Raw genomic sequence first — 72,089 nt, forward strand, 5'->3', positions numbered from 1 at the left:
CTCCCAGCATCATGGTCTTTTCCAATGAGTCAACTCTTCACATGAGGTGGCCAAAGTATTGGAGTTTCAGCTTCAGCATCAGTCCTTTCAATGAACACCCAGGACTGATCTCCTTTAGGATGGACTGGTTGGATCTCCTTGCAGTCCAACAGACCCTCAAGAGTCTTCTCCAACACCACAGTTCAAAAGCATCAATTTTTCAGCATTCAGCTTTCTTCAGAGTCCAACTCTCACATCCATACATGACCACTGGAAAAGCCATAGCCTTGACCATAGCCATAGGTATACATATAATCCCTCCTTTCTTTTTTTTTTTTTCCTGAGTTTCCTGAGCCATACAGCAAATTCCCGTTGGCTATCTATTTTATGTATGGTAATGTAAGTGTCCATGTTACTCTTTCCATACACCTCACCCTCTCCTCCCCTCTCCCCATGTCCATAAATCTATTCTCTATGTCTGTTTCTCCACTGTTGCCCTGTAAATAAATTCTTCAGTACCACTTTTCTAGATTCCATATATATGTGTTAGAATACAGTATTTATCTTTCTCTTTCTGACTCACTTCACTCTGTATAATAGGTTCTAGGTTCATCCACCTCATTAGAACTGACTCAGATGTGTTCCTTTTTATGCTGAGTAATATTCCATTGTGTATATATACCACAACTTCTTTATCCATTCATCTGTCGATGAACATCATTATTCTTGCCTGGAGAATTCCATGGACAGAAGAGCCTGGTGGGCTACAGTCCATAGGGTTGAAAAGAGTTGGACATGAATGAGTGACTATCACTTCCCTATCTTTCACTTTCTTCTTTCCTTCAACACATATTTATTGATAATCTGCAGTGTACTGGTGCTGTGTTAAGAGATGTGATAAAAAGTTGTGCAGGCATAGATTCTACTACTGTGGTGCTTTAGGGCTCTTGCAATACGTTTCATCAATACTCCCATCTCTTTGGAAACTTAGAACAGTGCTTTCTTCCCTGGAATCCTTGCCTGATTCTAAAGAAAAGATTGGGTACCTCTGCAAATGATTACCTCTACTTGTAATTGTAAATATTCACTCATTTCTTTACTGCCCTTGACTATCAGCTACAAAAGAAGAGAAATGTCTTTCCTTTTGCTTTATTTCCCTAGTGCTCAAAAAAAAGGAAGGCACTAAACAAATATTTTTAAAATAAACAACCTGGCATTAAGCAAGCTTCTCACTGCACTAAAGAGCACATATTTCACCATCAGTAACCAAAGTCTATGATATAATGTCCTGCTACTTTAAAGATGATTTCAAAAAAGAAATGTTTCACCTCAAAGCGAAAAATGATGTAATTTTAACCCTTTGAAGCTGTAGCCATAACATGTTGTTTTTCATTTTTTTCCCCTCAGAATAAGAAGTAGACATAAGATTTCATGGCTCTCCTGCTGTTAACTTCCATATTAGGTGGTTGTCAGACTGCCAGAGCCTGACATTCCATTACTATACCATTAATAACCATGCCATTGATTTATGCATTATTTTAATGTGTCCTCTTCATGGTAAGTTAATGCCCCTCAAAAAACAGCTAAAAATAATGAATGTTTGATTGAACATAGAATCCATTTCCATAGGAAGCCTTTTGTGAAAAAGTAATAGGAGCAAACCACTCATTCCAGAAATTTAAATGCTAAGCACTTGAGGGCAAAAAACCTTAAACTTCATAATAGAATCTTAACTTTTATGCATTTTTATAAGCTAGATGGCAATGTTAGGCAGCCTGGATACCAATTTTCCATGTAGAATTATTTGCAAGATTAAGAAAATATGAAGACCTGGGTAGTGTCATTGTGAAACTGATTTTATAATGTTAAATAAATCACATTTGGAAAAGGTTTTGCATGCTTTTATATTAATAGATTCTATTAGAATTTTAGTGCTTTTAACAAGGATCTTTAGGGATTAGAGAAACACTTAGCTATAGGAGTTTGTTTGAAGCTGAATATACTTAGGGATAACTACATTTTTTTTTCTTTGCAAACCTATCCTAACAGACCTAAATAAAAACAAAGAGGTTAACAATTATGTTGGAAAATGTTGCCCCCCTTGCCTCAGTGGTGAATAACTATAGAGTTATTCACACCCCAAAATCTCCCTGGGATTAAGGATTAAATGAGTTTAAATTCAGCTGACTATGGTAAAGAATGCAGGAGACATAAGAGACATGGGTTGGATCCCTGTGTTGGGAAGATCCTCTGGAGAAGGAAATGGCAACCCACTCCAGTATTCTTGCTTGGGGAATCCATGGACAGAGGAGCTTGGCAGGTTACAATCCATGGGGTAGAAAAGAGGTGAACATGACTGAAGTGATTTAGCAGACATGCATGCATAGCTACTTTCTAGCATTTATCAAACCTATCCTGCTTTCCTCTCTTCTTTGCAGGTCTTACCTGAGAGTTCTTCCACAATAAATCACTTGTACAAGAATGTCCATATCAGACTGTGCCTGATAAGGATCAAGTCCTAAGATCAGGAGAGATGCGTTAATCCCAAGGGATCATGTTTTCCCCCCAAATCTCCACTTATTATGTAGCAGAAAGATGGAATCTACAGATTTCTGTGTTTATCCATGTATACTACTCTCTTCCTTAAAATAGAGCATAAAGTTACTTTAGGTCTTGGGCCATATCATGGCATGTTAATGATGTGAAAGTGAAAGTGTTAGTCATTCAACCTTGTCCAACTCTTTGAGACTCCATGGAGTATAGCACTCCAGGCTCCTCTGTCCATGGAATTCTCCAGGGGAGACCACTATAGTGGGTTGCCATTCCCTTCTCCGGGAGATCTTCATAACCCAGGGATTGAACCCGGGTCTCTGCATTACAGGCAGATTCATCGTCTAAGCCACCAGGGAAGCCCGTGTTAACAATAGACAATACTTATTTGGTATAACGTTTCAGGATCAATGGAAAGGGCATTAGTGTTAAGGTATTTAAGACTCACAGCAACTCTTGGAGGTAGTTTATGTTATTAATATTTCCATTTTATATATTAAAGGAACAGTGGCTGGGAGAGGTTAGGTACCCTGCTCCAGGACACACAGACAGCATGAATCAGAACTGAGATTTAATCCAAACTCTATGTTACATGTATCACCAGTATGGTAGTACAGCTCTGAAAGAAAAGTTAGCTTTTGTATTAGAAGTGATATAATAGACAAATATATTAATGTTAAATTAGTCATTTTAATGAATTTTGAAATTGTCTTCTTTGGTATAATAGTGTAATTCTATTTCTCTATAAAGTTACTCTTGGATAAAAGTTTAATAACTTACCACAAAAGGAGGACTTGGATCCCTGAAGAGCTAAGGGGGGATGCTCAGAGTAAAGGGGAGCCCTTGGTGAGTCTTTGGCAGGGCTTCTATTTGGGTCTATACCACTCATCAGCCAAAGTTATAAGGCTAGAGACCCTCAAAGGTATCTAAGCATTGAAATGGCAATAACAGTAATAATTTGCCTTGGGACAGCATTCTATATATCAAGTGTGTGTTTTCTCACTTGATCAAACAGTGACCCTGTAAAGGACTCAGGGCAGATCTTTAGAATCAGTTTTATAAAGAAGAAAAAGGATGCTTGGCAGAAAAGTGACTTGCTGAGGTTTCCATAATGGGGAGGTGGTAAAACCAGGGTTCACATTCAGGCCTCTCAATTCTTAATTCATTGTTTTCCCACCACTCAATTTTGCTGAATAGCTCTGTTAGCCATTAGTAAACAGAGTAGCTATGCATGTGAAGGAAAGGATTAATGGAAAATAACTTTTCAGAAAGCAGATGGAATTGATCCAAGATTTTAGTCCCTGGACCCAAAGCATGTTGTAGCAATATAGACAGTCTGTCCAAATACAGGTTGGTAGTTTCTCATAAACTCACAAGATAGTGTAATTGCCTTCCCATCCCAAGATTTGTGTAGATGCAAGGATGCTGCCCAAGTGAGATCTAAAAGCAAACTCAGAATCCCTAAGATTAGCAAGAAATTTATGAGGTACCAAAGGAAGTGATGCTTCTACAATTCTTCCTTGATAATAACCTATGACCACTATGTCCCTGGTGGCTCAGATGGTAAAGAATATGCCTGCAATGCACGAGACCCAGGTTTGATCCCTGGGTTAGGAAGATGCCCTGCAGAAGGAAATGGCAACCCATTCTAGTAATCTTGCCTGGAAAATCCCACAGACAGAAGAGCCTGGAGGGCTAAGTTCATGGGGTCACAAACAGTCAGACGCGACTGAGCAACTAACACTTGTACCTTCACTATACCCAACAAGAGATGGCATGCTTGGTGTCTGGGGAGAGAGGAAACAAACTATTAGAATTCTTTGTGTTACCAATTGATCAAGAAACAGGATAAGCATTGGTGGATTTTTTTTTTCTAATCACTGTAGCAGAAATGATTGTAGAATTTTACTATTAACAACATGATATACATTTTAGGAAGTAGAGGAGAGGAATAATGGCTGTTAGGTCCCACTAAGATCCTCTTTATTAAGCAGTGTACCCAACCCTCAGCTAACAGTTCACAGCTACATCCTTCTGCTAAGAATTGTCTTCATCAAATGAAAGTCACCTGCCCTGGAAATACCTAGGAGGTTGTGCCTTCCACTTGAATGTAAACCACACAGGCATTGGCTGAGAGAGGTACAAGAAGGTTGACTCCAGAGTCCAAGCTTCTACCACCATATTATGTTGCCTCAGACCAAGTCAAGTTCATAAAAAATTATTTTTGAAGTAATCTGGGGACAGTTTTTCAGAAACTATCTTATTTGGTCTATTCATTTGCATAAGTCATGAAATTTTGTATCAATTTAGTTATTGGTAATGTCTCAAACTTCTCCTACCTAGAACAACCTAGGTGAAGATCAAGTTTGACTGCAGCATTTATCAGGAGTCTATGGCAGGACTTAAGGGCTGGGATCTTTTCCTTTAGGTCTCAGAAGACATATAATTTTATGTACTAGAGAATTCTCATGCCTAAAACTGGGAAAGTACTGTGGGTTGGCTACTCCAAGAGGCAGAACTTGAGACAAAGCTTTAAATAGGATTCATTTGTTTGAGGGCTTCCCTGATAGTTCAGGTAGGTAAAGAATCCACCTGCAATACAGGAGACTCCAATTTGATTCCTGGGTTAGGAAAATTCCTTGGAGAAGGGATAGGCTACCCACTCCAGTATTCTTGGGTTTCCCTTGTGACACAGGTGGTAAAGAATCTGCCTGCATTGTGCCTGGATACAGTACCTAGGTTGGGAAAATGGCCTGGAGAAGGAAAAGGCTACCCACTCCATAACTCTGGCCTGGAGAATTTCATGGGCTCTATAGTCCATGGGGTTGCAAAGAGTTGGACACAACTGAGTAACTTTCACGTTTCATTTATTTGGAAGGTGAATTGAAGGAACACCAGTAGGGGAGGGTAAAATTAGTCAAGGAGTCTTTAGGGGACTGCATACCACACACCTCACTGGGGAAATTGATGGCAGTCTCCCGTGGGCAATTTAACTTCCTAGGACTTCTGTCTTCCATGAGAGGAGGTGTGGTATGTTACTACAACCTGAAAAAACATTCAGGAAGAAAGTTATAGAGAGGTAGAGAGAAAAATCTGGCTTAAAACTCAGCATTCACAAAGCTAAGATCATGGCATCTGATCCCATCGCTTCATGGCAAAGAGATGAGGAAACAATAGAAACAGTGACAGACTATATTCTTGGGCTCCAAAATCACTGAAGATGGTGGCTGTAGCAATGAAATTAAAAGATTCTTGCTCCTTGGAAGAAAAGCTATGACCAACCTAGACAGCAATATTAGAAAGCAAAAACATTACTTTGTCAACAAAGGTTTGTCTAGTAAAAGCTGTGATTTCTCCAGTAGTCATATATGGATGTGAAAGTTGGACTTAAAAGAAAGCTGAGTGCCAAAGAATTGATGCTTTTGAACTGTGGTCTTGGAGAAGACCCTTGAGAGTCCCTTGGACTGCAAAGAGATCCAAAAAGTCCATCCTAAAGGAAATCAGTCCTGAATATTCATTGGAAGGACTGATGCTGAAGCCAAGACTCCAATACTTTGGCTACCTGATGCATAGAACTGACTCATTGAAAAAGACCCTGATGGTGGGAAAGATTGAAGGTGGAAGGAGAAGAGGATAACAGAAGATGGGATTGTTGGATGGCATCATCGACTCAATGGACATGAATTTGAGCAAGCTCCTGAAGTTGGTGATGGACGGGGAAGCCTGGCATGCTGCAGCCTGTGGGGCCACAGAGTTGGACATGACTGAGTGACTGAGCTGAACTGAGAGAGTTGTGATGTTTGCACTAAGAAGACATTCACATGTAAGGGAATCCTTATGATGTTCACTAATGTCAAAGGAATATGGGAGAAGCACTGACAGTTTCTGCCATACACAGAAAGACTGAAACTGGGTCATGCATCCAATGGTTAGAAGGGAGAACAGGAACCAAAGTATGCAGCCAACATGGAGTATGTTATTAAAAAAAAAATCCAAGAGAGACAGAGCAAAGAGAGAAGTAGCAGAGCAAGTAAATGGGGGTGGCCAGAAGCAATTGTGAAGAGGATTTCTGGTGGCTGCTAAGAGGTACTACCCAGCTTGTATTTCTGTGTTGAATCCATTTCATGGAGACAGATTGGTATACTGAGTTGTGATTCATACTTAGTAGTATACTGGCCAATCCTCAGACTATCTCTGTAAAAGGACAATAATACCTCCCTCCCTTGAGTAGGAGGAGAAATATTGCCAATCCTTTTGGAAGAAAGTTGTCTCATCTTTGCACAAGGGTATCCATAATCAGAAAATCAAAAAAATATCACAATGTCCAAGGGTAGATATGTCTAATATGTACCAGTGTATGAGCTGTGCACATCAATTTCATTCTGGTTTCAAGTTTAAGAAGAATGTCTTGGAGCCTGATGCTCACCAAGGAATACTGCCTATGCTATGGGGCTGTTGGTATTTAATTTGTTTATCTCATTCCTAAGCTCAGTTCAGTTCAGTTCAGTCTCTCAGTCATGTCCAACTCTTTGCGACCCCATGAATCGCAGCACGCCAGGCCTCCCTGTGCATCACCAATTCCTGGAGTTTACTCAAACTCATGTCCATTGAGTCAGTAATGCCATCCAGCCATCTCATCCTCTGTTGTCCTCTTCTCCTGCCCCCAATCCCTCCCAGCAGCAGAGTCTTTTCCAATGAGTCAACTCTTTGCATCAGGTGGCCAAAGTATTGGAGTTTCAGCTTCAACGTCAGTTCTTCGAATGAGCACCCAGGACTGATCTCCTTTAGGATGGACTGGTTGGATCTCCTTGCAGTCCAAGGGACATGGACACAACCTAGATGCCCATCAGCAGACGAATGGATAAGAAAGTTATGATACATATACACAATGGAATATTATTCAGCCATTAAAAAGAATTCATTTGAATCAGTTTAATGACATGGATGAAACTGGAGCCCATTATACAGAGTGAAGTAAGACAGAAAGATAAAGACCAATACAGTATACTAACGCATATATATGGAATTTTAAAAGATGGTAACGATAACCCCATATGCAAAACAGAAAGAGACACAGATGTACAGAACAGACTTTTGGACTCTGTGGGAGAAGGCGAGGGTGGGATGTTCTGAAAGAATAGCATTGAAACAGGTATACTATCAAGGGTGAAACAGATCACCAGCCCAGGTTGGATGCATGAGACAAGGGCTCAGGGCTGGTGCATTGGGAAGACCCAGAGGGATGGGATGGGGAGGGAGGTGGGAGGGGGGATCGGGATGGGGAACACATGTAAATACATGGCTGATTCATGTCAATGTATGGCAAAAACCACTACAATATTTTAATTAGCCTCCAACTAATAAAAATAAATGAAAAAAAAAAAGAGTCTTCTCCAACACCACAGTTCAAAAGCATCAATTTTTCAGTGCTCAGCTTTCCTCACAGTCCAACTCACATCCCTACATGACCACTGGAAAAACCATAGCCTTGACTAGATGGATCTTTGTTGGCAATACAATGTCTCTGCTTTTTAATATGCTATCTCGGTTGGTCATAACTTTCCTTCCAAGGAGTAAATGTCTTTTAATTTCATGGCTGCAGCCACCATCTGCAGTTATTTTGGAGCCTAAAAAAATAAACTGACACTGTTTCCACTGTTTCTCCATCTATCTGCCATGAAGTGATGGGCCTGGGCTCTATGATCTTAGTTTTCTGAATGTTGAGCTTTAAGCCAACTTTTTCACTCTCCTCTTTCACTTTCATCAAGAGGCTTTTTAGTTCCTCTTCACTTTCTGCCATAAGGAGGTGTCATCTGCATATCTAAGGTTATTGATATTTCTCCTGGCAATCTTGATTCCAGTTTTTGCTTCTTCCAGACTGGCATTTCTCATGATGTACTCTGCATATAAGTTAAACAAGCAGGGTGACACTATACAGCCTTGACGTACTCCTTTTCCTATTTGGAACCAGTCTGTTGTTCCATATCCAGTTGTAACTGTTGCTTCCTGACCTGCATATGGGTTTCTCAAGAGGCAGGCCAGGTGGTCTGGTATTCCCATCTCTTTCAGAATTTTCCAGTTTATTGTGATCCACACAGTCAAAGGCTTTGGCGTAGTCAATAAAGCAGAAATAGATGTTTTTCTGGAATTCTGTTGCTTTTTCGATGATCCAGCAGATATTGGCAATTTGATCTCTGGATCCTCTGCCTTGTCTAAAACCAGCTTGAACATCTGGAAGTCCTGAGCTAGGGTAAGTGAAATCCATAACCTATGAAGATTCCCTTCTTGAATAAGCTGTTTTTATAAAACTGTAAAATCAACACTCACTGAATGTCCAGGTACAATAATTTCCAGAGTTGGAAGCCCATTAGCCTTCCTTGGATTTACTAACAGAAGTAGCTATATAAAAGTCAAAGAGGTGCTATTGGAAGGTATTTACAGACCTCATTCAAGGAAAAATGAGTGAAAATATCATTGATGATCATGTGCTGGCGTTTTAATCAGCGGGCTCAGGTTAAGCCAGAGTGATACCTCCAAACCAGTTGTAGAACAGTAAATCTTAGCATGCCTTTTCTGGATCAGGTTATTTCAGAATTACAAGATAGGAAGAGCTGAAGATGAGATGGCCAAATGCATTTTCCTTCTGGAGATAAATTGTATTCAACAGGATCAATCAACTCTGCTGCTTGGTTCTGCTCTGCTACTCTGCGGCTGCGTGCCCTTTACCAAAGTCCTGGCCATAAACAAGCACCCTGGGCTAAGTTTACAGATAACTAATATCGTATTCCATCTATTTGCTCTAATATTGAGTTGTCACCTTTGAATGAACTGTGAAATGAAAGAATTGTGGTGAGGCAGAGGAGATGAAAGGTGGTATAAAATGCACGAGTTCAGACTCAGACAGAACTGGGATCAAATCAAGTCTCCCAACAATCCTGGCCATGTGACTCTGGGCAAGTTATACAACCTTACTAACTCTAAGTTTGCTTACCTATGCCAAAAGAAAAAAAAAAGAAGAGTTAATAGAATATATCTCATAAAACTCTGTGGAGATACAGTGAACACTAAATGCCTGTGTACTTAGCAAGTGCACAATGTGTGATTGCCACTGCTGAAAAGGAGCAACAATCTGGGTTTCACGGCTATTTTAGATACATGATATGAGTTCTTGTACTAAAAAATCTCAGTTATCTTATAAGTAAGTATCTCTATCTTCATTTTAAGGTTGAAGAAAATAAAGGCTCCGGGGATCTGAGCAAACTTTTCCAGGTCCCATGACAGGTGAGGTAATAGGAATTCAGGCCAGAGTCTATGCTCTTTTCACCATAAGTTGCTTCTTCCTGTGCCCTGCAGAGGAGCTCACCCACATGCTCTGGGCATTTAACTAGGTTTAAACATTGCCGAAGGATGTTTTCTGTGGGGTTGCCAGGGCATTGCTTGGAGCCCATCTGTGGGTGGCTGTGTACACTGCTGCTCTCCTCTCGCATTGTGCATGTTGTGAAGGGGGATTTTTACACAGTCAGAGTAACATCTTGAAACCTGAGACCCAAATTTCTCAAAGCCTAATCCATGGCCTATAGTCTGCTGTCTGTACTTTGCCAGATGTTTCTCAATCAGAAAGTATGGATAAACAGGGAAAATAAGCTGGGAGAGATTTTGAACCTTTTGCTACAAGCCAAAATAGTAGCAAGAAAGGTTGGTTAGAGTTAGCATTCATGGAAAAGAAAAAAAAAATTGTCATGTTGGACCAAGAATAGCCAGTTGTCTAGCAAAGAATCTGGATGGGAACACAGAGGAAATACAGGAATAGAGTGAATCTCCCAGGTTAGAGGGACACAGAGCTCCAGGGCCAGACTAGCCCTGCAACGCACCCTGTGGCCGTAAGCAAGTCACGAGCTAAGCCCTGGTTTCCTTATCAGTAAGTTATGAGTGGGGACAACCTCTGCTTCACAGAGTTTTGTCAAGAATGAGTAAGATAAAAGTAAAATTCTTAGCTTCACTTATGCAGCTCACTGTTATTGCATAAACTACAGTGAAACATTTCCAATTACCCCATTTACAACATTTTTAAAGAAACAAAATCAAATCTATATTTCAAACCCTTGAGAGCTACAGTCCCACTTTCCTTATAGAACCCCTTTCCTCATTCTTCCCTCTACCTAGGCCCAATCTGAATTCTTTCACTTTTTGTCTGGCTCTGCAGAAAGCTATGATAATACTTCTGCTATAGCGTGTGACCTTCTTCAGCCTTGAGGGAGTACTGGTTGTTTCCTCCCCAGTATGACATCCTAACAGCTATACTGATGCATTCTATTTCAGTGCATTTGGAGCTACTGTGTATTCTCAGAGTCACAGCTCTGTTTTATGCAATTTGGTGGGTGGTTGTGGCTTTTGGGTTTGTTTCAGAGGCAGTGACTTTACCAATTTGATTTGCATAATTCTATTTACTTGTCTTTGGAAGGGGAGAGCCGCCATATCCACTGACTCTTATAGCAAGGTCTGAGGGCCATGAAGTTCTCATGAGAGAACAGAACAGAGCTCAAAAAACTGGGTCATTCCATTTGATTCCAGTCCTATGTGCTAGTACACAGAGAAATAGCAGCTCTGGTCCACCAGCATAGTAAACAGTTAATGAGCATATGCTCTGTGTATTGATAGTCAGGAACAAATCTTAATTCAAAGCCAAACTCAGTTACTAAATGAGTGATCTTGAGGGAAATTACTTAATCATCCAGAGCCTCAGTATTTAGTCTATAAAATAGAAATAATTACCTTGGAAATTTTATCCTGAAAGTTAACTGAGATACCTTGGTTAAATATAAAACAGGTGCAAACAGAGGCACATACTTTAAGTTTGGATAGGATACTTTATATGTGGTTCTAAAGTTTCTCTTTCTTTAAATGATTTTGATGAGCATTTCTACAAAGAAAAAGAACAGAGGACAATGCTGTTTTACAGGGTTGAAACAGGATCTTCCTGAAGAGTTTATACCTGATAATTTCTCTTTTCTTTTTGCAATTCAGGGAAGTGAATGACATCTGGGCAACTCTGCTCAAAACTATAGGTGGAATAAGCCAGAGAGAGCATAACTCATGATGACTGGTAGTCCTGGACTAGCCCCTAAGGACATTTTGGCATCTGAAGAGGCAAAGAGCCTTCCAATTAGAAGGTGTAGAAGTGAGCATGCTTTCTCTCATATTCCACTTCACCAACTGACACCTTCAAACTGTAAGGTAAGTATAGAAATCAGTGTTAGCCAGGCCTGACAAGACCCATGTCTCCAGTGTACACCTTCCTTACATGTCTGTGAAGTCTAAGGTGCCCATTCCCTGATAACTAAGCCCAGTAGGTTTAGAGGGTTGGGTGATGAACCTTCTGTAGATCCAAAATGTTGGCTCTTGCAGAGTTCACATTGTTATTTCACTAAGTATACTTAATGCTGACTAGATTTTCCACAGGGCAGACTGAACCTGAAAAAATAAAAACCGTTATTTTAACAAAACATTAAATAGCTGTCATGGGAAAAAGCAGAACTTTATTAATGGACTTCCTGATTTATATATGAGCTTTATTTTTGTATTAAATAACACAATGGGGATAGATTTGGAGGTCGTATTCTTTTCAAGATCTGAGGCCTCTATGGTTGTTAATCTGTTCTGGGTCTTAACTGCTGAGGACAAAGTAGATGGTTATTCTCTTGATATGATCAGAAAGGTAGCAAGATCAACAATTGGGTACCCGAAGCTCTGCTCTGAAATACCTATTCCTACCCAAGGCATTGTAGGCTTTCATGAAATGAGAATGGTATCTTAGAGCATCATAGTCATTATTGGTTGTAAATACCAAATACCCATGCTCAACGTTGCAAAGAGTAGCAATCTGATGAGGAAAGGAGTAGGTCACAGATGAAATTAGGACAGGGACACACTTTCATTTTAAATTTTCAAAGAGAGACAATGGTTGCAAGAGAAAGTGTGACTTTTGAAGGTATAAAATTGTGATTTGTAAGAAAAATGTATATGTTGTCATTCAGATCACAAAAACGTATTTGTCATATATATTTGATCTTCCTCCAAGTTTACTACTTCACATCTCCCCAAACTCTTAGAATTTCCTAAATGTTGAGAGCAACCAGAAAAGCACCTAAGGATGGGGGCAGAACCAACCATGTGATTGAGCTTAGACCACCCTCAGACCTCCAGAAAAGGGAAAGAGTCTGGAGATGGAGTTCAACCATCAATGGTCAGTGATTTGATCAATCACACCTGTGTAATGAAGCCTCCCTAAAAAAAAAAATCAAAATGGAATTCAGATTGCTTCTGGGTTGGTGAGCACATGGAGAATTGGGGAGAGTGGTGCACTTGAGTAGGCATGGAAGCTCTGTGTTCTTTACAGGTAGCTTGCCCTGTGCATCTCTTGCATCTGGCTGTTTGTGAGTTACATTCTTTTGTCTAATAAGCTGGTGACCTAGTAAATAAAATGTGTCTATGAGTTCTGTGAGCCACTCTAGGAAGTTAGTTGAAGCTGTGGAGGAAGTTGTGGGAACCTCCGATTTATAGTCAATGGACCAAAAGTAACAACCTGGAATTGTGACCAATGCTTGAAATGAGAGCAGGGGCAGTGTAGTGAGATTGAGCCCCTTACCTGCAGGTTCTGATGCTATCTCTTGATAGATGGTGTCAAAATTTAGTTAAATTGTAGGACTCCCAGCTGGTGTCTAAGAATTGCCTGTTGGTGTTGTGAGAAACACCATCTCCACACATTGAAGTTGGGTACAGCAGTCATAATAGAGGAAGACCGACCTTCAAGTGGAAGTTGGACACAGAGTGAAACATTGGGAAACACTGGGCAGTCCAGAGAACATAAGGACATTCTAGGGTAGGTGAAAAAAGAGAAATTATGGGTTGTGGCAAGTCTGCCAAAGGTCTGTAGTTTTCATAACCACTAGGGACAGCAGCACACCTACTAGTGTAGACAGAGCCTAGTCCTCTCATTTCCTCAACTCCAAATCTTGCCATCAGACTCAAAGTTCTCTGTCTATACATCAGTGGAATTTTATGGCTTCCTCAATGGCTGTGAGAGTGAAGGAAGATTTTATAATCCATAATCAGTTTGTGTTCATTCAAGTTGGCTTATTATTTATTCACAGCTGCCACTTCAACTTGGTTTCTCTTTCATTATTACATTCTGGAAGTCTTCTCTCCCTAACTCTTTGAGTCATAATCTCTTTGAGAAGATTGGGTCCTACCTTTTTCTTTAGCATCTCTTCCAAGTGTAGAAGATTTCATGGACAGTGAGACAATGCCAGGTAACCAATTACTCACCTGATACTCTTCAACAAGTGTTCATTTGGCCTCAGTTAATATGATTGACTTACTACTTTTGTACCAGCCATGAGAAGCATTAAGATTCAGATCCTACAAGCAAGTTTTGCTGGGCTATTCAGACAACCATAGAGTAGGGCTAGAATATGGTGGTGGGACATTATATCTGCAAAACATTTCTTTGAAGATAATACCAAAGGTTCCACTGATGCCACTCTTATTGCCATCCAGAAGTCAAGTGAAATTGATGATCATTACAAATATCCTGTTGACTTTTACTTTTCTTCTGTTGGTGTTTTTGGCTACAACCCTATAGTAGAATCAAAGGACATTATCAGGAATGTATGTGCAAAATTTCAACTCATTCATTCACTTATTTATTAACAACATTTTTTATTGAATAAGTACCATGTGCCAGGCACTTTGCTAGAGATTGGAATGTGTTTTTAGAATGTAAAGAAATAAGCTTTCTACTAATCATCTAACAGAAAACTACACCCTCCCTCTGTTATGCAATCCCCAAAAAAGGAAGCATAAATAAGAACTACCATGCGATCATTGTCCACTATTGGTAGACCTCTGCATATACTTTCTCACTGGAGTCACACTACAGACTTTCATAAAACTGAAGCATAGAAAGTTAAAGAACTTACCCAAGGTCTCAGGGATACCAAATGGCAGAGCCAATATTTGAACTCAGGCCTTTTCCCCATAATCCTGATTGTATCGGATCTTCAACAAATTCACCAACACCCTGCAATTCCTTCTCAGCAGTATCAGCTCTTATCACAGTCAATGGTGTCATATTTGATCATTTCTCTATTCCAAGAGAGCCAAGAGGTTTATGGTAGATCCTGTATAACTTCACAGTTCTCTGCAGGCATGTCTCAGAATTGCAACAAATGGCCTAGAAGCTAATATCAGAACACACACACTTCCAGATATATAGAGAACTCCTGCAAGTTGACGACAATGAATAGTCATCCAGAAACTACATGATAGTGACAGTGCTATTTCTTGAAGTTCAAATGCCAGATTTCAGGATACTGCACGGGGCAAGACTTTACCAGTCTGAGCGTGACCTAGGAACACTATTCCAAGCAAGACCATACCTCCATTTGAGCCCCCAGTAGTTAATGATTAACTTTGTTCCCAATTCATTCTTCCCAATTCATGCTTAAGCAGCACCCAGACCAAAGCTGCCTTAATCTACAAAATAGAAAGCATAAATTTCCTCTCTGCCTTTTTCCTCTTCTTTTTGCTTCCACTTCCTCACCCCATGCATCTATTAATCAGCAGCTCCATCAATGCAGTAGCCTAACATTCTCTTGAATATACATTTTCCTTCAACTTCATCCCCGTTGGTTCAAATCCTCTTCATTTGTTGCAGGATTGTGACAGTTGCTTTCTATCTGGTGTCTCTACATCTATTCTATGACAATTGCATCTATAGTGAAAATTCCTCACTGACTCCCCACTGACAACAGAAAAACATATTCTCAAAAGTGACTCTTGAAGGATCCTTAATGGTCTGGCTTACTTCATTTTTCAGACTTCTTGTATGTCACTTCCAGTATGAACTTTATAACATCCCCCCAATATGCATAGCACTCTTACCTCTGTGCTTTCAGACATGTTTTTTGGTGTGTTTTTTTTTTTTTGCCTAGAATATATTTCCTTCTCTTGGTGAATACCTACTTATACTTTGAAAGCTAACTAAAGTATTACCTCCTCTGGGAAACTTTTCTAACCCTTCCCTACAGACTTTTCTGCTACTTGCTTCATGCTTCTGAAGTACTTTTTCTAAAAACATATATTTATTACCAGGATTGACATGAGTTGAAATTTATTGGTTAATTAGACTATGAGCTCCTCAAAATTAGGACTAGATTTTACCCCTCTTCCTTATTTGGGGAGTGTCAGTTTGATAGATTGTTCAGTAAGCGTCTGTTTCTTGCCTTCTTTCTAAACCAAAATTTTTATTTGATCATTTACAAAACTAGGTGAAGGACAGGGAAGCCTGGCGTGTGGCAGTCTATGCCTTTGCAAAGAGTCAGATACAACTGAGTGACTCAATAATGGCAACAAAACTAGGACCTTTGTTGAGCTGGGTTTTACAAGTCCTTCTAACCAAACAATCGCTAATCAGTTAACTCATTCATATATTGGTGAGACTTCTTCAAGTCTTTGCGCAGATAACACTTTCTCAATGAAACCTTCTCTGACCATCCTAATCCAACACTCTCTCCTGGAACTCTCTGTATCCCCCTTCCATCGTTTATTATCTCTGTAGCACTTCTATCCCTATAGATACTTCATAATTTACTCATGACTTTTGTTTATTGTCTTCCTCCACTAGAATGAACTCTCTGTGAAGATGGGACATTTTGCCTATTTTGTTAACTGCTGTTATTTCTGGCAGCAAAAATGATGCCGGGCATATAGTTTGTTCTTGGTGAATATAAGTTGATTGAATGAACTTCCAAATGTTAGAGGTGAAAGATTCAAAGGAATCATCTCATCAATCAGATTCAAAACAAAAATTGTCAATGACCTAGTCAGTGACCAAGCCATGGGAATGTGGGGACTACAGGTAGATTGACAGCTGTCAGAAACAGTGAAGCACAACTAGAGCAAAGGAATGAAGCTACCCATGAGTCTAAGAATAGGACTACTAACCTGGGTGAATCCTGAAAATAACCTCCCATAGCATGGCCACGTTCTCATATGCAGGGCATAATCATGATCCTTTCGCATCTCCTCACTGTGACAGGTGATGGGGGTCCACCCCACAAGGGCAAAGCTAGAGCAGTGTATCTTCCAGCTTCTCCTTCTTTGTTCTTCTTTGATGATATCTGCCCCTTTTGGAACTTAGGGACCTACACTTCTTCTTCTCCTTTCTTTTGCAGGATCTCTAGGAAAGGGTGATACATACTGAGGCACAAAATATGTGCCTGGTGGCACATATGATCTCTCTCAAGGGTGCTTTAAACCACTGGAACCAGCTCTTAACTTAGGGAGTTCACACACTGGCAAGTAGAGGGGAGAGAGAATGTCTTTCTGATATCCCTGAATTTTTGCTGTTCAACTGAAAATAGCCATGCCTGTGTAAACAAGTGTAACTAATAAAGTATTTCTGAAGCAACTCCCAATGTAAGCCTGTTTACCAGTAGACCAATCACTCTTCCACACTCTCTCTTCCATTTTAAGACTTACCTGTGAGTTTGGAGACATGGCATTTAGAAAACAAAAACCCCGATCTACCTCTTTTTGTGTGACTGTGCCAGAGGAAGTCCTTAAAGAGGCTATGTAGAAAAAGTCTATCCCTTTCAATTAATTTGGAGGGAAGAAGGGTGTCAAATATTTGTTGAGATGTGTAGGTTCTGTTCTTGTGGCCCAAGCCCCTTAATCTAGGAACAAACCAATAGGAGAGAGGGGTCGAGCATTCTAAAAGGATCAAAGAGTCTAAGAATTTTAGACTAGAGAGTTTAGAGTATCTCCCTGGCTACACTAGGAGGAACCATTACCAGGGAGAGTGAACTATTATTCTTTCTTCTATAGGAAGGCAGTGGCAGTGGGTCGATGATGGTGACAATAGGCAATTAGAGATCTTCTTATTACCCATTGCCTGAATGGGAAGTACTAAGGTACCCAGAGATTCTCATTTGTCCCAGTTAAGGAGATTTAGAGATGTTTATTACACAGTGAAACAGCAAAATCTTGCATTTAGAACAAAAAAGCTTCTGTAGATTCAGATTTTGAGATATATAAAATGTCCAGGATCACAGGGTACAGTGGTCAGTACTAGCTGGAACTTGCTTCCCAAGAAGTAGACTGAATGGACACTCTACAGTCCCAAAATATATTTAACACTGCACAGTTCAGAGGAATCTTCATCATCTGTAACCATGAGATCATGTAATTCATTCCCAGACACTAACTTGGAAAGAAACAAGGCAGAAAGAAAAAATTTGAGAGTTTGAGAATTTTCTTAAAAGAGCTTGGTTCCTATGACATAGATTAGATTAATTATAGTAAAATAGAGTAGCCACATCTGTATGTGAAAAGTACTTTTTTTTTTGTCATCTCGGTGTATTTGAGGGGTTTCCCTAAGATTTTTGAAAATATGCAGAGCAAATTTTTGTACCATTCAGTGATATATAATCTTCCAGGCTAAAATTAAAAATTCTACTTTGGGGCCATGACCCAAGGAGAGAGGATTTGCAGATGCAGACAGGGGATGGTCAGCATAAGGTAGAAAAGAAGCATTAATTAAAGTTCTGCAAAGTTTTGAAAAATAGAGTCAACTTTTCAGAAAGGGAAGCCCAACGCTATCAGCAAGACTGGGACATAATTAGAGAAGTACTTTTAGAAAAAGAGATTGGATTTCAATAACTAATCAGAGGAAGAATATCCAGCTAGCATTTAATTAATTAAGTCCTCATAGGGATATCCAAGGAGCCAGCAAGTACATTCATTGTCAGTCTTCTGTTGTTATGTAGTCGCTAAGTCATGTCTGACTCTTTGTGATCCCATGCACTGAGCACGCCAGGTTCCTCTGTCCTCCATTACCTTCCAGAGTTTGCTCAGATTCATGTCCATTGGCTCAGTGATGCTATTAACCATCTCATCCTCTGCTGCCTCCTTCTCATTTTGCCCTCAACTTTCCCAACATCAAAGTCTTTTCCAATGAGTCAGTCCTTCACATCAAGTGGCCAAAGTCTCGTGAGGCCTAGCTAAAAGAATACCCATCCACCTTTTGAGTCAAACAGCTGAGGCTGAAGAATATTTACTTCCCAGAAGTAAAGATGAGCATGGTTGGAGACTAAGTCTTAGCACCCATGCTCTTCAATAGAAGGTCCATGGTATGCAGGACACCCAGAAGTTCCTATATTTAAAAGAAGGGGGAAGAACTGCAGAGCACTGCTGGACCTAGGGAAGGCAGGGGACAGGATGCATGATCCCTGTGGAGATGACTTTGAGCCTGGGGACAAAGGTCTGGGGTCTAAGACTACAGTGGTGAATGTCAGCACAAAAGCTGGATAGGGCAATAGCAACTCAGACTAGAGAGCAGTTCCAATCAGCTGCTTTTCAGCAGTGTTCAGATAGAATCCATAGAAATTTAAATGAATCTGAGGCTCCAGTTTCCCTCTCTACCACAAAATTATGTCAACTGTATCCTGTCCCCATACATCTGGTTATATTAGAGAAATATAGGCAGGAAAAGAGGACATCTGAGAGACTGAGTATGTGACCTAAAGAGACTGAGCATCTTCTTAAAAGGATTGCTGAATTATTGTACTGGACTCAGTTTGTTGGGTTATTCTAAATTCTAAATTGGACTTCCTATGCGGTGCTAGTGGTAAAGAACCCACCTGCCAGTGCAGGAGATGTAAGAGATGCGTGTTTGATCCTTGGGTTGGGAAGATCCTCTGGAGTGGGAAATGACAACCCATTCCAGTATTATTGCCTGCAGAATTCCATAGACAGAAGAACTGAGCAGGCTACAGTCTATGGGGTCACAAAGAATCAGACATGACTGAGTGACTAACACTTTCACTTTTCACTTTCAAAATGTATACACTTCCCACTTCTCACAAGCCATTGGTTTGTAAGGAAGATCAGATGGGTAATGGGATTTAAAAAAATTTTTCTTTGAGCATCTGGGGGTAATAGAATGAATAATTTTCTAATCCTGCTATTTCACAAATTAAGTTAATAAGGAAATAGTGTCCAAAAAGCCAATTAACAAGAAAACTCTTTTATTGATAGAAAAACAGAACAAAATTTCCATGAATTCTGGTATCTGTTTTATTCTGTCTATTGGATATACTCAAGTTCCAAAATCAGTTTGTTTGTTTGTTTTCTGTTGCTGGTCTTGTTGTCATCATTATTGTTGTTGTTAACCTCTCAATAGAAAAAAATCCAATGAAATCACATGCCCCTCCCTCACACAGATAGGACCATCTTAATAAGACATGTCCTTAATTAAAGCTAATTAAATTCTTATCCTAAGCTAAGCATTCCTACATGGCACCAATTTTATTATTAGGTTGGTGACATTAATAAGTATTAATTTCAAGCCGTTGAAACTGTTTCTCAAATGTTATCAAATAAATAAAAAACAAATCAGAATAAGATTTACGTTCAATTCAATGATTAAATATCCTTCAGTAGATAGGTCAATTTATTCTAATGTAAACTAAAACATCTATGAGCCACAAACACTAGTTCCAAAAAAGAATAGCCCAGATGAGTGGCTTTTCAGATTTAGACTCAAAGTCCAGATTCACATGGGAATGGACCTGAGGAGCCTGACCAGATTAAGTTTCTGGTTCTAATTTAACCTACAACTTCCACATAATATCAGCTAGCAATTGCTCAACTGTCACCCACAGAAAAGCATTTAAAGCATGCCTGCACAATGGAAAATGGAATTTTAACCATTATCTAATTAATTAAATTGATATAGATAGAAACAGAGGAAAAAAGTCAGATGCCAAAGTTTTTTTTAAAGCTAATTTATCCATATTTTCCAAATACTACTTATCAAACTAAACAGATAATGGTCATATTTTCACTTTACCTTTAGCTATGCAGATATAAATTGTATCTCCACACCACATATAGGCTGAAAATTAAAAATTGAGCCACAATCCAGGTTTGTGGTCTAGATGGCCCTAAATCTCTTCTAGGTATTTTTGCTTTCCATCTAGATATTCAGACCATATAGATATGGTCATAAATTCAGTATCATTGCTACATTTGAGTCACTAACAAGGAAAGGAAGCTTATCTAATTACCAATTCCCCCGAGTCAAACAGGACTCTCCCCTTTCATTAAATAAAGAGAAAGTCATTCAGATTTAACTCCAGAGAAATAAGTGCATGCATATACCCAACTTCTCAGTATCCTCTCTGGATAAGAGGATGGAACAACTATTTGGTTTCCATCTCATTCTTGTAATGACAGAAAAGAGAATACAAAAAGTCCATTGTAAATTTGTACAAAATGTATGCATATATAAATACATATCTATGGGTGTATATAAATTCTAAAGAAGATTATATCCATCTACATCTTTAAGATTCAGAGTCCTATACAGTTGACATAATGGTATTCTCGCTCCAATTTTCTTATCTTTAAAAACAAAAAGAATCAAGCATGCCACCTTATGAATACTGAATAGCAAGTGCATAAGTTGAGCTGTAGCTATAGGGATTTGAAGCAATTAGTTTGACGGGACATCAGTGAATAAAATCTTTAAAATAAATTTGTCTATTTCCAGATTTCCTTTTGTTTCATATAAAATGAAATCCAAAATGCCCTGTTGGTAGCATCCCGAACTCCTGAGACTGTCAACTGAGCTCTATAAGAAGCAATGCTTTAAACAGAGTCTGTGCAAATTGCTTGGATATGTGCTTATTGCAATAATTTGGTGTGGGAACTGGCATTACTAAAATTTCATGTAATTCTCTATCTCATAAAAAACCTCAAGTGACACCACCAGAAGCTCATGGAGTTCTGAGAATATTAACTCAGCATGAAATTTGACTCACAGACCACATCATCTTTACATAGAGCACTATTAAAAATATTAAACCATAGTCAATTAATGGAGAAAGGTGTATATATTAAAAGGTGCACAACTAGAGCATATTGTGAATGTGTGCCTATGTTTAGAGGTATCGAGATCTTTTTAAGACAATATATATAATATTTTTATTTCTCCTGTTCCCTCTATTCCTTTGGGGAAATATTAAACAGGACAATTTCATAATTATCCCCTAGAGTGTACAGGTTGCTCCTTGAAACGGGATTATTATTGCATGCCTTGAATGCACTATGATTCATAAGGCAAAAACGTATGAGTAGCTTGAGCACCAAGGAAATGGAATCATCATCCAGCACTGCTCACAACAGAACATCTTATTGCTTTAATAAAAGGGGAAATTATTCACTTTAAAAAGTGCACCAAATGAGGAGGAGAAAGTAATATCCATGCACTTAGTGGAGCTCACTGGAAATAAGGAAGCTCCCTTCTGAATCCCTAATTCTATTCAAACTTCAAGCCCAAAAGTCATTCTGTAATAGGGTATTAAATAGCTATAGCTAGATGAGGGTGAACTACAAAAATTAATGGACTTTCTTCTTCACAGTGCCTTAGTCATTCTAATGTACAATGTAGAGCTCTGATATACTAAAGGATTCCCAAGTGGACTGAGGGAGTTAATGCGCTCTTTTATCTATTATTAGGAAGTGACTAAGGCACTGGAGAGAATCTGGTTCATTGTTTAATATATTGTATCCAAAGTTTACACCTAGTCTTCTTAGTATTACAACACAGCATGCTTAAATGATGATCCTCTGTGCTTCAGGAAAGGTATTGAGGGGGTATCTAATGGATGATTAAAATTTAGCTTATTAAATCAATTTAGAAAATATGTAAATTGAGTTTGGGCAATTTAATAGATGGCCTAAAGTCTCAGAGGTAATGTTTCCTCTGGATAAGAGCACATACACCTGGAACCAGTACAGAGATTCTAGAACTACTAGTTACTTGGGAGAGGGATGCACTTAGGGGCACTGTTGCCTTATATCCTGCAGGTTAGTAAGGTCCCTTTTAGTTGAGCTTTTTGTAGAATATTCTCATTCATACATTTTCCAAATTTGTTCCCAAGAAAGGATGCCTCTGCATACAGTTAAGTTATAATATGCTTCTGGACCCTTCTACCATCAGCCCAAGGGAAACAAAGTGGTAAATAACCATAGGTGGATTCCATTTGTAACACAGATGGCCTTGTCTGGCATTAGGAGAGAGAACAAAAATATTGAATTTTGTCTCTCACTTTCCTTTTTCTTAATCTTTTTTCATACATTCAATGAAGTTAGGTAAGCCAGACTGAGAAAGAGAAAGAGAGACACTCTTTAACTGCACCCCAGATACAGGAACAGATTTCTAACTAAACAAGTTGCATAAATTTTTATTCTACAAGCAGTTACTGGATTAACTTCTCTTAAAATTTGCATGTCCTGTCATCCAAATTGCCCAACATCCCCACCAGTCTCACCCCCAACACACACAGTACAAGCAAGCACACACACACCACTGCCTCCAGGTGGTAACTGCATGCAGGGAGGACTGCAGGCACTGTTTAAATATTAACCATGTTTTAATAGATGGCATTCCTGCACATCCATTATTTGTCTGTTTTCTGTTGTGGTTGCCTCTGTCATTTGCAAAAGAAATAAGAAAACATATGTATCATCTTTTTATAACAGTCTACTACAGAGTAAGGTACAAAAGAACACTTCTGGAAACAGCAGAAGCCAGGCCTGCACCACTGAAATCCTCATCCAGTGGTAACCATTATATCAACAGCTAATTAAGAACAAGAATATACAGTTTGGAGAACATAGTACAGAATTATAGTTTGCTTTTGTATTTGGTACCAATATAATAAATATATAACAAAGGTGCACTTGTTCTAAAAATTAAACAGAAAACATTCTGGTTGGTTAAACACTGCACTTTCAGTACTGCACATTGCCTAATTTATTTTTTACAAAAAAAAAAAAGGTAATGTATGCAATGTTTAACAAGAAGAAAACCAATAGTACACATAAACACGACTGAAGAAAAAGAGGAAAGAAACCAACAAAAAGCTAGCATATTCACTTTCCAAAATAGCCCCTTCTGCACCTGCACAACCGAACAATGTAACCAGTTCTGAGACAATTTCAGCACCAGATCTAGCTGGACAGCTCCCGGGTCCTCCGTGAATCCTGAAATGCCACAAGTCAAAGGTGTACAGGTGGGGGTGGGGCAAGGATAAGGGACTAGATTCGGTCTTTTAAACCCATTTAAAAGATTTTTAATGAACTTATGCTCGACCAGCAAGGGGCATTTCTAAAAGTAAATTAAAATGCCTGGCCCTAGAAAAGAGAAACTGAAGGTAAGAAGAGGGCTGGCTGGAGGGTGGTACCTGTCATAAACGTTTTTCTGGGACAAGTCTCTGTGGCCTCCTGCAGTCCTGGTGCTTAGGTTTACGTTTTCTTTATAGTGTACTGTTGCCTGAGCCCAGCTGAAGGTAGGAATGGGGAAGGGAGGGAAGCTGAAGGAAAAGTGAAAGCTTTGGGGGTGAAGGAGAAGAAAGGTAATGAACCTTAACTTGACAGCTATGTACAACACACCAGGCCCCTCCACTCTCTTTGCTCCAGGGGTCAATGCCTTTTACATATTTGGTAGCTTGTGCGGTTTCTCCTCCGTATTGTGGGGGGCGTAGGGTGGAGAGGGAAGACGCATCTTTCATTGACAATGAGAAATTATGTGATTTGTCATGCGCTTGGATCGTGTAATTAATATTATAATAATTACTATAAATATTAATAATAAAGTATTATCAGCGTTATTTCTTCTTCCGAGACTTCCCTCGCCCAATATTTACAAATACCGCACAGTGCCTCGGCGGAGGAGAAACAGAGGAGGGGGAGGACAGATAAGGAAAAAGGGAAGAGGAAAGGGAGGCCACAGGAAAGTGGAGGAGAAAGACCGGAAGGGAGAAGGGAAAAAAAAAAAAAGAGCAAGGACGGCAAAAATGCTGGAAAGGAGGAAGGGAAGATGAGGGGGCTAGACAATCAGGATAGTACCACCGTTTGCAAAAGGCCCTCGCCAACTGGGTCCAAACAGGAGGAGGCTGTGTGTGCTCCTTGCGGACTGGGGGCCGGCGGTGGAGGCGGATCACAGGGAGCCTGGCTCGGGAGGCCAGGGGGAGACGAAGAAGAAGCGCTGGATGGGGCGCAGAAGGCAGAGTCCCGGGCCTGCCTCTCCAGCCGCGCTTCTTTTGCTTGGGTGGAAGCCTGGCCTCCCTCGGGTTGGGGCAGCCCCCTCCCGCCGCGGTTGCCGCCGCAGTGATCCCGCTCATATTCCTCCTGAGCCCTCTGCATCTTCCTCTTCTTCATCCTACGCTTGTGGATATGGAAAGTGGAGAGGGACAGCACGATGAGGCAGAAGATGAGGGTGACCAGGACAATCAGCACCAGCGTGGAGGAGAAGGACTGGAAAAGCTGCTGTCCCACCTGCGTGATGCAGGTGCCGCCGCTACCGCCGCCTGCGCCCGGCCCACGGGCGCTCGCGTTGCCGCTGCCGCTGGCGTTGGGGGAAGCGAAGGTCCGGTTGAGGAGACACGGCGGCAGCGCCAGCCTCAGCTCCTTGGGCGCCCTGGCACTCATCGGCGCTGGGCGGGGAGGGGCTGGGCCCACAAGACTTCCTCTTTTGAGCACACGGTTCCCACCAGCCAAGAAAAGGACGGAGCCCGCAGCACCCAAAACTACTACTCCCTGGTGTGGGAGGGGATGCGCACGCGAGCGAAGGACTGAGGGAGCAACTGTGGGCAAGCAAACCGGCCAGGGAGCGAGCGGTGCCCGGGAGATCCTCTCCGGCCCCGCCTCGAACGCGTGTCCGCGCGCCCTTTTCCTTTGCCAAGGCACCAGGCTGCAAAGAGAACAGGCTTGGTTAGGATCCCGGCGGCTGCCCCGGGAGTACAGAGAACTGGAATGACCGGCGCCACTGCAAAGCGGCCCTCTGAGCGCACTGCCTCAGCTGGGCGCTGCCGGTCTTCACAGTCCACAGACCCCAGTCCGCCCGCCCGCCCCTGGCCGCGCACCAAAGCCTCCAGTTCCGCGCTCTCGCCACTTTGCGGAGAAGAGGGTCTGCGCCGACGCCGCGGAGATGCCGATTACTCAGCAGATAAAGCAGCCTCCCTGAGCCCTCCACAACTTTCTAATTGCAACAGACACGCAGCCACCTCGGAACGCGGTCCTCGCTTCTCAGAGCGCCGGCTCGCCTCTTTTGTGCGCCCTCTCAATGGATGTCTTCGCCTGGATCTTACCCTTCCCAGCACCCACCCTGGGCCTCCGAGCCGGCTCCGGGAACGCAATCCTCCCTTCTGTTCTCCGCCCTCCAGACTCTCCCTCCCTGAACGATGCCAGATCCCTTAGGTACCATTCCCCTGGGGGTAACCCTGGAGCCACATCCCACTCCACCCCTGTTCGCGGCCACGGCTGACACGCAGGACTGCTCTCCACCCTTGCTCCAGCTTTCTTCCTTGGTACCTCCCCACCCCCCAATAAAAAAAAAAAAAAAAACAGGCTGAAGCACCTTTCTTAGCTAAAGCACATCCCTGCAAACGCCCCCTTTTCCCCATCTCTCTGTGTCTCCACCCCCACTTGACAGGATCCTGCTTCTAATGGTGCTGGAAATGAAAGGGGGAGGGTTCCCGCCTGCAAAGTTTGGGGAACGGACCTTCTCTCGGGCCTTTCCAGACTCAGCCTGAGGGCCCTGAGGCTCTTCCCCGGGACCAGAGCCAGGAAGACCCTTAGCGCGCAGGAAAGCCCCCTTGCCGCTCTCAAGAGGCCGCTGCAAACTGTTGCACTGCGGAGCAGCGAGGCGGCGCGCAAGCCGGGGCTGGGGCAGGGGCGGGGGCCGAAGCCACGGCCAGAGGTGCCCGCGCAGGCCGCCAGGGCTGTCCTACCCACTCGCGCCTGGCCACCCTGCCGCCCCGAGTTTCAGTCGCCCCGCGTCCCTTACCTGGGGCCGCCAGATGGCTGCGAGGAGGGAGCCCCGCCGCGCGGCTGCAGTGGCGGCTGCAGAAGGCGCGGAATGAAGGGGCCAGAAACCGAGCCGCGCTGCCGCCGCCGCTGCCGCTTTGGGGAGCTCAGCTCGCAGCCTATTGCCAGAGAGGCCGGTGACGTCAGGCAGCCACCGCCAGGGCTCCAAGCCACCCCTCAGGCCCCCACCCCACCCTCATACCCCAACACCTCGTCCTGGCACAGCCAGGCTCTGGCACACAGGTTCCCAGTTCCCTGCTGTTTCTCTGCCCAGGCGCTGAGGAGTAACCCCCAGCTCCACCCTGTGAGCAACCCACCTTCCGCAGCGCTCCGCTTGCGAAGGGTTGAAGCTTCGTTCTCTGGCTGCCCGATTCTTCACCCTCAACCCTTGCCCACGTGGTAGCAAGCACACATTTTTACACTCTAGAGATCCCTCTCCCCTCAGGGCACACAATAGATTTCCTCTCTCTGCTGACGAGGATCGTCCCTTTCTCCAATCCTGTCTGTGCTGGCCTGCCTCTGAACAGAAACTGCGTCCGTGAGAGGGGCATTTCTGAACACAGATGTGGCAGAATCTGAAATACAAACGAGAGCATTTATTTAACATCAAACAACCCAAATGAACCATTTTCATCTCCTATAAGGTCAGAATCTCCAACTTATCTTTCCCTCTACCCAGCTCAGGATCCTCCTCTCTTCCCTCACACACTCAACTCCAGGCCCAAAATAACACTCAGTGTATTAAATATTCCTTGTATGCTGACAATCTAGACGCTCATGAGCACACACAGCACGCAAAAATCTTATAAGGCAGGGAGATGAAAATCATTCAGAAAAGTGCAGAAATGAAACCCTATGAAAATTCCAAGCATTGTGCTTCTTACAGAGTACCCCATTTATTGGCCCTAATAGTTGCAAAGGTGCCCGTTGCCTTTCTGTAGTATTAACAGTAGTCTTTCAGCACAATGGATAGGACTTCCTGGAAGATTCTGCCTAAATCTGGGCAGAGACTAATGAACTATTGGTTTAGAATCCTTGGGAAAATATGAATAGCACACTTGACTACAGTGGCCAACTTCAAAACAAAATATTCTCGTATTTTTACTATAGAAAACAGCAGTTTCAAGGATAATGCATTGGTCTCTGAAAGCATTCAGGTGTCTTATTAAGTGTGCATTTCCTTCTTCCCTTACAGTTTTGTTTTCTTCCCATCTTTGAGTCCAATACAGTGCCTGTACAATTCTCTGTTGCTAAATTGTGTGCTGCAGTATTCACTGCTGCTTTTTCCTGCTGTGCCTCAGAATTGAGGAAGAAAAGCAATAACTGGTAAGCACCTTGTATTTGCAAGCAGAGGGTTTTGTAAGAAAGATGGTTTCGTGTGCGTGGTAAACGGTTGTCTGTAATCTGGGAGCCCCTTCTTCTGAACCTGTGTTCCTATCTAGTCCTACTCTAACTTTTCCTTTCTCTCTTCTTGCCCATGACACATATATGAGAAACACATATTTTCTCCCCCAAATTCTTTCATTCATTTGAATAAAAGTCATCAACATTTTTCCATAATTGTTTCCTTTTTTTTTTTTAAGTATCTCTGCTGAAGCTAATAGGGCAGTACATGTTGAATAATGCATGGTTTCTTGAGAGCATGGATTGATGCCTTTGGCTGCCAGAGTCACAGGGTTAATGGTGGTCAACGACCCCAGTGCTGGTTTAGGTTTCTCTCCTGGAGTGAGGACACCTAATGCCTTGTAAAAGCCATCTGCCATATTTAGCTATTCTGACTTTGATGGGCTCAAGTTCTAGAAGGGTTGGCCTTGTTTTCACTATGATCACTAAGTGAGGCTTCACCATTAACTCTAAATATGCAATGCCCCATTTGTGCACACTTTCCTTGCTCCTGAAAAGTTGAATCGATTCAGCATTTTGTAAAGCAAATTTGATTTTGAATACTCCAGAAAGAGATCTGTCTATTTAAAGAGACTCTTTAGAAAAGTGTCTTGTAAAGCAAAGAATTTTTACATAATTAGAATTAACTCTCACTGATCTGTTTTCTAAAATTGAAAAAAAAAAGTTGTCAGATTTTCCTAGTGCAAAACATACTTACTTTTTACAGTACACTGTAATGGGATTACAGTACATATATAATGGGATTTCTTTTCCATACCAAGCTTCTAGGGCATGTGATTAGGCTGCCATTGTTCTTATTCTTTTGTTATAAATGATAACTATCTGTTATACCACAAGTGCTAAAAGTGTCTGCACCATTTTACACAATCTATGAAAAGACAAGGTCTTGCCTTGGAGAATTTACAATCTGCAGCAGATGAATGTGATCCACAAGACAATGGTATTTAACTGGAAATGATGTAGGTAGATTAAAGACATCAATTTCCAGGTCACTTTTTTTTTTTCCTTCCTCCATCAAGAAGGATAGTCTGCAGGTTTATAATTTGTTCTAACCCAGAGAATGAAAGTAGATAGAAGTGGGTATCACTGGGTAGTATGATTCAAGCCCCAAGAATACCAGTGACAGCAAACATGCATACCTTTTGGGCTGCAGGAACTGATCCCATTGAGTCACTGTATGATTTTGGCACACCTGGCACAATGTCAAGACTTCTTCCAGACAACATGTTGCCAGTGTTTTTACCACCAAACTTTTCAGGTGACACTTGCAAAAGTGGAGGACCAAGAAGCCTCTGAGACTCCCATGATCTCCTGTTATGATGGGAAAGTCCCTTTGGATTCAGGTGCATTCCCAACATTCAGCAACATATAATATTTGTTCTCAAGTTTTAAGAGGAATCTCTAGCTTAGAGAACAGTGCTACATGAGCACCCGGCACATCAATCCCCAAAAAGCAAAAAATCAATAATAATTACACTACCACCAACAATAATAAGTGGCTATTATTATTATTATTATTATTATTTGCAAAAGGTCTTCTATATGCCAAGCATGCTAAAGACTCTATATAAAGCCTCAACATAACCCTGCAAGCTTATTTTTGCCAAAATACAAAATTATTTATTTATTTATTCACTCACTTATTTACTCAATGAAGTTCTTTGAATACCTGCTATATGTCAGGTGAGGAAATTAAAGCTCAAAGTAGCTAAAAACCATGTCCAAGTTGCCTAATAGTAGGTATAAGACTAGGGTCAAACCCCAACAAGCTGGCTGCAAAATTAGCATTCTTTTCGTGACTAGTTGTTTCTCGCTCTTTCTCTCTTACACTCACACTCACATATACATATCTCTATTTCTAACTCTATCACAATTTTATCTCTATCTACTTCTTATTGGAGGAGGGTAAGCAAATAAAACTGGAGAAGAACAGAGCTGTTTGGTTGAAGCAGTGGAGGGGAGCTGAGAAGTCCCTTCAGCGGGGCCTCCCCCTTTCCCCAGCACCAGTCCACAAGATGCTCCAAGCAATCCCTTGTACTGAGCAGAGTCGTTTGGAAACCCTGGTACTTCACTAGGTCACCTAAGCAGGTTATTCAAGACCACAGTACATGTCATGTCATCTTAGATTTACAAGGACTTCTTCAGAGTTTGTTTAGATGATCCTAACATTTTGCTTAATCACGTATCTCAACTACTCTGGGTCCCTGCATACCTACAGAGATATGTTCCACATGTTGCTGTATTGCTATTAAATCAACTACTGGCCCAGTCAGCAACTAATTAAAAAACAAGGTTCTGAATGAAGATTTTGACTTCATTCAAGCAATCTAGTTTTTTTTTTTTCTGATTCAGTCTTCTCATCTGTAAAATGAGAATAGCACTTTTATTGCAGTGTTTATTTTTAGTACTAAGCATATACTAAGCCTTTAATAAATGGCAGCTCTTCACATTGTGAAGTTGTCACAGGCATTAATATTTTAACCCTGATAGTAGAAGCATTATACTGTTTTGGACATAAAAACTCAGGAAAATTTTTATAAGCTTGAGTATTTTTATGGAAGGATAAATATAAGGGTGAAGGGAATGAAAGTAAGGATAGATAATAAGCAATACAAGAAACTGGGGCCATGAATCCTAGAGATGGGGAGACATCAAGAATACATCATAGAATCTTCAAGTGTTTAGAGCATCATCAATGGAAGATGAATTTGTCCTGCTCTAGGTACTCAAAGAGAACTGAAACATAGTAGAATAGATATATGGTGAAAGTGAAGTTGCTCAGTTGTGTCCGACTCTTTGTGACCTCATGGACTGTAGCCTACCAGGTTCCTCCGTCCATGAGATTTTCCAGGCAAGAATACTGGAGTGGGTTGCCATTTCTTTCTCCAGGAGAGCTTCCCAACCCAGGGATTGAACCCAGGTCTCCTGCATTGTAGGCAGATGCTTTACCATCTGAGCCACCAGGGAAGTCCAAGATATATGGTAGGAAGTATATTTCAGTTCACTATTCCATAATTTAAAAGATTTTTTTTCTAACTATGTAACAGATTATCATGTAACCAGCAGTCTTCAAACTGAGAGGCTTATATCCCTGGCAGTACATTAAATTTTTCTAGGGGTCTATGGAGCTGTATAGTTTTATAAGAATCTTTTCCCAAATCCTCAACCTCTATGTGTAATTTTTCCCAAAATATATCAATCTGAGATTAAAACTTATCCTATGTCACCTCTCTTTGTATTTCTCCTACTTTATTGTACTAAGGAAAAACCTATGTTCAAACCTGTTCCTCAGCCTTACTGTCATGCATTGCTCAGGGTGTAAAATCCTTTGGGGAACCGACAAAGGAATACTTTGAGGACGTATAACTCCCAAAGAAGTGACAGCAAAGCAGAAAGGTCATCTGTAAGAAATATTGATAAGACAGTGCCTTATTTCATCCAGGTGACAGACTCATTTTAAGACCCTATATCTATCTATATATTGATTTATCTTAGAATTGGAATTTAGAAATGAAATGGCTGTCACAGGGAAACAAATAGTCTAGTTTATTTAAATTGAAAAATGAATTTGGATTATTTTTTTCACAGAAAGTAAGCCTGATTCATCTATTCGAATAGACAATTTGAACAGCATTTATATGATAGATATTATGGAAGACATATTTACAAATTGAATGAACTAAATCTATCAATCTGGATGTTTTAACAAAATATATTTAAAACACTTACATGATATGGGATATGCCAGAAATTACATTCTTTGTAACTGTTAACTTATAATTAAAAAGTTTTCAGTGTCAAATTAAAATGTGCAAAAGGGTCTATGATTCGCCAAAATTCTTTTAGGGAGTATTCAGGGGAAAAAAGCACTTTGAAGATTTCTACTCCAAAGTGTCCAATGCCCATGACACCATCTATGCATGTGTGCCCAGTCCTGTCTGACTCTTTGTGACTCCATGGAATGAATAGCTTATGAGGCTCCTCTGTTCAAGGAATTTTTCAGGCAAGAATATTGGAATGGGTTGCCATTTCCTCCTCCGAGGGATCTTCCCCACCCAGGGATTGAACCTGCATCCCCTGTGTCTCCTGAATTGAGGTGGATTGTTTACCCACTGTCATGTCACAGTTTACCACTGTCATGGGGGAGACCCATGATGCAGTCCAGGACTGAAACAGAAACTAGATGCATCAGGGGTGTCATATAGGAGATTTCTTCCTAGAGTAGGAATTTAAATCAGGTGGCTTCTCTAACTTTAAGAAATGTTGCTAGTTTACACATCTTTATATACCCATCAGGGCATTTCTGATCTCAAGCTGCATAAGTATATGCTTCATCCTTTTATATGTCATAGTAGAACATTCTCCATTCAAGTCTCAGACCCATTTAAATCTGAGTATTTGTACAGAAAGTCCAGATTCCTATTGCTACATTATCCTTGACTGGGAAATTCATTTATCTAATGAATAGTCACTGTGTGCCTAACATGTGCCTCAAACTGTGCTAGGTGCTCAGTACATCAGTGACCAAAAAAAAAAAAAAGAGCTACTGTAATGGCAACCTGTATTCTAATTACACGTATGTCCACATTTTTGTAATTTAGCCGAAAATAAAGAATGTTTAATGCTCCTCTTTTTTCTAACAATTTTAAATGAAATACCATGCGTGTCAAAAAATAGAATGTAAACTAAGTAGACTGATGGATGTGAAGCTACGAAGTTGATGGGTTAGGACCAGCAAATATCAAGCAACCCTTAAGATCTTTGTGATCAACAGCTCTGACAAAATGAGTGTTTTGGATCATGATCAGAAACCCACTGACATATGCTTCTTTCAAGCACTGTAGGCTGTGAATCTGTCTTTCACAAGAAAGATAAATAAAATATTTCCACCATGCACAAAAAGATATGCCTAAACCAGAGTTTCTTGAGCTTGGCAATATTAGCATTTGGAGCCAGGTAATTCTTGTTGTCTTAGGCATTGTAGATACTGGGGTAAGCAGAATTCTAAGGATGGTCCCCCTTGGTGAAGCCTCCCTCTCGTTCAATCAAAAACTAATCTAAATACTATGAAGTGATTTTTTGGAGGTTAATTAATTCCCGTAGAGTTGACCTTAAAATATAAAGATTATTCACATCGGCCTGATCTGGTTAAATAAATGCTTTTAAAAAGAGTTTTCTCTAGCTGGTGACAGAAGAGGAAAACAGAAATTCAAAGCACAAATTCACAACAACATGCTATTATGGCATTTACTATGGATGGCAGGGGACATAAGTTAACTAATACGGATGCCTGTTAGGCTCTAACAATGTCTGACATCCAGCAGGGAAATGAGGACATCAGTCTTACAACAGCAAGGAGCTGAATTCCACCAACAACTTGAATGATCTTAGAAAAGGATTCTTCCACAGAGATTCCATGTAAGACCCCGGCTTGGTCAACACCTTGATTTCAGCCCTGTGAGACTCTAGATAGAGAACCTGCTTGATCACCCCTCCCAATTCTCCCAGATTTCTGGCCTATGGAGCTGTGAGACAATACATGAGTGCTGTTTAAAGCTGCTGTGTTACCCAACAATAGGAGGCTAACACATATGTTTAGCAATGTTCCAAGTCTCCTTCCACTAGATACTCTCAGTACCCCTCCCCAGTTGTGACAGTCAAACTTATCTCTATACATTACTAAATGTCGTGGAGGTGAGGGTGTGAAATCACTGTGGTTGAGAACCTCTGACCTACACATATAACCTCTCTCTGTACAGTTACAGAGACAATAATTCAAAGAAAGAGGTGGGCATCTTGAGCCCCACCCATATTTTATGACCATTCCGATTACTGTTTTCTGAGTTATTGAATTTGGCCAAGAGAGAATCTGATGTAGAGTGAGGAATTCTCTAGTAAATCAGTCTGCAACAAATTTAAAAAACATTAGGTCCCAAGGATCAATCAAGAGTGTTTGGAAGAGAATAAATAGTGCCAACAAAATTGTTACCTTTCATGGTAAATGAAGGTTCATGCAAAGAAAGGGGAAGTAATCTTGCAGGATTTGAGTAAAGCTTTACATTTTGTTTTCTGTAACACACAAAAAAACTCACAGCAAGAGAGAAACACTTGGCTCGGGTCACAGATCTGTTGGTGGGCACATGATGTTCAATGCTCTGGAAGATTCCAATGGAACACATGATAGTAAATGACTTATTCCACATTGTGGGTGGCCATCTCAACTCCTCCTGTTTCTTTCTTCCTTATGAAGCAAAGATTATTGTATTTGTTTTGAGAATCAAGAAAGAAAGCCAAATGGCTTCATGGGTTTCAAACTTTCGTCTCTTATACTTTTTTTCATTGTTTATATATCATTTTATGCTTGAAAAGCAAACAAAGGAAGCAGTGTGAACATGGCTTTAAAGGAGCCTGGGAGTTACCAACCCTGAAGTATGACTGACTAGAAAAGAAACATATGAGATATCTTAGATTTCTTCATGTACTCTAAGTTAATTTTCTTAATCTTAATCTTAATTTTCTTAATCTTAATCGGTTGCTGTCAGGTATATTTTTATTACTATAACAGAAGATATTGGGAGCAAACAAAAGCAATAATGAAGTAGCAGAAGGAGCATGTTGAAGAGGCACACTTGATATAATCAAGTGAATATGTTTGTATGTTTATTTGTTTCATTGGAACTTAGATATTGTCCGGAAATATCTTTTATGCCACTAAATGAAAAATCATGATGTTTTGGATCACTTTTAGTTAAAAGACACTCCTACATCCTTTTAAATCAGAACATAATGTCAATTCAGTAATTAGAATATCTAGTCTAAGATATAAAAATTTAAAAACTGATTAATTGTATATTTTCTCTTTCCTCACAGCTTGGATTTATTTTAAAATGAAAACCTTGTCGCTGTTGTTGTTCAGTCGCTAAGTAGTCGTGTCCGCTCTGTGACCCCATGGACTACAGCGCTCCTGGTTTCCCCGTCCTTCATTATCTCCCAGAGTTTGCTCAAATTCATGTCATTGAGTCGGTGGTGCTATCTAGCCATCTCATCCTCTGTCACTCCTTCTCCTCGTGCCCTCAAACTTTCTCAGCACCAGAGTCTTCTCCAATGGGTCAGCTCTTTGTATCAGGTGGCCAAAGTATTGGAGCTTCAGCTTCAGCTTCAGCTTCAGCATCAGCCCTTCCAAAGAATATCCAGGGTTGATTTCCTTTAGGATTGACTGGTTGGATCACCTTGCTGTTCAAGGGACTCTCAAAAGTCTGCTTCAGCACCACAATTCAAACTCATCATTTCTTCAGTGCTTAACCTTCTTGATGGTCCAACTCTTACATCTATACATGATTACTGGAAAAAACATAGCTTTGACTATAAGGACTTTTGTTGGCAAAGTAATGTGTCAGCTTTTTAATACATTGTCTAGGTTTGTCATAGCTTTTCTTCCAAGGAGCAAGTGTCTTTTGATTTCATGGCTGTTGTCACTTTCCACAGTGATTTTGGAGTCCAAGGAAATAAAACTTGTCATGTTCCCACTTTTTCCCCATCAATTTGCCATGAAGTGATGGGACCAAATGCCATGATCTTAGTTTTGCTTTGTTTTGTTTTTGTTTGTTTATTTTCAAACTGAGATTTAAGCCAGCTTTTTCACTCTTCTCTTTCACTCTCATTAAGAAGCTCTTAAGTTCCTCTTCACTTTCTGCCATTAGAGTGAAATGATATCATTTGCCTGTCTGAAGTTGTTGATATTTCTCCTAGAAATCTTGATTCCAGTTTGTGACTCATGCAGCTTGACATTTTGCATGATGTACTCTGCATATAAGTTAAATAAGTAGGATGACTATATACAACCTTGACATATCCCTTTCTCAATTTGGAACCAGTCAGTTGTTCCATGTCTGGTTCTAGCTGGTGTTTCTTGACCTGAATCAGGTTTCTCAGGAGAAAGATAGGGTGATCTAGTACTCCCATCTCTTCAAGAATTGTCCACAGTTTGTCATGATACACCCAGTCAAAGGCTTTAGTGTAGTCAATGAAGCAGAAGTAAATGTTTTTCTGGAATTCCCTTGCTTTCTCTATGATCCAACAAATGTTGGCAATTTGATCTTGGTTCCTCTGTCTTTTCTAAACCCAGTTTGTACATGTGGAAGTTCCCAGTTCAGGTACTTATTTTAAAATGAAAGCCTAGAGCCATAAGAAATAGTATTTGACTTGATTTCTGTATATTTGGCTTGTCTTTCTCTCTGTTTTCCTCCCTCCTCATCCCTAGATTGCTAAACAGTTTCTTTTATCTCTGGAGTCAAAGCAAAGAGGAGAAAAAATGGTAACAGGATAGGAAAACTTTACCCTGACTGATTCTGTCCCAAGATACCTTTACACTCTTGGGTCCTGATAGGTCTCCAGGTTGACTCAAGATGGAGAACCTCCTCCCTGACATGCTGACATTCAAACCTTAGCTCAGTTGCCATCAGTGACATTTCTTCACCCCTCCCCACCTCAGGAATCTATTCAGGGTTTTGCTGAGAAAACTTGAGGAATGAGTATTCAACACTGATCTAAGAAATCTCCCATCTGAAGAGCAAAGGAGCTGAGTATTTATAGAGCGATTGCATTTAACTTGATGCAGGCCATCATTTTCCAAGCTTCAAATAACTATACCAGCAGCAAGTTAGCATGGACTACAGGAGTCCTTCCCAGTACATTAAAACTGATGTCATGGGGAAGAGGGGGGAATCCCCTCATTTTGAACTCCTTTGTTTTCAATCTTATAGTCCTCCCTGCTGGGTGGAACCCTCAAAGTCCACTTTCAAATATGTTTTCCTGATTCTGTCAGGACATATTTTCCAAGTCTTATAGCTCTTTTGAACTAATTCCTTTTTTTCTGGAGCAGGGAAATTACTTTTCCAAGAGTTCGAGCTGAGTTTCTATCCTAGTTATTATCCTAAAATCTATGAGTGAGATAGAGGTAAACTTTGAAGAAGATAAGTATCATCTCATGAAGAGATGTCTTATGACATCTCTTATGATTTGTCTGCAATGAGAAAATTTATAATCCTATAAGAATGAGGAGTGAACCATTTCTATAGGCCCAGATGTTCAAGAGAATCTACAGATTCAATGTTTTCAAGTTTATCTTCCACAAATATCCCCATCTCAGATGTCAGAGCCATAGTCCTTTCCTATCAAGGTCCCAATTTTAACATAAAAGGCTTGTCATGACTGAGAATTGTCTTTGCAATTCTACCTTTTCCACTGAGGTCTGCACCCAATTTTTAGCTAGACCTGCCCTCTGGCTATAGGATATATGGTCTCTTCAAATGCTGTATTTGAAGTCTTCTGAGATTCATACTGAAAATAATTTGGTGGTTGTTGAATTGAGCCTGTCATTTCTTTCCCCTTAACAATTAGCAGTAACCAATTCCACAGTCCTCATAATTACCATTGCCACTGTATCTAAAAAATGCTGAGATACTGTATAAACTTAAACTACATTCCAATTCACCATAAATGAGAATACTTACAATTGTGATGCTCAGCAAGCCAAGGATTATCATCACCTCTCTTATCACCACCAGTAATAGGTCCCTTTTTGTGACTTGGTTGGCGAGTTCCAGAATCCTATTGTAAGGGTGTTTTTCCTTGGACCTTCTTTGGTGTTCACTGTCTTAGTTTTAATTCCTCCAAAAGTAGACCCTTAGGTGAGGATTTGAATGCAAGTAGCTTATTTGGGAGTTGCAGAGAAATATCAGCAGGGTAAGGAGGGAGGAGGAGACAACCAGTGAAGAGCACAACTTAAACCAGCTGCCATTAGAATTACATTTATGTCCACAGGGAACAAGGCAAAGAGTGCCAAACACATGCCTTAGGGATATCCCAGCTTAGAAACAAGAGAACTGTGGTATTCATAGGTTTACAGATACACCTTATACTCACACTTAAAGTCAAACTTGTTCTAAGACTGCTCCAAGGAGGAATTAATTCCCTGACACTTCTGGTCTACTTCACCCCAGGCAAAGTGGCCCCCTACAGTTCTAGAGAAGTCTTTAGGGCTGGAGTTACTGGGAGCACGCTGAAATGGAAGGGTCTGAGTGACATATGTGAAGCACTGGAAGGATCTGCTTTAAGTTCCTCTGTGTGGCCCAGTCCACTCCATCAGAATCCTTCATGTACCTTCTCCAGATGAGATCGAGGAACACAGATTAATGAGACCTGAGCAACCTACTCTACTTCTATCACCAAAGCAGTCTGTCAGATTTGTCTTCTAGATGTCCTGCCTGAAAATCAGACCCAAGGAAACAGAGCCCACCAACTTCTGTAGTAACATATACATCTAGCTCTCCAAAGGACCATGCAGACCACCATCCCCATTGGGTTGAAGTAAGGGAAAGAAGTAAAGACATTAAACACAGCAGTAGTCTGTTCTGTACATCTGTGTCTCTTTTTCTATTTTGCATATAGGGTTAACAATAGCATCTTTCTAAATTCCATATATAGTAACAGATCACCAGCCCAGGTTGGATGCATGAGACAAGTGCTCGGGCCTGGTGCACTGGGAAGACCCAGAGGAATCAGGTGGAGAGGGAGGTGGGAGGGGCGATCAGGATGGGGAATACATGTAAATCCATGGCTGATTCATGTCAATGTATGACAAAATCCACTGCAATGTTGTGAAGTAATTAGCCTCCAACTAATAAAATAAATGAAAAAATAAATAAATAAATAAACACAGCAATAGCCAACTCCTAGGAAATCTCTTCACCTATCTTCCCACCTCTCCTTATTTTGACCCTTTTTTACATCTTTGGTATGGTAAGGGACCAAGGATCGTGAATGGGATACTGAATATTTCTATTATAAATTATGACATGTTAATATGAAGGTTATTCTCACATTCTCTTTCATACTTGGTATCTTCTAACTCTACCCCTCAGAAGACATGGAGGCAGGAAGAATTCTAGTCAAATATTCCCTTACTCTAGCAGTTGATATTATAGCCTCAACCAACACTTTTCTCAGAACAATCAGTATTAGAGCTAACAGTGGAGAATTTTCAGTGATTTCACAAAAGATGCTGATGAGGGTGAGAAGGGATCATGGAGGGCACTAATATTTACCAAATACCAGGCACATTACATGTGTTTTGTTTTCATCTTTACAGCAGCGCTGCAACTTAGGTTTGGCTATTTCCAGTTGTGTGATGGAATTGGGCTAAAGTCTTGCCCAAAGCACATATATTGTTAGTAATTGGTTAGGCCTACACTAAAATACCCCCCTTGTCTTGCACCAAAACCCACAATCATTCATCATACCAGGGAGAGAGATCACAAATTCTAAACGTTTCCAGCAACCAGAGATAGAAAATAAATATATGAGTTATATATAAATGTGTATTTATATATACATAGTGTGTGTGTGTGTGTTTGTGTGTGTGTGTGTACATCAGGATATAAGAAAACAAAAAGCGCTAACCAGAGAGAGCATAGCTTCGTGCTGACCAAACAAAACAAAACAAACATCATGAGCTGGATCATACCGATGAGCCCCTCAGTTCAATCCAGTTCAGTTCAGTCGCTCAGTCATGTCTGACTCTTTGCGACCCTATGAACGACAGAACGCAGCACGCCAGACCTCCCTGTCCATCACCAACACCCAGAGTCCACCCAAACCCATGTCCATCGAGTCGGTGATGCCATCCAACCATCTCCTCCTCTGTCGTCCCCTTCTCCTCCAGCCCTCAATCTTTCCCAGCATCAGGGTCTTTTCAAATGAGTTGGCTCTTCACATCAGGTGGCCAAAGTATTGGAGTTTCAGCTTCAGCGTCAGTCCTTCCTATGAACACTCACTACCGATCTCCCTTAGCATGGACTGGTTGGATTTCCTTGCAGTTCAAGGGACTCTCCATGTCTCTTTTTCTGTTTTGCATATAGGGTTATCATTACCATCTTTCTAAACACAGATGTATAGAACAAACTTTTGGACTCTGTGGGAGAAGGCGAGGGTGGGATGTTTAGAGAGAACAGCATTGAAACATGTATATTATCTATAGTGAAACAGATCACCAGCCCAGGTTGAATGCATGATACAAGTGCTCGGGCCTGGTGCACTGGGAAGACCCAGAGGGAGCGGGTAGAGAGGGAGGTGGGGGCGGGGGTGGGTCGGGATGGGGAATACATGTAAATCCATGACTGCTTCATGTCAATGTATGACAAAACCCACTACAATATTGTAAAGTAATTAGCCTCCAACTAATAAAAATAAATGAAAACAAAACAAAACAAAACAAAAAAAACAAAGAGTCTTCTCCAACACCACAGTTCAAAAGCATCAATTCTTCAGTGCTCAGCTTTCTTTATAGTCCAATTCTCACATCCATACCTGACTACTGGAAAAATCATAGCCTTGACTAGATGGACCTTTGTTGGCAAAGTAATGTCTCTGCTTTTTAATATGCTATCTAGGTTGGTCATAACCTTCCTTCCAAGGAGTAAGCGTCTTCTAATTTTGTGGCTGCATTCACCATCTGCAGTGATTTTGGAGCCCCCCAAAATAAAATCAGCCACTGCTTCCCCATCTATTTGCCATGAAGTGAAGGGACCAGATGCCATGATCTTAGTTTTCTGAATGTTAACCTTTAAGTCAACTTTTTCATGCTACTCTTTCACTTTCATCAAGAAAGTTCTTCACTTTCTGCCATAAGGGTGGTGTCATCTGCATATCTGAGGTTATTGATATTTTTCCTGGCAATCTTGATTCCAGCTTGTGTTTTCTCCAGCCCAGCATTTCTCATGATGTATTTTGTATATAAGTTAAATAAGCAGAGTGACACTATACAGCCTTGACGTACTCTTTTTCCTATTTTGAACCAGTCTGTTGTTCCATGTCCAGTTTTACCCGTTGCTTCCTGACCCGCATACAGGTTTCTCAAGAGGCAGGTCAGGTGGTCTGGTATTCCCATCTCTTTCAGAATTTTCCACAATTTATTGTGATCCACACAGTCAAAGGCTTTGGCATAGTCAATAAAGCAGAAATAGATGTTTTTCTGGAACTCTCTTGCTTTTTTGATGATCCAGCAGATGTTGGCAATTTGATCTCTGGCTCCTCTGCCTTTTCTAAAACCAGCTTGATGATAAGCCCCTACCTTGCTGATTCAGACCAACTTCAGTTTTTATTGTTCAGTCACTAAGTCATGTCCAACTTTTTGAGACTCTATGAACTGCAGCATGCCAGGCTTCCCTGTCCTTCACTTTCTTATAATTTGCTCAAACTCATGTCCAACTTCAGTAGCAGATTTGAAACCAGATAAACTTAAGTATAGAGTGCAGGCTTGGTCATTTCAGTCATGTTTGACTCTTTGCAACCCTTTAGACTGTAGCCCACCAGGCTTCTCTGTCCATGAGATTCCCCAGCAAGAATACTAGAATGGGTTGCAATGCCCTCCTGCAGGGGATTTCCTGACCCAGGAATCAAAGCCAGGTCTCCTGCACTGCACACAGATTCTTTACCCACTGAACCACCTGGGAGGCCCAGACCCCCATCTAGCCACCACTAATACTGAAAACTTTTATGAATCTTTTAATCTCTGTGAGCCTCAGTTTCTACCCTTGTAACTTGAGGAGAACAAACTCTTACTTTATAGTATATGGTTAATTTTTAAAACATATCTAGAAACTTCCCAGAACACAGAAGGCACTTGTCAAATGGAAATTCTCATAAATCTCCGTGTACAGTGGGATTCTAATCCAGCCTACCCTTCCTTTTTCCAAACCTCCCCCTATATTTTTTAATGATTTTATATCACAGAAAAGGGAGTTAGATGATTTGAACATCCAAAGCACTTAAGGAATATACACAGACCTCATGGATTATTTGATATCATGAAGGCAAGATGTCAAGACAGGTGACATAAAATCAATCTTCACCTGACATCAGTGTTAAAAGGTCAGAAGATTGCCACAGGAAAAAGAGAGGTGGCCACTGCACACTCAAGTTTGATGGGTTAAAGAAAATAGGGGGCTATTTGATTCATATTATTAGAAACACAGGCATATTTTCTTTCAAATAAGTTCATGATCATTATTAACATCAAGAAACCAAATATCAAAAAAAGACAGATATTCTAAAAAGAAGTCATAATTTATATGATTTTTGCATCACAGGATACGTTTTATCATTGTTATGTTGATTTATAAAGATATTTCAAGTGCAATACTTTTATTCTTAGGAATTTGATTAGATAATCCAAAGAAAGTTATGTTTCTCCTTCTTTAATGAAAAGAAAAAAAGAGAACTCTTGGGATTATAATGGTATCAGATCTCACAAGAACAGTTCTTGCTCTTAAGATTTGAGTTTTCCACCAGGGCACTGAAACTTAATACATTGTAATCCATTATTTAAACCAGATATTATTTATTCCTCAGAACGTTAACATAATTCAAAATTATCTCCACATCTGTCATTCATTTTTAACAATAGCACATTGCCATTAAGTTCTCAACCATATTGTAAATCACTCTTAGCAAATCTTGACATCAAAACATGTATATTATCAATGGTGAAACATCACCACCCCAGGTTGGATGCATAAGACAAGTGCTCGGGGCTGGTGCACTGGGAAGACCCAGAGGGATCGGGTGGAGAGGGAGGCGGGAGGGGGGATCAGGATAGGGAATACATGTAAATCCATGGCTGATTCATGCCATTGTATGGCAAAAACCACTACAATATTGTAAAGTAATTAGCCTCCAACTAATAAAAATAAATGGGAAAAAAAATTCTATGAGAGAGAAAAAAAAAAAAACTTGAAGAGAACTTAAGGCTGATGTCCTTCCCAGACGCATAGTAAGTTATCGTTTAAACAGTGACAATACAGGAATCCTCTGAATCTACAATAAAGAGAGACAGGGAGAGAGAGACAGAAAGAAGCAGAGTCTGTGGATTCTAATGACCTGATGACTTGGCACACCTCATTTATAACATTTATCATGTTCCTAAAATTACTCACCAACATGTACAATTCCTTCATTGGACAGCAGGGCCCTGGAAGGAAAGCATCATGTTTGATTCCTCTTCTGTGCTGTCTGGAATAGATGCATCATAAATAAAAGCCGCAAACATACTCATTTCCATTAATAGCTTTTAGCTTCCTTCCAAAATTTATGCATACAAAGAACTGAGCAGATGGATTTGAGTTTTGCTTCTTCCATGTCCTCTGGTTCATTTTGATGATGAAGATCAAAATCGTGGAAAGAGGAAGCAATAGCATGAGGCAGAAGCAGAGTTCCCAAAAAGCAGGGGGTGGAAGTATCTTTTCTAAAGCACTTTCTGATATGTCCTTATTGCACACGCTAGAGGAAGAGCTCTAGAGAAAGAGCTGAAGGTAAGAAAAATATAGGCAATAAAGGGAAAGGGGACAAAAAAAATCACTGAACAACTACTATAATATACAGTATTTGCAAACATGATGCCATTTTATCCCTGGCAACACTTCTATTGGCTCGAGAATTATCTCCGTTTTTGCAATTATCTTTTCCAAATGGAAGAAAATAAGAGGTTAAATAATTTTACCAAGGGCACACAACTAACAAGTGATAAAGTTAGGATTCAAACTCAAGTCTGCCTGTCTACAAAGCCTGCTCTTTCTATTACTGCAAGTAATAGAACCCCTAATCCCAGGTTCCTGGCCAGTGGAGGATGTATCCACTTGAGTTAGTAGAAAAAGCAGGCTTAAGTCCCAAGAGCCAGGAGATTTAGGTATCAGAAAAAGTATATCTGCTATACCTGTAACATTTCGTCACTAGTACCCAAAGGGTTAACTTGATCTTTGTTGACCTATGTTGTCGTTCATCACTCAGTCCTGTCTGAACATGCTGCTCTATCCCTGGGGACCCTCTAGGAAAGAATACTGGAGTGGGTTGCCATGCCCTCCTCAGGGGGATCTTCCCAACCTGGGGATTGAACCCAGGTCTCCCACATTGCAGGCAGATTCTTTTTGTCTGAGTTACCAGGGAAGACCTTGCCGAGCCTATGGGCATTGTGTTTTCAATGATCCAGCACCCAACAGATGAGGAGTTGTAGTCAGTTTTATTTAATGCACAGTGTCCCTATTATTTGTTTCTGCATTGATAAAATGCATCAAACATTCTACAAAGCCTTATATAATTTACATCTGCTTATTTGAAATCCAGTTGCTAAAAACAAAACTCACAAAGAATTCACTTCTACCTTTCTCTTCCAGCCAGGGCTTTACCTCTGTTTGAGAGCTTGAGTGGGACCATTCTGAAGTGTGAGATTTTCTTCTTATGCAGTCCATCCTCTCTAAAGATTTGGCAATGGAAGCTGTACTCAGAGGATTTGCAGCCTGGAGCTGGAGACCTGCCTATTTCTGGCTCATTTCATGTGAAGAACAGAGACTCCAAATATCACCCAACAGAAGAAAAGGGATCCCAGGGAATTCAAAGGTGACTCCTGGCTGAGGCTTGCCTAGATCTTGCTCTCATGCTATACTTCCTCCTACAAGAAACCACTCTTAACAATCTCATTCAGGGCACCAGTTCTTTTAAGCATTCCTTAACATTACCTTCCTGTGGGCTGCATAATCTCAGAAGGCAGAATTGGGACCAGAGAGAGGCCAAGTTTGATTCAACAGAAGACCTAGCTTTCAAATAATTATTGTTGAATGGGGAAATAGTTGGATTGGCAGAGGTTTGAGATTGACCTGTATTAATTTCTAAGGTCAAAGTTTAAATTCCATGATTTACAATTTTTAACTATAACCAGTAGTATTGTAGGGCCTAAAGGAAGGGGACATGGAGAAGGGAAGTTTCAGTGAGATGTTCAACCCTAGAGGGCTGCGACTTAGTGGTTCTCCTGTGGTTCTCTTAGTGGTTCTCTCATACAGAGTCCTGTAAAGTACAGCATGATCCTGAGTGCCTGAAAAAAAAAAAGGGTTTGCAGAGGGTCAGAACCCAAATGGGCTTCAAGGAGAACAACTTATGAGAGGAGGAGCTACATGTTGGAGGTCACTAAAGAACTGGTTACCATGAGTTCAGTCCTGATTCTCTAAATTAGAAAGTAAGAGACAAACCTATCCCATCACCACTCCCTGCAAAAGCAACAAATCTCTGTTGGTAGACTCAGGGGCTATAAATCACTAAAGCCAGAGCTGAGGCAGACTCAAAATCAGAAGCTTTACATCATTACAGTAGTTTTTGTCATACATTGACATGAATCAGCCATGGATCCACATGTATTCCCCATCCAGGTCCCCCCTCCCACCTCCCTCTCCACCCGATCCCTCTGGGTCTTCCCAGTGCACCAGGCCCGAGCACTTGTCTCATGTACCCAACCTGAGCTGGTGATCTGTTTCACCCTAGATAATATACATGTTTCAATGCTGTTCTCCTGAAACATCCCACCCTCTCCTTCTCCCAGAGTCCACAAGTCTGTTCCAGTAATTAGCCTCCAACTAATAAAAATTAAAAATAAAATAAAATAAAATAAAATCTTTGTCAAAGATAAAATTAAAAAAAAAAAATCAGAAGCTTGTAGAATAAAATTAGGGAAAGTTAGGAGTGGGCCAGTCGCATGGAGGAGGTATGGAGCAAGCCTGGTCTAGGCTGAATCTCCTGGGCACTGGATTCTCACTACAGCCAACAATGCTCTGCCCATCTTGAAGTAGCAGTCCCACTCAACACTCAAGGCAATGACCACCTGCACCTTGATTTTGCTGAGTTTCAGTCCCACTGAGTAGCTGCCTACAAAGGTGCTGTAACTTGATTATAATCTCCTCCTGTTTTGAAGTTAGCATCTTCCAGAGATATCTGCTGATATCAAGATAGGAAGATATGTGACAACTCTGTAGGTTTTTCAATGTCTAAATGTCAAGTCTACTATCTCTCTTACTTGATCTCTTTGCCTTCTTTTTGATTTAACATGACACTGTGACATTCATTCTGTCTGACCTTCAGAAATAACAGAAGGCTTTAGAAGAGGCATAGGCTTTGGGGTCTGATAAACCTGGGTCTGAAATATGTCACTGTCACTTAAGCAACTGTGCAAACACAGGTTTATTTTTTTAAACCCTCAGAAACTCAACCTTAAATTTGTTCATCTACAAAATGGGAATGATAATAACTTCCAAAAAGGGTTCAGAATTGAGATAACTGGGAATTCAAAGTGAAGAGTTGTATGGGATTCATAGAGGTGCTCAGGAAATGTTCATTCTCTGCCTCTCCCCTCTTTCTGTGCCCCTGTAGACTATACTATGTCCTTTAAGAAGCCAGATTTCTCCCACAAGTTGTGACACTTTGAAAATCGATCACATTTTCAGTGATGGCTATGTGATCCATATAAAATAAAGCATGTTCTGCCAACTAAATAAATAGAGAAGAGACAGGTACTCATTCCTGTTCTAATTTAATCTGCCTGAATGCCTGCCTGAATGCCTGAAGGTCTTTGTGAGGTAAATATTGTTTTCAGTCTGACCTTGGTGTAGTGTTCCCATTGAATTTGTCTCAGTTGGCCCTTAGATGTCATGCTGATGCCTCCATAATAGATTGAAAGCTCTGTGTTGAGAAGAGAGATTAGCAAGATCTAATAACCAGTAAATACCTGTCTACTCTGGATGACTGGAGATTGGAATGTTCTGAGGGACTGGCTGCTCTGTGGAATAAAGAGTAGGCACCTAACTCTGAACTGCCAATTTTAAAGATGGGACCTATAACAACACACAACCCGTCTTAGCAGACTTGGCAATTTGGGGCCTCCTTGGAGGCTGCTGAGCGGGGGACCACGGGGAGGAGAAGCAACAGCTCAGGCTAGCAGAAGAGAATGAGTCGAGTGGAGCACTCACATGCTCTGGAAATGCTTTGACAGCACCTTTGATCCTGTATTTACTTGTTCCTTGTTTCTTCCTTATGAAAACATAAAGATATTTGTTCTAGACTTCCCCCCATCAGATTTAAAAAGTATTTACACAAAACACTCGATTTGATAGTCCAGTGAAAAAAACTGCTTATGTCCAATGGTTCAGTGATTCAGGAAGTGTTCGTTCTCTGCCTCTTCCCTCTTTCTGTGCCTCTGTAGACTATACTATGTCCTTTAAGAAGCTAGATTTCTCCCACAAGGTGTTGCCCTTTGATTAATTGTTCAGTACAGGCCAGACTTCCCACCCTTGGCTCTGTGTAAACAGATTCAGATATTCAGGAACTAAAGTATACTGCCTTGATATCCAGATAACTTGTTCGTTTAGAAGTAACTTCTTCTTTAGTCTTTTAAAGAGAATTTAAAATGTTAAATGTTTAGAAAATAAATCCAAGAGAAACCAAAAGAAAAAAAAAAAGAGCAGTATCCTTAATTTACCATTTAGAGATACCCAGTACTAGTATTCTGAGAGGGTTTTTTTTTTCCCCCTAAGCATAAATGAACTCAGGAAGAACTTTTTAAAAATAGATTCAAGAAATATAAACTGCAGTGCTATCTACTCTTTTGCCTTCTCAACAATGTTTTGTGAACCATGTTAATATTCTTCCTCAACATATATTTTAATGATAGCAAGGAATTCCACATATCATAAATCATAGCTTATTCTGAAAACTAGTAACATTCTCATAGCAATGCTATTATTTAAAAAAGAAAAAAAAAGAACACTTTATAGCTAATTCTTTGCTTACATCCAAGCTTATTTTTTACAGGATTAATTCTTAGGAGTAGAATTGAAGAGTCAAAGTCATTTTTAAAAAGCTTATATATTGTCAAACTATTCTCCAAAGGTTTAAACCAAAATATACACTTCACTGGCAGTATACTGCTATGTATGTGTCTGTTCCCAAGAAAATTGTGAAATTCTTGATGTCAGGGATTGTGTTACTCATCTTTATATCCTACATCTCTATGCTTTTGAACATTAAGTCACTGTAATACTTGTTGATAAATGATGAATTAATGACTCATTGTTTAAACAAATATGTAATATGAAGCAAGTTTATGTCTCTGAGGCTGAGCTTTCTCTTTTGCAAAATAAGATTTTTGTGTTATAGGTTTCTTAATATTCTGCAGTTTCACACCTCTTGTGTAGAAACATGACCTAGATACCCTTGGGGAGATTGCCCATAAGTACAACATATAATCGTGGTGATTGTACTGGAAAGTATATATCATATGTAAGTCAATTATAATTGTATAGAAATATACACAAGTGCTCGGACCTGGTGCACTGGGAAGACCCAGAGGGATCGGGTGGAGAGGGAGGTGGAGGGGGGGGGATCCGGATGGGGAATACATGTATATCCATGGCTGATTCATGTCAATGTATGACAGAAACCACTACAATATTGTGAAGTAATTAGCCTCCAACTAATAAAAAAATTTAAAAAAAAACATGCAAAGAAATATATACATGTGCTAAATATTCTGGGAGAATAAGGCCAGATGACATGATGGGACATTCCAGGAAAGTGATGCTCAGCTAGACTCAAATCATCTGCTTTTTTTTTCATTTATTTTTATTAGTTGGAGGCTAATTACTTTGCAATATTGTAGTGGGTTTTGTCATACATTGACATGAATCAGCCATGGATTTACATGTATTCCCCGTCCCGATCCCCCCTCCCACCTCCCTCTCTACCCGATCCCTCTGGGTCTTCCCAGTGCACCAGGCCCGAGCACTTGTCTCATGCATCCAACCTGGGCTGGTGATCTGTTTCACCCTAGATAATATACTTGTTTCGATGCTGTTCTCTCGAAACATCCCACCCTCACCTTCTCCCACAGAGTCCAAAAGTCTGTTCTGTACATCTGTGTCTCTTTTTCTGTTTTGCATATAGGGTTATCATTACCATCTTTCTAATTCCATATATATGTGTTAGTATACTGTAATGGTCTTTATCTTTCTGGCTTACTTCACTCTGTATAATGGGCTCCAGTTTCATCCATCTCATTAGAACTGATTCAAATGAATTCTTTTTAATGGCTGAGTAATATTCCATGGTGTATATGTACCACAGCTTCCTTATCCATTCATCTACTGATGGGCATCTAGGTTGCTTCCATGTCCTGGCTATTATAAACAGTGCTGCGATGAACATTGGGGTGCACGTGTCTCTTTCAGATCCTGCTCAGGATTTTGTGGTTTATTGACATCTAAAAAAACAGGCAGTAAAATTATCTTGAAATTCAGTTTCCTTAAATAATTTCACCCGGGACAAGCAAGCCTCTTCCACTAGATTTTAGCAACATTTTAAGTACTTTTAAATTACTTGGGGTAAAATTATATCTGTTGACTTTCATGTTTCCTGGCTAATTGGCAGTGAACATCTGTAGACCTGTCTTAATTCTTGGTGTAGAAATATTGATTCCAACCATTACTTATTACTTTATTAACTAATTGGTGGTTATTTATTGCAAAATAATAATGCGTCTTTTGCACTACTGGGGGAAAATGAGGCAATGTGGCATATACTACAATAGTAAGAGTAAACATGATCCTTTGGAACATAGAGAAAGAAAGCACCTACCTCTGGGAGTCAGGAAGCCTCACAGAAGATAATGCTTGAAATAATTCTTGAAGAATAAGTTTATGTGTAAAGTGGAATTGTACGGATGATAGTGTAGAGAACAGGATTAAACAGAAATAAAGCACGGAAAGTCATAGATAGGAAACACAGGAGGTTTATTTCCAGCTGGTAGATTTTCTATCAGTCTCCCGCTTGGTGAAATCTCTCCACTTCACCCTCATAGTTCCTCTCATACAGGTTCACCCAGTGAGAAGTGCTGACTCATTCTCCTCTCTTTGCTGTATCTCCTGCTGTATTTCTTATTGCTCCCCAGTTGTGGCCAGCTCTATGACCACTGCTTAATCCTAACTGCTTCCACTCTGCTGCTCTGGATGGGCCTTGGAGATTCAGCTTCTATAGCATTATGGGTCAATTCATATCAAAGTTGTAGCCACCTTACTCTTTGAGTTTAAGAACTTCCCTGATCTGGGTTGAGAGGCCTTCTTAAAATAATGTCAATCACTGTTACACTAGAACACTCCTTGTAGGCTTTGGAGCCATGCTTCTAAATACTGCACACGTTTTCCCCACTTCTCTTAGATGACATGTCCAGAGACTAACCTTGCTTAGCCATTAAATGTCTCTGAATCTACATTCACCCTTATATCTTTTTGCGTCTCAAAATAAGTGTTCTTTCTTCTACCCAAGAATATTCTCTTCACTTGTGTCCTAAATGAGTGTTGCTAAATTTGAGAAGCGTAGGAATCACTCAGAGACCTTGATAAAAATATAGATTCCCAAGACGCACTCAGCTGAATCTAAACTCCCAAGGGTTAAGAGTCAAGAACCTGAAATTTAACAAGTTCCTTGATAATCCGTTTTCTTGAGATAAAGTGTTTCATACATATATTTTAAAAGGTGGAGAGAGGCCATATATACAATGTATATTCCAGGAGATCCAATGAAACCAATCAAGCTCTTTTGGGGACCATTTTTGGGGGGGGGATTCCCAATAGCATTTGGGACCCATTTTTCTGAATTCCCAACAGCATCTGGATTCCCATACCTTCCTGTCTCTTTGGAAGCTTCTTTTTAAGAACCAGCTGCTCATGTAACTGAGCAGGACCCATGAAGCTCCTGAGCATGGAAGCCTTTCTGTGTCCCTTGATTCTTGCTTGTAGGGAATAGATTCCAGCCTCCATGACCTTCCCTGAGTTCCAAAGGGCAGTTTAAAAGAGTTGCTAATCAGGTAAAGGAGAAGATGCAGACAAGGGAGGAGACTACATGAGACCAAATTAAAAGAGTTCAGGCCCTGAACATACCTTGATCCTTACCAGCAACCTTGTCCTGAACCATTGCTATAAAACTCCTCACCAAATTCCCCCAGGTTGAGACTCACAGTTTTTTGAGGCATGAGCCTCCTTTGCTGGGCAAAGGTAAAAAGCTATTCTTTGCAACTCTGTTGCCAAGATTCAACCCAACACCATTGTTGGTTGAGTTTTCCACATCACTCTCTTAGTTCTTTCAGCTCAACTGCATCTCTTCAACCAATCCCCTTCTCTTCATGTATCAACTACTTCAAGAATCTCACTTAAATATACCCTCTTTAGACTTTTCTCTTTACCCCTTATCTCTTGAACTTCTTTGATAGCTCACTTTCTTTATATTGATAACTATGTAGGAAATAAGTCTCACTTCACATTAGTCTCTTTAATCTAATGCATTCTGATTTCCATCACAACAAAGTCACAGAAAAAAATGCTCTTATAAAGTTCATCAGTAATAACTGTTTTTTCTTGTTTTTCACCTGGTGCATAGAATTGACTTTTTGACCCTCTACAGTCATAGCAAGCTATCACCAATACTCTACGAAATGACTTTTTTTTTTTTAAAGTGAGGTATTCCATCTTTGTGATATCTCAATTCTACTCTTCTTACTTGTTCAGGTACCCAATTAACTTTATATGTATTTTTATATGCACATATGTTACCTAAACTCATTTGAAAACACCCTGATGCATACATGTTACCTAAACTCATTTGAAAAGACCCTGATGCTGGGAAATATTGAAGGTGGGAAGAGAAAGGGACGACAGAGGATGAGATGGTTGGATGGCATCACTGACTCAATGGACATGAGTTTGAGTAAACTCCGGGAGTTGGTGATGGGCAGGGAGGCCTGACATGCTGCAGTCCATGTTGTCTCAAAGAGTCAGACATGATTGAGTGACTGAACTGAGTTGAACTGATGTCACCTAAAATGCATAGAACCATTGTTTCTATGCATAATTTACACAAATGTTGCTGCGGTATAAGAATAATTTTGTTTCTCCTTTGTCAATGTATTATATATATTTGTATATGTATATAATTTCTCTTGACTTTGTAACTGTATTCTATTTTATACATAGATCACAACTTATTCATACACTAATGGTGTGCATTTTGATTTTCTCTATTTATAATAATTTTAAATTCTTTTAGATACACAGAAGTGGAATTGATGGAGATTATTGTACTTCTATTTTCAATTTTTAAAAGAAACTCTGTGGCTGCACCAATTTACATCCCCACCACCAGGAAACAAGTGTTTCCTTTTCTTCATATCCTCGCCAAAATTTGTTATTATTATTTTTATAATAAACAAAAACTGCTAGGTATGAAGTGGCATCTCATTGTGATTTTGATTTGTATTTCCTTGGTGAGTAGTGAAGTGGAGCATATTTTTATATAGGCGTTGACCATTTTGTGAATATTGTTTGAAGAAATGCCTAATCAAGTCCTTTGCCCATATTTAAACCTGGATATTTGTTGCTTTTCCCCCCCAATGACTTGTAGAAGTTCCTTATATATTTTGGAAGTTCAGTTCAGTCACTCAGTTGTGTCTGTCTCTTTGCAACTCCATGGACTACAGCACACCAGGCTTTTCTGTCCACCACCAAGTCCTGGAGCTTGCTCAAACTCATGTCCATTGAATTGGTGATGCCATCCAACCATCTTATCATCTGCCATTCCCTTCTCCTCTTGCCTTCAGTCTTTCCCAGCATCAAGGTCTTTTCTAATGAGTCAGTTCTACACATCAGGTATTGGATATCAAGCTTTATCAAGTAAATGATTTATAAATATTTTCTCCCATTCAACAGGTTGTCTTTTAATTTTGTTTCTTTTTCTGTGCAGAAGCTTTTTAGTTTAATGTAGTTCCACTTTTCTATTTTTCCTTTTGTTGCCTGTGCTTTTGCTGTCATATACAAAAAATCATAGCAAAAGATCATTGCCAAGAAGTATTTCCCCTATATTTTCAGCTATGATGTTTCAGCACTAATGTTTAAATCTTTAGCCCATTCTGAGTTGATATTTTTTTTGTGTGTGATGCAAAATAGAGGTCCAGTTCCATTCGAATTTTTTTTTTTTTCTTGATGTCTAGTTTTCTCAACAATATTTGTTGAAAAAATTATCCTTCCACACTGGATATTCTTGGCATCCTTTTCAAAGATCAATTGACCATGTATGTGTAAGTTTATTTCTGTACTTTATTCAGTTACAGTGGTCTATGTGTTTCTCTGGGCTTCCCAGGTGGGTCAGTAGTAAATAATATGCCTGCCAATGCAGGGGATGCAGGTTCAATTCCTGGATCAGGAAGATCCCCTGCAGAAGGAAATGACAACCTAATCCAGTATTCTTGACTTGGAAATGCCATGGACAGAGGAGCCTGGCATACTACTGTCCATGGGGTTGCAGAAGAGTTGGACATGGCTTAGTGACAAAACAACAAAAACATGTCTACACTAGTACCGTATGGTTTTAATTACTATAACTTTGTAATATATTTTGAAATCAAGAAGTGTGATGCCTCTGGCTTTGTTTCTTCTTTTTAAAGACTGTTTTGGCTGTTCAGTCTTTGTTCGAGTATGATTACTAAAAATATTTATTGGCTATATATTTTAAATATAGCAGTGTATACATGGATGCCAAGACATGGGATCAACCAAACTGTCAATTGACAGAGGAATAGATAAAGAAGATGTGTTACATATGCACAATGCTATTCTTCAGCCATTATAAAGCATGAAATAATGCCATTTGCTGCAACATGTGTGGACCTAGAGATAATCAAATTAAGTGAAATAAGTCAGATAGAGAAACAGAAATATCATATGATATCACTCATATATGGAACCTAACTTTTAAAGATGATATAAATGAAGTTATTTGCAAAACAGAAACAGACTCACAGACTTAGAGAGCAAAGTTATTGTTACCATGAAGTTAAGGTTAGGGGGAGAGATAGATTGAGAGTTTGGGATTGACTCCCCCTAATCGCAACATCTTGGTGGGAACTCAAGAGGTTACGAGACTTCCCACTAAGTCTCATTGGTTTGTATTTCTCTAAGAATTAGTGATATTGGGCTCTTTTTATGTAACTCTTGGCCATCTGTATATCTTCTTAGGGAAAATGTCTATTCAGCTCTTTTGCCCAGTTTTATCTTGTGTTATTTGTTTGCATTTGATATTTAATTGTATCAGCTGTTTGTAATTTTAGAGATTAATCCATGTTGGTTGCACCTTTAGTAAATAATTTATCCCATTCTCTTTTTTGTGATTTTCTTTTGTCTCTAGTTGCCTTTGTCATGTGAAAGCTCAAGAGTTTAATTGGGTCCCATTTATTTTTATTTGCAATGGGAATACCAGACCACCTGATCTGCCTCTTGAGAAACCTGTATGCAGGTCAGGAAGCAACAGTTAGAACTGGACATGGAACAACAGACTGGTTCCAAATAGGGAAAGGGGTACATCAAGGCTGTATATTGTTACCCTGATTATTTAACTTATATGCAGAGTACATCATGAGAAATGCTGGGCTGGAGGAAGCACAAGCTGGAATCAAGAACGCCAGGAGAAATATCAATAACCTCAGATATGCAGATGACACCACCCTTATGGCAGAGAGTGAAGAGGAACTAAAAAGCCTCTTGATGAAAGTGAGAGAGGAGAGTGAAAAAGTTGGCTTAAAGCTTAACATTCAGGAAACTAAGATCATGGCATCTGGTCCCATCACTTCATGGGAAATAGATGGGGAGACAGTGGAAACAGTGTCAGACTTTATTTTGGGGGACTCCAAAATCACTGCAGATGGTGACTGCAGCCATGAAATTAAAAGACGCTTACTCCTTGGAAGGAAAGTTATGACCAACCTAGATAGCATTATTGAAAAGCAGAGACATTACTTTGCCAACAAAAGTCCCTCTGGTCAAGGCTATGGTTTTTCCAGTGGTCATGTATGGATGTGAGTTGGACTGTGAAGAAAGCTGAGTGCTGAAAAATTGATGCTTTTAAACTGTGGTGTTGGAGAAGACTCTTGAGAGTCCCTTGGACTGCAAGGAGATCCAACCAGTCCATCCTGAAGGAGAACAGTCCTGGGTGTTCATTGGAAGGACTGATGCTGAAGCTGAAACTCCAGTACTTTGGCCACCTCATGCAAAGAGTTGACTCATTGGAAAAGACCCTGATGCTGGGAGGGATTGGGGGCAGGAGGAGAAGTGGACGACAGAGGATGAGATGCTGGATGGCATCACCGACACTGTGGGCATGAGTTTGAGTAAACTCTGGGAGTTGGTGATGGACAGGGAGGCCTGGCGTGCTGCGATTCATGGGGTCACAATGAGTCGGACATGACTGAGCAACTGAACTGAACTGAAGAGACAGATCAAAAAAGATCTTGCTGCAATTTATGTCAAAGAGCATTTTTCTTACATTTCCCTCTAAGAGTTTTATAGTATCTGTTCTTAGTTAAGGTCTTTGAGTTTGTTTGTTTGTTTTTGTATGATGTTAAAGAATGTTCTAATTTTATCTTTTACATATTGCTTTCCAGTTTTCCCAGCATGTTTATGTCTTTTCTGCACTGTATAGTCTTCTCTCCTTTGTCATAGATTAATTGACCATAAGTACATTGGTTTATTTCTGGGATTTCTATTCTGTGCCACTGATATATATTTCTATTTTCATGCCAGTACATACTGTTTTGATTTAAGTAGCTTTGTAGTATAGTCTGAAGTCAGGGAGCCTGATTCTGGCTGCTCCATCTTTCTTTCAATATTCCTTTGGCTATTCATGCTATCTTGTGTTTCCATACAAATCATAAAATGCTTTGTTTTAATTCTATGAAAAATACCATTGGTAATTTGGTAGGTATTACATTAAAACTGTGGATTCCTCCATGTAATATAGTCCTTTTCACAATGTTGATTCTTCCAATCCAAGATCATGGTATATATCTTCATCTGTTTGTATCATCTTTGATTTATTTCAGCAATGTCTTGCGGTTTGATATGAGTTGCTTTGAATCTGCAGGCTGCCTAGGTCAGAATAGTAATTTTGATAATAGTGATTCTTCCATCTAAGAACATGATATATCTTTCAGTCTGTTAATATCATCTTTGATTTCTTTCATCGATATCTATTGCAGTTTTCTGAGTACAAGTTTTTTGCCTCTTTAGGTAGGTTTATTCCTAGATTATTCTTGTTGAGGTGATCATAAATAAGATCATTTATTTAATTTCTTTTTCCTAATTATTCATTGTCAGTATACAGAAATGCAACAGATTTCTGTGTATAAATTTTGGATCCTATAACATTGCTGAATTCATTGATGAGCTCTAAGAGGTTTCTGTAGCATCTTTAGGATTTTCTATGTACAGTACATCATCTTCAAACAGTGATAGCTTTATTTCTTTTTCAGTCTCTCAAGTTGCATTAGGTGTAAGGTTAGATTGTGTATTTGAGATTTTTCTTATTTTATAAAGTAAGATTTTATTGCTATAAACTTTCCCCTTAGAACCTCTTTTTAAAAAATTATTTATTTCAGTTGGAGGATAATTACTTCACAATACTGTGATGGGTTTTGCCATACATCAGTGTGAATAGGCTATAGGTATATACATGTCCCCTCCATCCTGAACAACCCTTCCACCTCCCTCCCCAACCTATCCTTCCAGGTTGTCACAGAGCACTGGTTTTCAGTGCCCTGCTCATACATCAAACTCACACTGGTTATCTAGTTTATGTATGGTAATGTATATGTTTCAAAAGTCTGTTCTTTATGTCTACATCTCCTTTGCTGCCAAGCACATAGGATCATCAGTACCATCTTTCTAGATTCCACATATATGCATTAATATATGGTATTTATTTTTCTCTTTCTGACTTACTTCTCCATGTATAATAGGCTCCAGGTTTATCCACCTCTTTAGAATGGACTCAAATGCATTCCTTTTGATAGCTGAGTAGTATTCCATTGTGTATATGTATTACAACTCCCTTATCTTTTTCAATTTGTCTGCTGATGGGCATCTAGGTTTCATGTCCTAACTATTATAAATAGTTCTTCAATGAACATTAGTGTACATGTTTCTTTTTAAATTCTGGTTTCCTCAAGATTTATGCCCAGTAGTGAGATTGCTGAGTTGTATTGTAGGTTTAGTCCTAGTTTTCTAAGGAATCTCCATACTGTTCTCCATAGTGGTTGTAACAGTTTGCATTCTCACCAACAATGTAAGAGGTGTCTCTTTCCTCCACACCCTTTCAAGAATTTATTGCTAGTAAACTTCTTGCTGATGGCCATTCCTACTGCTGGGAGATGATGCCTCATTGTGGTTTTGATTTTATTTCTCTAATAATGGTGATGTTGAGTATCTTTGCATGTGTTTATTAGATATTTGCATATCTTCTTTGAAATGTCAGTTTAGGTCTTATGCCCACTTTATGATTGGGTTGTTCATTTTTCTGGTATTGAGCTGCATGTGCTGCTTGTGTATTAGTCTTTGTCAGTGGTTTCATTTGCTATTGTTTCCTCCCATTCTTAAGGCTGGTTTTTCACCTGATTTATAGTCTCCTTTGTCATGCAAAGGCTTTTTTAAAAAATTTATTTATTTTAATTAGAGGTTAATTACTTTACAATATTGTAGTGGGTTTTAACATACATTGACATGAATCAGTCATGAGTATACATGTGTTCCCCATCCTGAACAAGTTTAATTATGTCCCACTTTTTTATTTTTGGTTTGTCTCCATTACTCTGGGAGGTGGGTCATAGAGGATCTTGCTGTGATTTATGTCAGAAGGTGTCCTGCCTACATTTTCCTCTAAGAGTTTTATAGTTTCTGGTCTTACATTTAGATTTTTAATCCATTTTGACTTTATTTTTGTGTAGGGTGTTAGAAAGTGTTCTAGTTTCATTCTTTTTCATGTAGTAGACCAGTTTTCTGAGCACTACTTGTTGAAGAGACTGTCTTTTCTCTATTGTATATTTTTGCTTCCTTTGTCAAAGATAACATGTCCATAGGTGTGTGGACTTTTTTTCTGGGCTTTCTATTTTGTTCCATAGGCCTATATTTCTGTTTTTGTGCCATGACCATACTGTCTAGATGACTGTAGCTTTGTAGTATAGTCTGAAGTTTGGAAGCTTGATTCCTCCAGTTCCATTCTAATTTATCCATCTTGCTTTGGCAAATTAGGGTCTTTGCTATTTCCATACAGGTTGTGAAATTTTTTGTTCTAGTTCTGTGAAAAAATGCCATTGGTGATTTGATAGGGATTGCATCTAATCTATAGATTTCTTTGGGTAATATAGTCATTTTCACTATAGTAATTCTCCCAATCCAAGAACATGGTATTTAGTGTTTTATAGCTTTCTACATACAGGTCTTTTGACTCTAGGCAAATTTATTGCTAAGTATTTTATTCTTTTTGTTGCAGTGGTGAATGAGATTGTTTCCTTAATTTTTCTTTCTGATTTTTGTTGTTAGAATACAAGAATTATAGGCATTTCTAAATTTTAATTTTATATCATGTGACTTTACTATATTCATTAATTAGCTCTAGTAATTTTCTGGTGCCATCTTTGAGGTTTTCTATGTAGAGCAGCACGTCATCTGCAAACAGTGAGACTTTTACTTTTTTTCCAGTTTAGATTCTTTTTATTTCATTTTCCTCTCATTTCTCAGCTAGGACTTCCAAAACTATGTCAAATAGTAGTGGTGATAGTGGTAACTCTTCTCTTGTTACTGATTTTTCGGGAAATGCTTTCAATTTTTCACCATCGAGGATAATACTTGCTGTAGGTTGGTCACAGGTAGATTTTATTATATTGAGGTATGTTCCTTCAGTGTGCCTGAAGAACTATGGACAGGGGTCCATAATATTGTACAGCAGGTAGCAACCAAAATCATCCCAAAGAAAAAAGAAAAGCAAGAAAATAAAAGGCTTATCTGAGGCTTTACAAATAGTGGAAGAATGAAGACAAGTGAAAAGCAAGGGAGAGAGGGAAAGATACACCCAATTAAATGCAGAGTTCCAAAGAATAGCTAAGAGACAAGAAGTCTCTTGTCTCTTAATAATATAAACAGTGCTTAATAATAGAAGAAAACAACAAAAGGGGAAAGACTAGGGATTTATTCAGGAAATATGGAAACATCAATGGAATATTCCATCAAAAGATGGGCACAATAAATGATAAAAATGACAGAGATCTAGTAGACATTGCAGAGATCAAGAAGAGATGGAAAGAATACATGGAAGAAAGAATGGTATAAAAAGATGTTAATGAAACAGATTACTACAATGTTGTGGTTAGTCACCAAGAGCCAGACATTCTGGAGTGTGATATCAAGTTCACTTTAAGAGGCACTGCTGTTAATAAAGCTAGTGGATGCAATGAAATTCCAGCAGAAGTATTCAGATCCCTAAAGGATGATGCTATCAAGGTTTTGCATTCATTATGTCAATAAGTTTGGAAGACCCAGCAGAGACCAGAGGACTGAAAGTGAAAGTCATTCAGTCATGTCCTACTCTTTGTGAGCCTATGGACTATACAGTCCATGGAATTCTCCAGGCCATAATACTGCAATAGGTAGTCTTTCCTTTCTCCAGGAGATCTTCTCAACCCAGAGATCAAACCCAGGTCTCCCACATTGCAGGCAGATTCTTTACCAGCTGAGCCACAAGAGAAGCCTAAGAATACTGAAGTGGGTAGCATATCCCTTCTCCATTGAATCTTCCTGACACAGGAACTGAACTGGGGTCTCCAGCATAGAAGGCTGGTTCTTTACCAGTTGAGCTATCAGGGACGCCAGCCACAGCACCGGAAAAGGTTAATCCTCACACCAATTCCCCAGAAGGATAGTACCAAAGAATGTGCTAACCGTCAGACAATCACATTCATCTCCCATGGTAGTAAGTTCATGCTTAAATGCAGCTGTCGACTGGTGGTTGCAAAGTGGCTGCTCCTGTTTTCCTTCCAGTCCTGGGACCAAATGGCTGCCCCACAGATGTCTTCCAGGAGTGTCTAAGTCACTGCAGGATTTCCTCATCTTCCAACAGATGGACAGCTTCTTACTTGCCTCAGCCTTCCCTATCTTCCCATAAATGCACAGAGATCAAGTCCTGAGTCTTTGGGATGGGAACACTGACACTAAGACCCTGGACTATCAGAGAATATCTATCCCAAGTATCAGACCCTGGGAGATGTGAGAACCCCCACAAAGAAAACTACCTGAATACAAGATCCAGGATCATATAACCACCAGTAGCACCCTGTGCATGATGTCTTATCCAAACAACAAACAAGACAAAAATACAAACTCAATCATCAGTGAACAGGATTACCACCTCACTCAGCCTTGCCCATTAGAGGGGAAAAAAAAGAACTCAGCAGAAATCTCACTCTATATGAAACTTATACAAATCACCGGACCAACCTTAGGAGGGCCGAAACCAAAAGGAAGAAAGAATTTAACCTTGAAGCCTGGGAAAAGGAGACCTCAAACATATGAAAAGGCAGAGAAATGTTGTATAAATGAAAGTTAAACTAGAAACACAGAAGTCCAAATAACTTAAGAGGAACTAGGCAAACTACCTGAAAAAGAATTCAGAATAATGATAGCAAAGATGATCAAAAACCTTGAAAATAAAATAGAGAAAATGCAAGAATCAATTAACAAAGACCTAGAAGAATTAAAGAATAAACATACAGAAACAAACAACACAATTCCTGAAGTTAAAAATAATCTAGAAGGAATCTATAGCAGAATATCTGAAGCAGAATAATGAAACAGTGAGCTGGAAGAAAAAAAATGGTGGAAATAACTTCTGAAGAGTAGAATAAAGTAAAAAGAATGAAAAGAACTGAGGATAGTCTCAGTGACCACTGGGACAGTATTAAACACACCAAAGTTTGAATTATAGGGGTCCCAGAAGAAGAAGAGGAAAAGAAAGGGGAAAGAGAAAATTTTTGAAGAGATTATGGATGAAAATTTCCCCAACATGGAAAAGGAAATAGTCAACCAAGTTCAAGAGTTGCAAAGAGTACCATACAGGATGAACCCAAAGAGAAACACAAGACACATACTAATCAAACTAACAAAGACTAAACACAAAGAAAGAATATTAGAAGCAGCAAGGGAAAAGTAAACAGTAACATGCAAAGGAAACCCTATATGTTTAATGGCTGATCTTTCAGCAGAAACTCTGCAGGGCAGAAGAGAATGGCAGTATATATTTAAAGTAGTGAAAGGGAAAAATCTACAATCAAGATTCCCCTGTCCAGCAAGGATCTCATTCAAAATCGGTGGAGAAACAAAAAGCTTTTCAGACAAGCAAAATTTAAGAAAATTCAGTACCACAAAAACAGCTTAATAACAAATGTTAAAGGGACTTATATAGTCAGAAAATATGAGAAGAAAAATATTTACAAAAACAAACTGTAAACAATCAATAAAATGGCAATAGGAACATATATATCAATAATTAATTTGAATGTAAATGGATTAAATGTTCCAATCATAAGACAGAGACGGGCTGAATGGATACAAAAACAAGACCCATATATATGCTATCTACTAGATACCCACTTCAGACCTAAAGACACATATGACTGAAAGTGAGAGGATGAAAAAATATATTCCATGCAAATGGGAAACAAAAGAAAGTTGGAGTAGCAATCCTCATATCAGACAAAGTAGACCTTAGTATAAAGGATATTACAAGAGACAAAGAAGGACACTACATAATGATGAAGGGATCAATCCAAGAGGAAGACAAAACAGTTGTAAATACTATGCACCCAATACAGGAGCACATCAATACATAAGACAAACACTAACAAACATAAAAGGAGAAATTGACAGTAACACAATAATAGTAGGATACTTTAACATCCCACTTACACCAATAGATCATCAAAACAGAAAATTAATAAGGAAACACAAGTCTTAAATGATACCTTAGACGAAATGGATTTCATTGATATCTTCAGCACATTCCATCTAATGCAGAAGAGTACACCTTCTTCTCAAGTACACATGGAACATTCTCCAGGATAAACCACTTCTTGGGTCACAAATCAAACATCAGCAAATTTAAGAAAATTGAAATCATATCAAGTATCTTTTCCAACCACAATGCTAAGAGACTAGATATCATTTACAAGAAAAAAGAAACTGTAAAAAACACTAACACATGGAGATTAAACAATATGTTTCCAAATAACGAACAGGTTGCTGAAGAAACCAAAAGGGAAATCAAAAAATTCCTAGAAACAAATGACAATGAAAACACGACAACTCAAAACCTATGGGATGCAACAAAAGCAGTTCTAAGAAGGAAGTTTATAGCAATACAATCCTACCTCAAAGACCAAGAAAAACATCTAAGAGACCACCTAACTTTACACCTAAAACAACTGGAAAAAGAAGAACAAATAAACCCCAAATTTAGTAGAAGGAAAGATATCATAAAGATCAGAGCAGAAATAAATGAAAAAGAAATGAAAGAAAAAACAGTGAAGATTAATAAGTAGCTGGTTCGTAGAGAAGATAAACAAAATTGACAAAAAAGAGAGAAGAATTAAATCAACAAAATTAGAAATGAAAAAGGAGAGGTTATAACAGAAAACGCAGAAATACAAAGGATTATGAGACTATTATGAACAATTATATGGAAACAAAATGGATAACCTGGAAAAAATGGACATAGTCTTAGAAAATTTAAATCTTCTAAGACTGAACCATGAAGAGATAGAAATTATGAGCAACCCAATTACAAGCACTGAAATTGAAGCTGTGGTCAAAAATCTCCCCAAAAACAACAGCCTGTGACCATATGGTTTCACAGGTGAATTCTATCCAATATTTAGAGAAGAGCTAATGCCTATCCTTCTAAAACTCTTTGAATAAATTTTAGAGAAAGGAACACTTCTGAACTCATTCTATGAGGCCACCATCACCCTGATACCAAAATCAGACAAAGATAGTACAAAAAAGAAAATTACTGGTCAGCATCAATGTTGAACATAGATGCAAAAGTCCTCAACAAAAGTTTAGCAAACAGAATTCAACAACGCATTACAAAACTCATATACCATGATTAGGTTGGGTTTATTCCAGGGATGCATGAATTCTTTGATATATGAAAGTCAGTCAATGTGATACACCATATTAAGACATTGAAGGATAAAAACAATATGATAATCTCAATAGATTCAGAAAAAGCTTTTGACAAAATTCACCACTCATTTTTTATTAAAACTCTTCAAAAAATGGGCATAGAAAGAACCTACCTGAACATAGTAAGAGCTATATATGATAAGCCTACAGCAAACATTATTCTCAATAGTGAAAAAATGAGAGCATTCCCCCTAAGATCTCACCACTATTATTCAATATAGTCTTGAAAGTCCTAGCTATAGAAATCAGAGAACAAAAAGAAATAAAAGGAACCCAAATTGGAAAAGAAGAAGTAAAGCTCTCACTGTTTGCAGATGACATGATACTATACATAGGAAACCCTAAAGATACTGTCAGAAAATTACTAGAGCTAATCAGTGAATTTAACAGGATACAAAATCAATATGCAGAAATCACTTGTATTCCTAGATACTAACAATGAAAAATAAGAAAGAGGAATTAAAGAATCCATCCCATTCACCATTACAACAAAAAGAATAAAACATCTAGGAATAAACTTACCTAAGGAGACAAAAGAACTGTATATAGAAAATTATAAGATGCTGATGACATAGCATCTTATGTCATCAGCATCAAAGATGACATAAACAGATGGAGAGATATTCCATGTTCCTGAGTAGGAAGAATCAATATTGTGAATATGACTATACATCAAATGTAATCTACAGATTCAATATGATCCCTATCAAATTGCCAATGACATTTTTCTCAGAACTAGAACAAAAAATTTCACAATTCATATGAAAACACACAAGGCCCCAAATAGTCAAAGCAGTCTTGAGAAACAAGAATGGAACTGGAGGAATCAACTTTCCTGACTTCAGATTATGCTGCAAAGCTACAGTCATCAAGGCAGTATGGTACTGGCACAAAAACAGAAATATAGACGAATGGAATAAGATAGAAAGCTCAGAAACAAACCCATGCACGTATGGCTACCTTATTTTTGAAAAAGGAGGGAAGAATAACCAATGGGGCAAAGAGAGCCTCTTAAATAAGTGGTGCTTGGAAAACTGGACAATGACATGTAAAAGAATAAAATTAGAACACTTCCTAACACCATACAGAAAGATAAATCAATGTGGATTAATGACATAAATGTAAGACCAGAAACTATAAAACCCTTAGAGGAAAACATAGGCAGAGCACTCAATGATATAAATTGAAGCAAGATCCTATATGACCCACCTTCTAGAGTAACAGAAATAAAAACAAAAGTAAGCAGGTGTGACCTGACTAAACTTAAAAGCTTTTACACAGCAAAGGAAATTATAAGTAAGGTGAAAAGACAACTTTCAGAATATGAGAAAATAATAGCAAATGAAACAACTGACAAAAGATTAATTTCCAAAATATACAAGCAGCTCATACAACTCAATACCAGATAAACAAACAATCCAATTAAATAAGTGGAGAAAAGACTTGAACAGATATTTCTCCAAAGAAGACATACAGATGGCTAACAAACGTGTGAAAAAATGCTCATCATCATTCATTATTAGAGAAATGCAAATCAAAACTACAATGATATATCACCTCACACCAGTCAGAATGGCCATCATCAAAAAGTCTACAAACAGTACATGATGGAGAGGTGTGGAGAAAAGGGAACACTCTTGTACTGTTGGTGGAATATAAATTGATACAGCCACTATGGAAGATGGTATGGAGGTTCCTTAAAAAACTAGAAATAAAATCACCATATGACTCAGCTATCCCACTCTGAGCCATATACCCTGAGGAAACCAAAATTGAAAAAGACACATGTATCCCATTGTTCATTGCAGCTCTATTTACAATCGCTAGAACTTGGAAGCAACCTAGGTGTCCATTAACAGATGAATGGATAAAGAAGTTACATATACACAGTGGTACATATATACAATGGAATGTTACTCAGCCATAAAAAGGAATGCATTTGAGTCAGTTCCGATGAGGTGGATGAACCTAGAACAGAGTGAAGTGAGACAGAAAGAGAAGGGTAAATATCGTATTCTAACGAATATATATGGAATCTAGAAAAACGGTACTGAAGAGCTTATTTGCAGGGCAACAGTGGAGAAACAGACATAGAGAACAGACTATGGGCATGCAGGAGAGGGGAGAAGAGGATGATATGTATGGAAAGAGTAACATGGAAACTTACATTACCATATGTAAAATAAATAACCAGTGGGAATTTCTTGTATGTCTCAGAAAACTCAAACAGGGGCTCTGTATCAATCTAGAGGGTTGGGATGGGAAGGAAGACAGGAGGGAGGTTTAAGATGGAGGGGACATATGTATACCTATGGCTTATTCATGTTGAGGTTTGACAGAAAGCAACAAAATTCTGTAAAGCAATTACCCTTCAATTAAAAAGTAAATAAATTTTTAAAGTTTTTTTTTTTAATTCTTACATGCTGGACTTCAGTATTGTGTGAGTCAAGAACTTCCAGATGTCAAATGTGGGTTTAAAAAAGGAAGAGTAACTAGAGATCAAATTGCAAACATTTGCTGGATTATAGAGAAAGCAAGGAAATTTCAGAAAAAAGAAATCTATCTCTGTTTCATCAAATACTCTACAGCCTTTGACTACATGTATCATGACTAACTGTGAAAAACTCTGAAAGATAAAGGAATACCAGACCATATTCCCTGTCTTCTGAGAAACCTGTATGAGGGTCACAAGCAAGAATTAGAACCCTGTATGGAACAACTGATTGGTTCAAGATTGAGGAATGAGTAAATCAAGGCTATCTGCTGTCACCCTGTTTGTTTAAACTATATCCTGAGCACATCACGAGGAATGCCAGGATGAATAAGTTACAAGCAGGAATCAAGAAAGGTGGAAGAAATAGCAACAACCTCAGAAATGCAGATGATACCCCTCTAGTGGCAGAAAGTGAAGAGGAACTAAAAACCTCTTGATGATGATGTAGGAGGAGAGTGGAAGAGTTGACTTAAGACTAAATATTAAAAAACTAAGTTCATGGCATCTAGCTCCATTACTACATGGAAAATAGAAGGGGAAAAGTTGTAATTAGTGATGGATTTCCTATTCTTGGGTTTCAAAATCAAAGTGGATGGTGACTGGAGCCATGAAATCAGAAGATGATTGCTTCTTTGCAGGAAAGTGATGACAAACCTAGACAGTGTATTGAAAAGCAGACATTACTCTGCAAAAACAAACAAACAAACAAACAAAAACAAACATATAGTCAAGGCTATGGTCTTCCCTGGAGAAGGCAATGGCACCCCACTCCAGTACACTTGCCTGGAAAATCCCATGGGCAGAGGAGCCTGGTAGGCTGCAGTCCATGGAGTTGCTAAGAGTCGGACACGACTGAGCGACTTCACTTTCAATTTTCATTTTCATGCATTGAAGAAGGAAATGGCAACCCACTCCAGTGTTCTTGCCTGGAGAATCCCAGGGACAGCGGAGCCTGGTGGGCTGCTGTCTATGGGGTCTCACAAAGTCAGACACAACTGAAGCAACTTAGCCGCAGCAGTAGCAGCAGCATGGTCTTCCCAGTAGTCATGCACGGCTCTGAGAACTGGACTATAAAGAAGGCAGAAAACCAAAGAATCGATGCCTTTGAACTGTGGTGCTGGAGAAAACTCCTGAAAGTCCTTTGGACAGCAAGGAGATCAAATCAGTCAATCTTAAGGGAAATCAACACTGAATATTCACTGAAAGAACTGATGCTGGAGCTGAAGCTCCTGTATTTTGGTCACCTGATGTGAACAGATGACTCTTTGGAAAAGTGTCAATTGCTGGGAAAGATGAAGGGCAGAAGAGAGCATCAGAGGATGAGATGGCTGGATGGCATCACTGATGCAATGAACTTGGGCAAACTCCAGGAGATGGTGAGAGACAGGGAGGCCTGGCATGCTGCACTCCATGAGGTCACAAAGAGTTGGACATGACTGGGTGACTGAAAAACAGCAACAACAATGCACCTTCTATGCCTGCTTTCTGGAAAGTTTGTATCATAAATGGGTGTTGAATTTTGTCAGAGGCTTTCCATGCATCTATTGAGATAATATATTGATTTTATCTTTCAGTTTGTTAATACGGTATATCACACTGATTGATTTGAGTACGTTGAATAATCCTTCATCTCTGGGATAAAGTCCACTTGATAATGGTGTGTGATATTTGCAATAGGTTGTTGGATTTTGTTTGCGAGAATTTTTGCATCTATGTTCATCAGTGATATTGGCCTGTAATTTTCTTTTTTGTGGCATTTTTGTCTGGTTTTGATATCAGGATAATGGCACCCTCAGAGAATGAGTTTGGGAGTTTTCCTTCCCCTGCAAGTTTCTGGAAGAATTTGAGCAGAATAGGTGCTAGTTCTCTAAAATTTTTGTAGACTTCACCTATGAAATCATCAGGTCAAGTACTTTTGTTTATTGGAAGATTTTTATTACAGTTTCAATTTCCATGCTTGTGAGTGGTCTCTTCATATTTTCTATTTATTCCTGGTTCACCTTTGGAAGTTCATACTTTTCTAAGAATTTTCCCATTTCTAAGAATTTGTCCATTCTATTGGCATTCTGTTGCTCGTAGTAGTCTTTTATGATCCTTTGTATTTCTCTGTCATCTGTTGTAGCTTCTTTTTTATTTCTAATTTTATTCATTTGCATGTTTTTCCTTTCTTTTTCTTGATGAGTGTGGCCAATGGTTCATCTATTTTGTTTACTTTCTCAAAGAACCAGGTTTTTGTTTCACTGATTTTTTGTTTCTTTTCAATTTATTTCTGCTCTGATCTTTATTCTTTCTTTCCTTCTACTAACTTTGGGGTGCTTTCTTCTTTTTCTAGTTGCTTTAGATGTAATCTTGGGTTCTTTATTTGATGTTTCTCTTGCTTCCTGAGGTAGACTTGTATTGCTATGAACTTAGCACTGCTTTTACTGAATCCCATAGATTCTGGATTGTCGTGCTTTCCTTATCATTCATTTCTATGAATATTTTCATTTCATTTTTTATTTCTTCACTCATCTCTTGGTTATTCAGAAGCATGTTGTTTAGCCTACATGTATTTCTGTTTTTATAGTTTTTTTTTCCCCTCTAGTTGATATCTAATCTTATAGCAATGTGATCAAAAAGGCAGCTTGGAAAGATTTCATTTTTTTTTTTTAATTTACTAAGGATTGATTTGTGGCCCAGGATGTGATCTATCCTGAAGGTTATATTACATGCACTTGAGAAAAAGGTGAACTCCATTTTTTTTTGGGTGAAATGACTGTTGATATCAATTAGGTCTAATTGGCCCAACATATCATTTAAAATTTGTGTTTCCGTATTAATTTTCTGTCTGCATGATCTGTCCACTGGTTTTGAGTGTGGTATGAAGCTCCCTCATTATTACTGTGTTACCATCAATTTCCCATTTAATAGTTGTTAGTATTTGCCTTATGTATTGAGGTGCTCCTGTGCTAGGGCTGTATATAACAATAATTATTATGTCTTCTTCTTGGATTGAGCCTTATGTAGTGTCCTTCTCTGTCTCTTACAATGGTCTTTATTTTAAATTCTATTTTATCTGATATGAGTATTGCTTCCCCTGCTTTCTTTTGGTCTCTATTTGCATAAAATATCTTTTCCAGCCTCTCATTTTTAGTCTATATGTGTTCCTAGGTTTGAAGTGGGTCCCTTGTAGGCAGCATATACAGAGGTCTTATTTTTGTATCCATTCAGCCAGTCAATGTCTTTTGGTTGGAGCTTTTAACCCACTTATGTTTAAGCTAATTATTAATGAATATAATCTCATGACCATTTACTTAATTGTTTTTGGTTAATTTGTATAGGCCTTTTCTGTGTTTCTTGTCTAGAGAAGATCCTTTAGCATTTGTTGAAATGTTGGTTTGGTGGTGCTAAGTTCTCTTAGCTTTTGCTTTTCTGTAAAACTTCCAAATTCTCCTTCGAATCTGAATGAAATCCTTGCTCAGTAGACTAATCTTGGTTGTAGATTTTTCTCTTTCATCACTTTAAGTATATCCTGCCATTCCTTTATGGCCTGTAGAGTTTCTGTTGAAAGATCAACTGTTAGCCTTATTGGGATTCTCTTGTATGTTATTTGTTGCTTTTCCCTTGCTGCTTTTAATGTTTGCTCTTTGTGTTTAATTTTTGTTAGTTTGATTAATATGTGTCTTTGCAGGTTTCTCCTTGGGATTTTCCCTGTATGGGACTCTCTGGGTTTCTTGAGCTTAGGTGGCTATTTCCTTCCCCACATTAGGAAGTTTTTGAAAATTATCCCCTCAAATATTTTCTCATGTCCTTTCCTTTTGTCTTTTTCTTCTGGGATGCTTATGATGCAAATGTTGGGGTGCTTAACCAATTTCAATACCTGAAATTGTCCAAGAGGTCACTGATGCTTCACTCATTTATTTTTCTTCTCTTTTCTTTATTCTGCTCTGCTTTATTTCCATCATTCTATCTTCTGGCTCACTTATCCTTTCTTCTGCCTCAGTTTCTCTACTGTTGGTTCTCTTCAGAGTGTTCTTAATCTCAGTTATTCCACTGTTCATTACTGATTGACTGTTCTTTATCTCTTCTAGATCCTTGTTAATCATTTCATGAATTTTATCAATTCATGTCTCTAGTCTATTTATCTGTATCTCCATTTTGTTTTCAAGATTTTGGGTCATCTTTACGATTCAGAATTCTATCATTCTGAATTCTTTTTCAGGCACATTCCCTATCTCCTTCTCTTTTGTTTGTGTTAGTGGTTTTTTATCTTGTTCCTTCACCTCCTGGATATGTCTTTGCCTTTATATTTTGTTTAGTTTGCTGTGTTTGGGGTCTCCTTTCTGTAGGCTGGAGGGTCATAGTTCCTCTTAATTGTGGTGTCTGTTCCCTGTGAGTGGTTTTGGACTAGTGGCTCATGTAGTTTTCCTGGTTGGTGAAACTCGTGTCTGTGTTCTCATTGATGGAGCTGGATCTCATCTCTCTGGAGGGCAGTGCATTGTCCAATAGTGAGTTTTTTGTTGTCTATGGTTTTGGTACGGCTTTGCACAGCCTGTCTGTTAATGTTCAGTTTTGTGTTCCTTTACTTTGCTCATATTGGCCGTCTCTGCTTGCAAGTCTCTCTTCAGTGTCTTATCTGCACCCTGATATGAGGAGGCAAAAGTGGCTCATTGTTCAGTTGCTCAGTTATTGATCACTGCTCAGTTATTCTGTAGAGAGGGAGGAACACTGAAAATGCTGCTGGTATGTGTGAGGAGTGCTCCCAGTGGCCGGACTACGCGGGGGGTCATGGTGTGATCATGCAAGACAGGCATGCACCTCCCAGGACCAAACCAATCAGGCTCCCATCTGTGCCACTAGGGCACAGTTCCAGGTGGGCCATGCATCTCTTCAGAGGAGTTGGTTTCAGGTTATGATACTCTTGGCAGATCTGAATTATCCAGGATCCCAGGAAGACATGGGTAGCAACTGGAGGTCTGCTCACACCTTGGCTGCAGCAGCCCCTTGCTTTCCACCTCTGGCTGTCATGCACCTGCCTCTCTGCCTCAAGGGCTATAAATGGCAGCCGGCTGGTCTCCCTTTGTTATTGCCTATAGCACAATCCTTTATTTTGTGAGCACATCATGGGTCAGAGTGCAGCATTAGGTCCTTCCTGTGGGACCAGTCCTTTGTTTCTCTGGTGTTCCCAAGGTTTCCCCATTCTGTCTGTGCTATGTCACATTAGCCCTCTGAGCGTGGCCTCATGGCATTCAACCTTGGTCTTTTCTCTGCGGATTAACAATGCAGCCTGTGCCTCCACATCCAGCCCCCACTCACCATGGGCATATGCAAGACTGTGAGCCACTTCTTGGCTGGTAATTGCCATTTGGCATTGTTTCTGTGGTGAATTTTCTCAGTTACACTTCCCTCTGAGGTTCCTGAGCTCCCCACTGACCTAGCCTGAGAGAGGGTTTCCTATTGTGTGAAAAATTCTCCTCCATTATGACTCCCTCCTCAAGACAGTTTCCCAGCTCCAAATCCTTCATCTCTCTTTTCACCTTTATCCTTTGCCCTACCTCATTCCAAGGCTTCCTAAGTGGCTCAGATGGTAAAGAATCTTCCAGCAATGTGGGAGACCTGGGTTCAATCCCTGGGTCAGGAAGATTCCCTGGAGAAGGAAATGGCCACCCACTCAGTATTCTTGGCTGGGAAATCTCATGGACAGAGGAGCACAGTGGGCTACAGTCCATGGGGATGCAAAGAGTCAGACATGACTGAGTGACTAACACACACCACACCTCATTCTGAGGAGACTGGTTTGCCTTTCTGGGCATCTGGGTCCTCCACCAGCATTCAGAAGTTGTTCTGTGGAAGTTGTTCTGCACACTGATTATCTTTTGATGTATTTGTTGGGGAGAAAGAGGTCTCCCCATCCTACTTCTCCACCATCTTGGTACCACTCCCCTAGAACCTCTTTTGCTGAATCCCATAGGTTTTAAATCGTCATGATTTCATTTGCATATTTCTCTAGGTACTTCTTGATTTTGCCTCATCCATACATGACTAACTAGCTCTAGTGAATACTAGAGCTTTGACTATACTCTGCTTTTTAATATGCTGTTCAGGCTCGACATATTCTTTCCTCCAAAGAGCAAGTTCTTTAAATTCCATGGCTACGGTCACCATCCACAGTGATTTGGAACCCCAGAAATTAAAGTCTGTCACTGTTTCCATTTTTTCCACATCTATTTAAATATCAATTAAGTCCACCTGGGTGTAATGTGTCATTTAAGACCTGTGTTTTCTTATGGATTTTCTATCTGTATTATCTATCCATTGATAAAAGTAGGTTGCTAAACTCCTCCACTATTGTTGTGTTGCTCTCAATTTCTCCTTTCATGACTTAGTATTTGCCTTATATATTGAGGTGCTCTTATGTGGGTGCATGTATATTAATAATTGCTAATCTTCTTCTTGGATCAATCCCTGATACTTTGAATCAATCTATAATCCTTCTTTGTTTCTTATAAAATTCTTTATTTTAAAGTATATTTTGAAGCAGAAACACCACCCTTTGACCTGGTGTTATTGTCTGCTACTGAATATGAAACAGTTGTGCCTGATTTACTGTTTTCAAATCTGCAACAGCACAGAATACTTTTGTGCAAAAATAAAAATAAAGGTGGTAGAGTGCCACTAGTAATGTAAAAAAAATAAAAATAAAAATAAAGTATATTTTGTATGTCATGGCATTGCTACTCCAGCTTTCTTTTGATTTCCTTTTGAGTGGA

The 72,089-nt window shown here is 39.5% G+C and overlaps 1 protein-coding gene across 4 annotated transcripts; it reads right to left on the minus strand.

Annotated features, from left to right (window-relative positions):
* Nucleotides 1-19,599: 19,599 nt before the first annotated feature.
* On the minus strand, nucleotides 19,600-27,182 carry C10H11orf87 (chromosome 10 C11orf87 homolog). 4 transcript variants are annotated; one of them, XM_020905245.2, is made up of 2 exons: nucleotides 26,781-27,182; nucleotides 19,600-25,348 (listed from the first exon to the last, which is right to left on the minus strand). In XM_020905245.2, exons 1-2 carry the CDS (start codon nucleotides 27,095-27,097, stop codon nucleotides 24,493-24,495), a joined length of 1,173 nt encoding a protein of 390 aa, XP_020760904.2. In that variant the 5' UTR covers nucleotides 27,098-27,182; the 3' UTR covers nucleotides 19,600-24,492. The 4 variants fall into 4 exon arrangements, with proteins under 4 accessions (XP_020760904.2, XP_070329714.1, XP_070329713.1 ...); XM_070473613.1 differs by lacking the exon at nucleotides 26,781-27,182 and adding an exon at nucleotides 26,444-26,629; XM_070473612.1 differs by lacking the exon at nucleotides 26,781-27,182 and adding an exon at nucleotides 26,159-26,314.
* Nucleotides 27,183-72,089: the final 44,907 nt, after the last annotated feature.

This window comes from Odocoileus virginianus, chromosome 10, assembly GCF_023699985.2.
Source record: "Odocoileus virginianus isolate 20LAN1187 ecotype Illinois chromosome 10, Ovbor_1.2, whole genome shotgun sequence".
NCBI classification, from domain to species: Eukaryota; Metazoa; Chordata; class Mammalia; order Artiodactyla; family Cervidae; genus Odocoileus; species Odocoileus virginianus.

Coding starts and splice junctions, on each gene's coding strand:
- C10H11orf87 (XM_020905245.2), bottom strand. CDS start 27,097: ATGAAAATGGTTCATTTGGGTTGTTTGATGTTAAATAAATGCTCTCGT. Junction 25,349..26,780: donor CAAGCGGAGCGCTGCGGAAG/GTGGGTTGCTCA, acceptor TTCTCTTTGCAG/CCTGGTGCCTTGGCAAAGGA.